The sequence below is a fragment of the Apodemus sylvaticus genome, chromosome 5, assembly GCF_947179515.1.
Source record: "Apodemus sylvaticus chromosome 5, mApoSyl1.1, whole genome shotgun sequence".
Classification (NCBI taxonomy): domain Eukaryota; kingdom Metazoa; phylum Chordata; class Mammalia; order Rodentia; family Muridae; genus Apodemus; species Apodemus sylvaticus.
In genome coordinates this window covers 101903302-101973409 of record NC_067476.1, presented here as the reverse complement: position 1 = coordinate 101973409, position 70108 = coordinate 101903302, and the positions used below count along the sequence as shown (strand labels likewise).

Sequence of the window (70108 nt, the reverse complement as noted above, 5' to 3'; positions counted from 1 at the left end):
AAAGAAAAGATAAGATTTTTTTTTTTAAGAAGTTTAGATCTTCTGCCAAGGGTAATTGCTCACGTCACGTCTGTAATCCCAGCACATGGGAAAGCTGAGGCAGGAGGATCATGAGTTTAAGGTCAGCCTGGGCTATATAGTGAGATCCAGTCTCAAAACAACAAGGCTATTTTTACTTCATTTAAAATCAGTATGTATTATGAAGACATTCTAGCAAAAATGCCGATGACTACATAGTAAACCAAAAATGCAGGATGTGGACAGTCACATGAGCAGTGGCAAAACAATTAAAAACAACAGACAGGTGTGGTAGTTTAGGACCAGAACCCCAGCACTGTGGAAGCTGAGGCAGGAGGCTTGCTACAAGTACGAGGCTAGTCTTAACTCCATAGTGAATCCCAAGTGAACCTGCTCTACTGTGTGAAGTCCTTTTGCAGCAAAGAAGTCATGGGTGTTGCAGTTAGGAAGTGGTAATGTTTAATGAGATGCTCGTCCTTTACTATATTTACTTATCTCGTGTGTATGTGCGTAGGTAAATACATGCAAGCATGTGTGAAGGTCACAGGGCAACTTTTGGGAGTCCCAGAGATCAAATTTAGGTCATCAAGCTTTGTGGCAAGCCCTTTTACGCACGGATCCAGCTCACCATCCCTGAAATGTCATTTTTGTTTGTTTCTGTCTGTTGGAACAGAGTCTGGTATGAACTTGCTACGTAGTCGAAGATGACCTTGAACTCTTCCTCTTCCTGCTTCTACACCTTTGGAATAGCAGACGTGTATCAACAATTCTGATTTGTGCAATTCTGGGATGAAACCTGGGGTTTTGTATATTCTAGGCAAGCATGCTAGCAATTGAGCTACACCTCCAATCTGAATCTTTTTTTTTTTTTTTTTTTGGAGGCAGAGTCTAACTATGAAGCTCTGGAGGGCCTGGAACTCCCTACATAGACCACACTGACCTCAAACTTGAAGAGATCTGCCTGCCTCTGCCGCCCAAGTGTGGGGACGCCATCCTGAAATGTAAATTTTGTTGTTGTTGTTTTGGTTTTTTGAGACAGGGTTTCTCTGTGTAGCCCTGGCTGTCCTGGAACTCACTCTATAGACCAGGCTGGCCTCGGACTCAGAAATCCACCTGCATTTGCCTCCCAAGTACTGGAATTAAAGGCGTGTGCCAACGCTGCCACCGCCGCTGCCACCGCCGCTGCCACCGCCGCTGCCACCACTGCTGCCACCACCACCTGGCCCTGAAATGTAAATTTTAAATAATAAAAAAATTTACTTTCAAATCTTAGTGCTTTTCTGATGAGTAAGTAGTAAACACCAAAGGAAGAAATACAAAACTATCCAAAACATAGTTAAATGTTCAGGTAAATTGTGCTCAGTTCACATGGCAGAAACATGTAGTGAGACTCTTAGTAGTGGTTTCCTTTAAAAACACAGATAGTCAGGACTATGTTTTGGTTTTAATCGCAGGGGTGGGGCTATGGGGCTGCTTCACAGCAGGTGACCATGATTTGCCTTCTGCTCTAACAGAGGAATGGTTTTGCCAGCTCTAGATAGTTTCCTCAAGTGTGTGACATTTGGAATTCTGGGGACTTTTCAAAGGATATATAAATGCTGGAAGCCCTGTGGAAGGGGCTGGGTATGCTTGGTGGTCGGATTTGGTTTGAACAGAAGAGATGAGAAGAAAAGATTAGATATCTTGATAGCAAAGATCAAACTTGTCCCAGGGAATTCAATGTCTCTCATCAGCAGGAAGGGGTCCAGGGCTCATGTTGCCCCTTTCCCCTCTATCCTTTTTTCTCTCTTCTTAGTGTTAGGGAGTTTGAAAAGGGGTAGAGAAGGGTAGAAGAAAGAAGAACCCACAAAGTACCCAGAAGTTCAAACATACACATACAGACACACATGCACAAAAAAAACATAAACACCCAACCATAGGTGCTAACATAATGTTGATACAGCCCATTAAATCTGTGAATTCATGGAGAACAATTCCACGTGCCTATATGTACTAGCATGGAAATTCCACTATACTGTGTAATTAAATGAAAAGGCACATGTCTGAATTCCCTGGGGTCAACACCTCCATGATGTTCTTCTTCAGGACTCTTCCTTTCCAACCAAAGATCCAGAAGCTGATGTTGTCCAGTCAGAGGTAGACACTCACTCTATGCTCTGAACCCCTTAGGTCACATCTGTTCATCCATCTGCTGAACCCCCAGTTTACATACCAGAAACAATAATTTACTGGCTATTTTTCCATGTGCCAGACAATTTGCTAAACACTCTAGCATTCATTCTAATTATAAATTTCTCCTGGGAGGCAGATGCAGATGGGTCTCTGGAACTTTGAGGCTAGCCTTGTCTACACAGGGAACTTTAGGCCAGCCAGGCCTACACAGTGAGACTTTGTCTCAAAATAAATAAAAAGAATTATAAACTTCTTCACTCTGTTGGAAGGTAAATATAATTTCACAGATGAACACACAGGAAAGTCAGACATACACTCACAGGGGCGGGGCTGTAGGTGCAGCTCCTGAGGCTAACACAGCGCCTGCCCGGCCGGCCAGCTGGCTCCAGGCTTCCCCACTGACTCTCTTGATATCTTCCTTCCATCAGAGTGAGAGCTCCTCCAAAATGTATTCATCTTTGAAGGCTCAGGGGAGTCAATCCAGTAATGGCATGAGGAGACCATCACAGACTTAGTGAGGGCAGTGAAGGAAGGGAAGGAGGGGGGAAGAAAGGGGGAGGGATGGAGGGAAGGAAGAGAGAGAAGGAGGGAGGGAAGGAGGAAAGGAGGAAAGAGGAAGAAGAGGAGGGGGAGGGAGGAAAGGAGGAGGAAGGGGAAGGAGGGAAGGAGGAGGGAAGAAGGGAGGGAAGAGGGGGGAGGAAAGGAGGAGGGAGGAGGGAGGGAAGGAGGAGGGAAGAAAGAGGGAGAGAGGGAGAAAGGGAGGGAGAGGAAAGAAAGGAGAGAGGAATAGAAGAACAGACTCAAGTACTGGCTCTTACCTTGAAAAGGCCAGGGTAATATTTACTGAACTCAAGCTCAGCACTAGTTGGCTAAGGGGCTCTTCAACACCTCCCTGTTGTCCCCTCTGCCCAGTCCCAGTCCCTGCTTCTCTTTGTCACCATTCTCTCTCAGACAGTGAACCACTCACGGTAGCACACACGTCTCACCTTTCCTTCTCGGGTACCTTCAGGAGTGCTGCTGATGTCGTGCCCACACAGGCACCAGCTCAGTGGGTGCTGGCCCAAGCTTTACCTCCCTTTGCAGAGTCACATGTGTCTTGCACATGATGTGCACCTGGTGGCTTCCTCTTTTGGATCTTCCCAAATTAACCTTTCCTTATTGTTCTCTTAAAGCCGGCACTTCCCATTTCCTTGTGATCTGTTTTTACTCACTTCCCATTCCAGACACTTGGATCAACAAAGGTTGCTTGCGAAGCCTGGTTATCTGAGACAGGAGAAGCGTTTGTTTTGGGAGATAAAGAACTGCATAAATTAATCATGCTTAAGGGTGAAGTTACCTTATAAAACTGCTGATTTCAGTAGCATGCCAGCCTGCCCAGACATAGGCTCTGAGTTCAGATTTGAGTCCCACTCCAGCAGGTACAAGTGGGGCCACCCTAACCATGCTGGCTCTAGTCATCAAGGTCCCGAACTGTGAAATAATAGGAATGGCATTCACCTGTGGGCTCAGTGAGGGCTGAAGCTTTTTAACCAGTGTCTGATGCAAGGTTGACTAATTATTTTCCTTTAATATTTACCACTTTCCATTGTTTACAAGGCAGAGTCACAGGCTATCTCTCTGTTGACTCAGCTCTGAAGAATTGAGTGGCTTTGAAATGTGATCAGGCTAAATACTTAGATTCAATAGGGGGTGGGGGGGTTACACTGTTTTTTTTTTTAATTTTTTTTTATTGCTATGACCAAAACACCACCTGAGGCAATTTATAAAAGAAAGCATTTAAGCCAGATTGTTGGTAGTGCAGACCCAGCACTTGAGAGTCAGAGGCAGGAAGATCTCAGAGTTCGAGGCCAGCTTAGTCTACAGAGTGAGTTCCAGGACAGTCAAGGCTACACATAGAAACTCAGTCTCAGAAAACAAAACAAAACCACAGAAAAAAAAAATCATTTAATTGGCCTCATGACTTCAGAGGGTTGGAGTCTGTGATAGTGGAGCAAGAGTATGGTGGCAGAAAGAGCCAAGTGTTCACACCCTGTGCTCACATCTGGATCCACATCAGGAAGTAGCTGGTGAGCACTGGGAAGGGCAGAATGTTCACACATGGAGGCCATTCTCAGTGTTACAGTGCCATCTGGTCTCTGTGGGTACTTGAACTCAGGCACACATATGCCCACCCAGACATGCATATATATCATTCAAAAAAAGTAAGGCCAGGGCTGGAGAGATGGCTCAGCGGTTAGGAGCACTGACTGCTCTTCCGGGGGTGCTGAGTTCAAATCCCAGCAACCACATGGTGACTCACAACCATCTGTAATGGGATCAGATGCCCTCTTCTGGTGTGTGTCTGAAGACAGCTACAGTGTACTTACATATAATAAACAAACAAACAAATCTTTTTAAAAAAAGGCCAGGTGTGGTGACCTTTAATTTCAGCACTTGGGAGGCAGAGGCAGGTGAAATCTGTGAGTTCAGGACCATCCTGGTCTACATAACCAATTCCAGGCCAAGTATAACTAGATAGTGAAAACCTATCTCAATGCTAGTACTACTATTACTACTACTACTTCTACTACTACTACTACTAATAATAATAATAATAATAACAACAACAACAACAAATCTTTTTTGGGGGGGTTATTCAACTTTAAAGGGAAAGGAAATCTGCAGAGAAAGGGACTGAGCTGGAAATAATCATTGTGCATGGGTGTGATAACAATAACAAATCTTAAAGAAAACCTGAGGCAGGACAGTTCTTGTATCGTACCCTATCTAAAACAGCAGGGCTAGTTAAAAAAAAAAAAGTCCCTATAACACATCTATTCAGGGAGAAACCTTATGGAGAATGCAGACAAGTCCAGGACCTCAGATTTACAAATGAAGCTGTAATCATTTACTCTCCTGGCCCAGATCCCAAAGAACTGCAAATGGATTAACTGATGTCCTTTTCTTTTTTTCTTTTTGTTTGTTTGTTTTCCAAGACAGGGTTTCTCTGTGTAGCCCTGGCTGTCCTGGAACTCACTCTGTAGACCAGGCTGGCCTCGAACTCAAAAATCCGCCTGTCTCTGTCTCCCAAGTGCTGAGATTAAAGGCGCGTGCCACCACCGCCCGGCTGCCCTTTTCTTCATACTTCTATATCTATATTCCCAATACCTCTTTGCCTTTGATGACCCAGCCTGCCAGGTTGTTCAGCTTACCTGGCTGCCCTCGCCACCAGGGATTCAGGGACAGTCGTTGTGATGGTTTAAATGGTAAATGTCCCCCATTGTCTCACACACTGGAATACTTGACCCCTAGTTGAGGGTGCTGTTGGGGAGGGTTAGAAGTTGTGTGGCCTTGCTAGAAGAAGTATGCCATTAAGGGGAACGATTTGAGAGTTTAAAGATTCGCATTGTTTCTCTGGGTGTAATGTGTATGGTTGAAGATGTGAGCTCTGCGTTGGCTATCCTCTTTACCACACCTGCTGCTTTTTTTTAGGAATTGGTTGTGCTAAATCCCGTAGACACTCAAGCTGAGATCAACCTCTCTGTGTAGATGATTAAGCCCCAGGGCAGACTTTCAGATTTTAGCCCACAGGGTTCTTGGCATCCGTCTGGGTTATTCAGATAGAGATATCTTCCAGCAACATGTAGGATTCAGGTAGGCCCTGTCACTAGTGTTAACTTTAAAAGAGACAAGCTTTTTTTTTTTTTTTCATTTCATGAAACACAGACCTTTTAAGGGTCAAATTTTCCTAACTAGGAATCTGTTCTAAAACAAGTACGCTCTACTGTGAGATGACACCCTACATGTGATTAATTCACTACATCCCCAAGTTCTTCTGTGGATCCATACATGACAGCTGGAATATCCTTAAGAGTTTCTTCACGATTACTAGTTTCACTATATTTAAATTCCAATTAAGTATTCACACTCTCCCAAGTCCTTCAGTTTCTTGGGCCTTCAAGCCCCTAAACTCAACAACAGAACTTTAGCCCATCTGTTGCTTGATGTAGTCCTTCAAAACTGAAGGGAAGGTGTCTTCATTAGGGTTGTACTGCTGTGAATGAACACCATGATCAAGTCAACTCTTTTTTTTTTTTTTTTTTTTTGGTTTTTTTGGATTTGGTTTTTTTCGAGACAGGGTTTCTCTGTATAGCCCTGGCTGTCCTGGAATTCACTCTGTAGACCAGGCTGGCCTCGAACTCAGACATCTGCCTGCCTCTGCCTCCCAGAGTGCTGGGATTACAGGCGTGCACCACCACTGCCCGGCTAAGTCAACTCTTATAAGGACAACATTTAATTGGGGCTGGCTTACAGGTTCAGAGGGTCAGTCCATTGTCATCAAGGTGGGAGCATGGCAGCATCCAGGCAGGCGTGGTGTAGGAGGAGCTGAGAGTTCTACATCTTCATCTGAAGGCTGCTAGGAGATGACTGGCTTCCAGGCAGCTAGGATGATGGTCTTAAAGCCCACACCCACAGTGACACACTTCTGACAAGGCCACACCTCCAAATAGTGTCATTCCCTGGGCCAAGAGTATTCAAACCACCACAGATGGGCTAGAGAGATGGCTCAGTGGTTAATATAGCTCTAGCTTCTTCCCCAGAGCACACCAGTTTGATTCCCAGAACTCATTTGACTATTCAGAGTCATCTGCGACTCCAGTCTCCAGAGATCTGACAGTGTCTTCTGGCATCTGCAGGCGCCAGGCACATATGTAGTCCACAGGCATATATGCAGGTAAAACACCTATACACATACAATTAAAATAAACAAGCAAGCAAGCGAAGGCCTTAGACTTTCTCTCTGCTCAGGCGGGTGAGACTTGCAGTCTTACTAATGTTACTTCTGAGTAAATAATATGGACTTAGACAACTATCAAAAACCCAAGATACACTGAAAGAGTTTGTTTAATGGCTCAAGATTCTTGACAAGGTCAGATTCTAGAAAAAAAGAATGCACTGGATTTGGTCCTTGCTATCACCTATCATACATGATACTGATTTTGATATGTGTGTTTGATATTATTTATTTATTTATTTTGGTTTTTTGGAGACAGGGTTTCTCTGTGTAGCCCTGGCTGTCCTGGAACTCACTTTGTAGACCAGGCTGGCCTCAAACTCAGAAATTCACCTGCCTCTGCCTCCTAAGTGCTGGGTGGTGCGCCACCACCGCCTGGCTTTTGATCTTATGATGTGGTTGTATTCTCTATTGGAATGCATATTACATCCATATAACCTGAGATGGATCTGACATCTACCATGGGCCATTAGACAAGTCTCTTAATGGGAGCCCTAACTGATGTTAGTATCCAACATCCCTCCTCAGCCTGAAGTAGCTCCATTGATCTTTGGTCTACCTCCTCCCAAAATCATTTAGGGTCACCTGTTATAAGGAAGGATAGAGACAGGAAACTGAGGGTAAGTTAGGCAGTTAGGACCAGGGGAAGACTCTGACGCCATCATAGTTGCTCTGTGGATCAAAGCTCCTCTCTGTTTGCAGGTGCTTCTCGAATCAAAGACCTTCCTCTTGACCACAGTTCAACATCCACAGCATTTCACTGCAGCCTTGTCACCTGGGCAGTATCCTCTCTTGAAACCTCTCAGGATTCTGTCTCTGTCTCTCTTTCTTGCTGTTGTGCGAGTATTTGAGACAGAGTCTCTCCATCTCTGTCTTTGTGTGTGTGTGTGTAGTCCCGGCTGCCCAGGAACTTGCTGTGTAGGCCATGCTGGCCTAGAACTCATTGACTCTTTGCCCCAAGTGCTGGGGTTAAAGGTGAACACTATACCCCGCTTTCCTTCTGACTGATGGCGTTGGTTCGAGCGCTCAGCTCTGGCTGGAGTCCCCAGGCTGCATTTTTTTTGTCCTTTGTAGGACACAATCCTTAAGTCACAGCAGCTTGCAAGTAAAACCACTGTAGTTCATTATTCCAAGTGGCTTCAACCTGATTTACCCCTTTTTCCTGTCCCTAAACAAGGTCATCTTTAGCTACTTACATAGAATTTAAGGCCAGGCTGATTACATAGAATTTAAGGCCAGGCTGATTTAGGATCAACTAATCTAAGTCCTTGTCTCAATAAGTCAGTCGGTCGATCAATCTATCAGTCAATAACTGAATGGTTAGCCTCTCCAGACTGGTTAGTCTCTTCAGATAAGCAACTATGTTTTGCTGTCAATGTCTGGCCTATATTTAATATAGGAATTCAAAGAGTGCTGAGGAAACGGATGTCCCAGAACACTTGGCAGGAGGGCTGGTGCTGGAAGGAGACTTAGTTTTAGCCACTAGCTCAAACACTTTCGGACCTGCATTCTTCCACCCAGGTCAAAAATGACCATCTGCAGGTGGTGACCAGAAGATGATGGGGATTCGGCAGAGTTGGCTTTAGCAGGTGAAGGGGCCTTGCTTTCTGAACATCCGGACAATATTTGAAGGAAAGCATCACCTTGGATTCCTTCCTCTTGGATTCCCTGAGATTAGCGGTGCAGAACCAGAACCGAGTTCTGTGGGGCAGAGACACAAGCTGATTTAGGATTCCTGGATTGGTCCAGCCTCCAGAGGGACAGGCGCGCAGCGCCCTCTAGTGTCCCGTGACTGCCCTGCCGTCCCACCGCGACACCCGCCCCAGGCTCCGGCTTCCAGCGGCTGTGTTCCCGGGCCAGGGGCGGTACTCGGAGGAGGCTGGAGGCTGGACCCAGTGGGAGTGTCCCGGAGAAACTCGCGGCCTTCGGCGGCTTCCCGGCCCGGGAAGTAAGCCGGGGTCGGCGACCACAAACAGGAAGTAGGGCTGTAACAAAGAGCAGAGGGCGGGGAGCCGCAGCGCTCTCGGGCGCCTGGCGGTGGCGGCAGGTGGAGGGCTGACCCCAGCGGGCGGGTGGCGCACCTGCCTCTTCCTCTGCTCAATCCGGTCCAGGCCACCCTGGGACGCGTGGGGTGGTGGGCGCGGCCCCTGGGGAAAGACCTCTGGGGTCTCCCAGGAGCATCCCCTCCCCGGGAAGGGACAGTCACAGTTCCCTGAGTGAATCACTTCCATCTCCTTCCCGGAATGCAGCAGGTCACACGGGGAGGGGGGGGGGGAAGGGGGCGGGGGGAGCGGAGGGTTGGGCCCACAGATGGTGCAGACCCACGTGGAGATAACATAGGGAGGGGAGGAGGGGGCCAAAGGAGGGCTCTGTAGGGCCCTGGCGGAGGTGAAGCACTGTACGCCTTGGTTGAGTCTAGTGGCTTCAACTAGCCTGAATAGAAGCGGGTCGGAATCACGGTACCCTCACTTGCCCCCAGATGAGAGCAACTGTGGTCCTGCCTGGGCTAGCCAAGAGAGACACGACTGTGGCCCCTCCCAACCCGGAGCACAAGGATCTCCATCCAGGTGGTCACCAGCCAACAAGCTCTGGAAAAGCAGCTGTCCTCAGGCCTGAAAGTCACCAGGAGGTCAGACTAATTCTTTAGGCAGGACTGTAATTCCAAGCTACTGAGGAACTGCTAAACTCTAACTCTATTATAAAATATACGAAGACTATCATTTGCCAGGCTCTTGAGAACGCTTTACAAACTCATCTAGAGCTATAATCTTTTTTTTTTCCCCCGAGACAGGGTTTCTCTGTATAGCCCTGGCTGTCCTGGAACTCACTGTAGACCAGGCCTGCCTCTGCCTCCCACCACCGCCCGGCTGCTATAATCTAATCTTGTTTGAATGCCAAATCTCCTGGACTCTTGAGTGATCAAGAGACCATTAAATACCCTACCTCTGTGGTGGGGGTGTGTGGCCCCTCAATTACCTTCGGGAAATTCTAGGGAAAAATTATTATATTTTGTTCACACTCCAAGGGAGAACCAGGTCCACTTCTGAGTTGCTGGGAAGAGGGCCTGGCATGGGCTGCAGGTTGGAGCCCCTACAGGCTCCACACTGAGTCCCTTGCTCTGGTTCCTACTTGCACCAGAAAGCCACGAGGATGTGCTGGGTTCTCTGTTAGCTCCTTGGCTAGGGTATCAGAGGTGGCAAATGGATTGAGCCAGCCACCGGGACCCCCCAGGGCTCTTCTCTGACCATCTGGCAATGTAGCCTAGCCCGGTTGTGTGGACGTGCAGGCCTGCGGGTGTCCTACCTGTCCCCCACATGGGAGCCTCGTCATCTCGACTTCTGTCCCAGCCCAGCCTCCCCCGCCCCCCCAGAGCCTAGGAGCCGCTTTCCTGTTTCATTTTGGGCAGGAAGAGTGAGGTCGTGTTGTTCTTCCCCCTGCTGTCGGCTCAGGCTGTGGGAACGGTTCCCTGAATGTTTTCCTGTTTGATACCCTGTGTGCAGTGGAGCAACAGAGACCGAAGCCGCGCGATGGAGCATGCGCACACTGCTGGGACTCCAGTGGGCGCCCAGATCCTGTCCACCGCGCTGGAGCCGGCGTTGGGGAGTAGTTTGCCTCCCGAAGTTGGATTCCACTAAGCGAGGGCATCTCTTGGAGCTGTTTTGCTTTACTGTGAACTGGCTGGGAGCCTCTACATAGCTTTTCACTTGCTTCGGGTTGTTGTTCCTGCAGTGGGGTATATTGGTGGCTGCAGAGAGGATCAGACCTAGGGACTGTCCTGTGCCTTAGAGGAAGCTGGGCATGGTGTAGACTGGAAACTCCCTTATTAGTGTCTCAGCCTGAGTAACAGACTCAGGGAAGACTCTGACTCCTCCTTGGAGCCTCACCCATCCCTTCAGCTCTGCCCAGCTTTGAGAAAGATAAACCTAGGGCAAATCCCCAACCCCAACGGTTTCTCATCACAGACCAATTCCCCTCTAGTACTCAGAAGTGCAGGTGCCAATGCAATCCCAAGGCCCCAGCAGGAAGAGGAAGTAACCAGGGGGACTTCACTCATTATCTAATAAAAGAGCCCTTTTGAATAAGTGATGAGAGAATTTTTATCAATGGGAGAAAATCAAGGTAGGGGAAAAAAGCCCCTTGGAACTTAAAGTGGGGTAGCAGCACCCAGTCTTAAAGTCAGCAGGCATGGGAGGCTGGCCTAGGCTGGGGGTCAGATGGCCAAGGCAAGGCTCCCCAAAGACTGGACTGAAACACCATCCTTCCACACAACATACCAAACCCAAGCATGCACAGGCCATTCCCACTGGGCCATTCAACAGTGAGAAGATACGGGGCTTCAAACTTGGTATAGGAAGGCAGGGAAAAGATTCCCCACTCTACTAATACAAAGACAGGACCCAAGAAGTAATAAATTCCTGTACACATCTGTTCCATATTATAAATACACATTATATACAAAATAATGTTATAAAATGTAGAAAGACCAGTGCTTCTGATTCTTAAATTATCAAAATACTAGATTCCAAAATAAACTACAAAACAAAACCTCGTATTATTGATTTTTGAAGATCGGCTTCAAGGTTGGTCTCAGGGTAGCAGTGGGCATGGTAGAGCCCAGACTCAAGGGCACAGAAACGGGTGCAGGGGGGGCCTGGGCCTCAGCACCCCCATCTCCCTTATTGGAATTTTTGCATAAAGGCCCTGATCTGATCCCCAGTTAGACCTGTTCCCCTGGCTGGCAAAAGAGGCACGCCCCAAGCCTATCTGTTCACGAGAGCCCAGAGGTGTAGGTGGCACCCCACCTGCTGTGGCTGGAGACAGGATTCACACCTGCCCCCTCAGGGGCTCCTCACCTGCAGGGTAGCTCCTGCTAAATGCCAAACTCCAAGGCTGTTCTGTCTACAGGAGGCCTGTCCCTTGCAAGCCTCCTCTCCACTTTCTCATTTGGGCCCAGCAGTAAGGATGGAGTCTGGGCAAAGGCACTTTGGAAATAGAGATGCCTACAGGAGCTACAGCAGCGCCAAGGCCCCCAAAGGCCACTGCCACTCTCTGGAGAACAGTCAGGGGCTCCATGATGACTGCTGTTGGCAGAGCAAGTCCCAGTCCGAGAGACACCTTAGATATCAGCGCAACTGATGTTCCTCTGGCTCCTCAGCTCTGTTCCCTCGGCGGGGCTGCCTGTCTGAAGCCTGGCAGACTCCTGAGGTGTGCAGAGGCGCGACTCTTGGCGGGTTCACAGTCTGTCTGGTTCATGCCATTCCCTGCTCCTCCTCCTCCTTCTCCTCCTCTTCCTCCTCAGAGCAGCACTGTGCATACTAAAGCTGTCCCATCCAGGATGCAATGTAAACAATGCAGAAGGAAGGCCCAGCTGCTGGGCCGAAGCTGGGTGTCCGAGTAGGCTCCTGCCTTATACCTGGAGAAGCACACACAAAACGCGAAAATGGTTACACTAGGGGTAGGCACTGATCCAGAAGTGCTCTGGGCTGCTCTAGGAGACATCGGTGGGGGGAGGGGTAGCACCCTCGGTCTTCTGCTCTAAGACATGCAGTGTCTGGGAGCTTGCACCAACACCAACATAGGGTTCAGTGAGGAGACGAGCAGGCAATCGCTCCTGAAAGCTCTCCCCAAGCTTGCCCTGACTCCGTGACTGTGTCCCTGTCACTGGTACAGCTACCATGTCAGACATACCACCTGGCTCCTGTATCACTCCCTCTGTGGCAATGGGGCCAGCAGGGCACCCAAGAGCCACTACACACCAAGGAAGAGATCTCTGACCCACCCCTTGAGGAATGAGGTTGCTAATGATCGGGACTTTTTTTTTTTCTATCCACACAGCAGGAAGGGACATGCTGACAGGGACAGGGAGGTCCAGCCCAGAACTCACCTCTGTGGCAATGACACATTCGTTCCTCTCTTCTGATATCAAACATACTGACTGGTACATAGAGTCCCTGGGGGAGCAGATCGCTGATATTCGACACTCTGGCTTTTCACTGGAGGAACATAAGACAGGCAGGTAAGAATAAGGGAGGAGGGAGGAGGGTGCCTGGAGGTGCAAGGAGGTGTTAGTCTAGATCCCAGAGAGTTAAAGGGTATGTGGGGCAGTGGTACGGGGTGAGGGGATGGGGGTGGGGGTGGGGGTGGGGAGGCATCAGCTGAGGAAGCCCAATGCTGACCTTAAGGGGCAAGTAGTTAGAATAGGTCCCTAAGGGAGATACAGGAGGCAACCAAACCAGAAAAGTCATAGGCCTAGAAAAAGCCAGGATTGTCACTAGAGACAAGCCCTGCTGTGGAATGATGGAAGTCACAAGAGATGTCCTGTGGACACTTGGTATTTGGAAGTTAAGACTGAATGAATGAATGAATGAATGAGAGGGACTTCCCTAGTAAAAGATTCCTAACAGAATTCTTAAAAATTATTACACTTGTATTTGTGTGTATGTGTGTGTGTGCACGTGCACATGTGTGTATACACATGAATGTGTGCACATGTGTATGTCACTGCACCATTGCGGAAGTCAAAGGACTTCTAATATGTAGGTCCTGGAGATCAGACTCAGTTACCCTCTGAGCCACCTCAACCATATTTTGAGACATGATCAGACGCTATCTTACCCAGGCTGGTATCAAACGTGCCATCCTCCTGTCTTAGCCTAAGTAGTTAGGGCTGTAAGTGTGTGACACTGTGCCTGGCAGTGTCCCTATAGAAATGTAACTTAAGTATCTTCCTGTCAGTACTACAAACTTACTTGATTAAAAGTAGCCAGAGCCTGATACAGTTTCCCACTCAGTCTAGGAGACCCAGTCAAACTGTAAGGTTCCGGGTGTGGCTTACCTGTGTAACCGAAGCGGCACTTTCTCTCCTAAGCTCTTGTCACTGTGAGGATATTTCCCCGGCATGCTCCCCCGCCCCAGGAGTCCTGGGGCCAGATTATAGTCCATTGTGTGGTTCTGCAGTTTGCCACAGTTGGACTTGTCCAGGCCACAGTCTACTTCCAGCTCCTTCTTCTGGTTTGTGTTCTTGAGCTGGGCAGCAGGGATTAGGTTGTCCTTCTGGAAGTCTGACAAATTGTTCATGGCTTCCCTGCTGTCGTCATCGGGCCTCCGGATCCGCAGCTGCCGCACAGCCACAGCCACCATAACCAGCAACACCAGCAGTACCACCAGCCCCACACCCAGGGAGACGGCTACCCAGGGGAAACTGGGCGGCAAGCCCACGGGAAACTCGCAGCGGCTGCCTGCAAAGCCGTAAGGACAGTTGCAGACGAAGCTGTTCGGAGAGAGGCCAGTGTAGCAGGTGGCCCCATTGAAGCAGGGTCCCGAGGCACAGGCGTCGTTGCTTATCCGCACCTCACAGCGCCTGCCAGAAAAGCCAGCAGGGCAGGTGCACATGGGCCCATTCTCCAGATCGTGGCACGTGCCCCCATGGGCACAGGGACTTCGGGCACAATCGCTGATGTGCAATTCACAGTGGACGCCCGTGAATCCAGGTCGGCAGCGGCAGGTTCGGCTTGGACCTCTGTTCAGGCACTGGCCTCCTGTAAGGACACAGGACCCAGGTCAGCAATAGCCTGTGAACTCCCTTGGCCATGAGCTCTTCCACCCACGTGTGTTCAGCCTGCATGGACAGAGCTCTCTACAAAGAGAACTGCGCATGCGCAGAGATGGCAAAGCCCTGGTGTTTGGGGGCGATCCTTGGTTCTCCACGCTGCTGTGGACTACTGGATAAGAGTTACTGGCATCTTCCAGAATTTAGGGTAAGACAGGTATGCTTGGCTTGATCTCTCGAGCAGGGGATCTGACACCTGCAGCTTTACCTGATCCCTTAGCCTTGGTTTCCTCACTTGCTAAACTGGAGAATTTGATCCTTTCACGGGTAGCTGTGAGGATCAGGTAGGGAAGACACAGATAGAGTAGTACAGACCGCATACAGGACATGCTCAGGCAGGTGCAGTTACCATTTAACTTAATCTTCGCACCAAAGACACTTAGTTTCATTTTCCCATCCAGGGATGACAAAAGCTTAGCTCAGGGGAGTGAGAACGGTCACATTGCCACTCCCAGGTCCTTGCTGGCTCCTGAATGGTTGCCCGCCTTCCTCATAGACCATCACTTAGTCAACCATCACCAGCTTGGCCAATGTGTTCTGTGTATCAAAAAGCACTGGGTATTCAGATTCTTTGTGCTACACTCATTCTAGGTGAGTGTGGGGGAAGATGAGGTCTCAAGGTACAGAGCTCTGATCATCACTGGCCTCCCCTCAAGAAGGGATGTTAAGCCACCTCCAATGTCCTTCTTTCTAATGCAAGGCTTCCTGAGGAGAGTCACAGGCTAGCCTAGTCAGGCCAAGGCCCATCCATGGAATAAGAATGGTAGTCGTGCAGATGGGCACTACCCCTCACACACAACCTATCACTGACCTTCTCCAAAGCCCTATGGTCCATAATGCATAAAGCTCTTCACCCTCCAAAGCAAAGAGGAGCCTATTTCAGTCAGTCTGCCCACAGTAGCAGACAGGTCTCTCTCCTCCTGATTCTCTCAGGCCCTCTGGCCCTGGGGCCAGTTAAGCAGGTTTAGTAAGGTGGCAGGAAGGGCTTACCATTGGCACACGGGTTGCTGGTACACCTGTCTACTTTCTTCTCACAGTTGGAGCCAGTGAAGTTGGGAGGACATTCGCAGGCATAACTGGCCCCCTGGTTGCGCTCCCGGCAGGAGCCCCCATTGAAGCAAGGGGAATCCGCACAGGTCAAGGTACTATGTTCACAGTGCTGGCCATAGTAGCCTGGGGGACACAGGCAGTGGTAGCTATTCTCCTGGTCCTGGAGAGAGAACATAAACAGGCTAAAGTTAGGCCCGGGGGTGGGGGTGGGGGTGGGGAGATGGGACAAGGGTATATGAGGTCAGTGCCTAGCCTCTGCTTGTCCAGAGTGCCCATCCATGCATGCATATGCCAAGACTGCCTGGATGCTACCTGGTTAGACTTGTGCCTTACTGAGCTGCTGTGGGTCTCACCTTACAGCTGCCACCATTTCGACAGGGGTTGCTGGCACACTTGCTGAGTCCCAGCTCACAGTGCTCACCAGTGTAGCCTGGGAGACAGGTGCAGGTATAGCCCCTCGGCCCACTGTTGGAACACGTTGATCCATTCTTGCACGGAGAGTGGTGAGTGCAGTAGTTGAGATCTGTGGAGACAGGAAGCAACCAGTTGAGTGGGACCAGGAACTCTCCCACCTCCACACAAGGTCACCCTGTATCTGACCCAAAGAAGCTTACACTCAAAAGTTTCCCAGGCCCAGGCATCCCTCCTTTTTGTCTGCCAGTGAAATCCTGAGTGCTAAGTCATCTGAAACTACATATAAACTGTATACATATAACAAAAGTTGGAAACAAAGCACAACTGGTCAGCACCTGCTGGGTATGCTCACAAACACTGCCAGCCAGAGCAGGATGAAGAAGAGGCCCCTAGCCAATGAGGAAGTCGGGAGAGGCTTCACAGAGGAGGTGCATGGCTGGAGGGACTAGAAGGAGGAGTGAAAATCCAACAGGTGGAAAGAGTGGGGGGGATGAGAGCCAACATAGGCAGGCCCAGGCATTCTCTAAGGAGGTGTTAAAAGTGTGTTTTGAGGGATAGCTATGTTTTCTTGTTGGAGGAGAACAAGGAGGGAGAGTCAGACAAAGCAAACAGAGGGACTGTAAGGGTTGTGTTTGCATACAATGAGTATATGACTGTGTCACCTGGGAGAAATGTGGATGGCAGAAGGGGAAAGGTGTGTGTGTGTGTGTGTGTGTGGTGTGTGTGTGTGTGTGTTGGGAGCAGAAAAAAAGAAGGGAAGTTGTGTGTCACAGAGAGGGGGGAGGAGAGGAGAGAGAAAAGAGGGGGGGACATGTAAGGACTGAATTCCACGCTGGCAACAAGTCAGGACCTAGGCATGTTTTCTCCAGCTTGGCAATCCTACTCCCCATCCTCTCCAGACCTGCGTGGTGTCACCATGGCAACAGGCACAGTGCTTGACCCCGAAAATGGGAGGATGCAGCTGGCTCCAGGGATGTAGACGAAAAGGCTCCCTCTCTAAGACTGGAGCTCAAAGACTCCCATGTGGGCAGCAGAGTGGCAACCCTCAAATATCAGGTAGAGACTATGTGAGCTCAGACAGCTAGCTGCCTGGCAAGGGTCACCGGGGAAAGGCAGGTGGCTGTGGCCACACTAAAAAGGCAGTTACATGTTCCCTCTACCCAGAGGCCCGGATTGGCCACAGCCCAGGGCAGCCAGCGGGCACACCCCACCAGACAGCTGTTTAGGGGAGAGCTGATCAACAGCTCTGGAAGGTGAGCAAACACGCGGGGGTTAATAGGTAACTACACGGCAGAAGGAGGAACAGCACTCAGCTTCCCTTTCTCTTCAGTTTTGCTAAAATTTATGAGTACGAGCTGCAGGCTGCCAAGCTGTCACCCTGGCCCCTTAGTCATCCCGGCTCTTCAAGACCTGGAGAAGAATGTCCCACCATCCCACTTTAGATCTAAAGTGCCCTGAGAGGCAGTGTGCGGGCTGGGGCAGAGCTCGCAGGTGGAGTGCTTGCCTACTGTTAGATACCCTGCGTTCCATCCCTAAAACCCCTCACCCCGTCAACACACACACACACACACACACACACACACAAGTCCTGAGACTTGTCCTTGAACAACAACAACAGGAAAATCACTTATCGACCACCAAGAAAGGTATCCAGTCACCATCTCTAGTTTCAGGCCTTGCCACCCCATCTCTCCTTCCCTCACTCACCTTGGTCACAAAACAGACCTCCCCAGCCCTCCTCACAGGCACACTGCCAGGGGATGCTGCAGGTGCCATGACGACAGCCATTGTGGGGGATACATTCATTGCACAGGCGACCCTGCCAGCCTGGACGGCAGCTGTTAAGACAAGAGGAAGCCCAGTGTAAAGCGGGAGACCTGCTCACAGGGAGAGCCCCCCCCCTTGCTCCCGTGTCCCGTCCCCACTCACATGCACTCATCTGGCTTGCTGCAGTAACCATTCTGTTCGTGACAGCCAGAAAGACATATAGCTAAGGAAAAGAAATAGGGCTGGGTGAGGTTGGGAGCCGTGGACTCTGAGGCCTCAGTCTCCTATCCTGGGCTCACTTCCTACTCTTGGCCTCCAAGAGGAGTCATGGTTATTATAAAGGGGACCGGGGACAGGGGCGTGGTAGAACATTGTTCCCTGGAATGAAGAATAAGGACCCTGTCAGCTTAGGCACACTGGGGAGGAGGCTCTGAGACCAAGGGTACAACATGCCCAGGTGGTCCTGAGTCCCAGCTAGTAGGCAGCACAGAGCCATTCTGAGGGAAGTTGGGACCACTATATAGTGCTTTTTTGGGAAAATCCCATCCCTTCTATATGGGGGGGGGGGCAGGGGCGGTCTGGCTGCTTACGCTGATCACAGTACTTCCCAGTCCAGCCCGGCAGGCAGGACAGGCTGCCGTCTGGCTGGCACTCGTAATGTCCAAAGTGGTCATCGCGCTTCTTGCACAGGCGAGAACAGCTATCTCCATAGTAGTTGTCACTGCAGATGACCCGGTAAGAGTAGCGCAGTCTTGTGAGGGTGTCGTTTTGCTCGGTTGTTCGCCAAGTCTTACCCACAGCAAGAGGGCCTCGGATGATGATTTGGCTGATAAGTGAATTTCCTGGTGAATTCTCTGCAGAAAGAGGCTTTGGTCAGAGAACCTGATTCAGAGAGTTGACTGCTGCCAACTGTCTCTTTAGTTGTGACTATGGTGGTCAGTTAACACTCTAATTGTCTAGATTAACCCCACCTGTCAGCAAGCACAGGCCAGAGGGTCCCAGAATCTTGCTACTTAGTTTCTCTGGGTGTGTGTATGTGCAAAGGACTTGATAGCATTCAAAAAAGGTACAATAGACGGATGTTAAGATATCCAAGGTTGTGGAGGCAGATATGGAGGGGAAAGAGGAAAAGGGGTCAAAATGGAAAAAAGAAAAAATTTAAAGGGGGACGTTTTCTGGTTCGAGAATTAGGAGCAGGGGGTTCTTTGGTGCCTTTTCAGGGGTTCTGTTCTAGAGGTTTTTCTTTTTCCTTTTCAAAGTGAGAATTGTTGTGCTGGTGAAATATCCTTTTCCTCTGTGTCAGAACAACATCCCAAAGCCATTATTCCCTTTCCAAAGGAGCGGAATTCGCAAAAGGTGTAAAATACAGGAAGAGGCCCGTCAGCGGCGCTGGCAACCTCGGCCTTTCTCACCGCCGTGCTCCCCGCGTTCCCACGCCAAAAATAACCCGCAGGAAACGCAATTGTGCTCTGAGTCCAGGCAGCGAGCGGAATCCGAGCGTCCAGCGCGGGGCGCAGCTCCGGCCAAGCTAAGCGTCCTGGCCCCCACCCCCAAGCCTGCGTCCCCCCCCCCCCCCCCCCCGCCTATAACTGGTTAACTCTTTCGGCGCTGCGTGATGTCGCCCCCCTGTGGCTGAGGAGTTAGATACTCACCTGGCCGCAGGTCGTCTCCCGGTGTGTGCCAAGCTTGGATGTTGAGTGAGAAGGTTCCCTGGGAAGCAAACGGGAGGTGGGGGACACAGAGATAGCGACATGAGCGGGGCGGGAAAGGAGGGGTGCCTCGCAGCAGCCTGTTTAATTAATCTAATTGCAGGATACAGTTACGGAGCTCGGCTCAACCTAACTGGTGCTTCGCGCAGAGCAGCGCGCGAGCTGAGAAGGCAGGGGAGGGATAAGGGATGCGAGAGTGTAAGTGAGAGCCGCGGGTGGGCGGGCGGTGCAGCGTTGGGGTTTTGGTTAGGAAGTTCGTATCTCAAGAACTGGGGAGAAGGAAAAGGAAGAAACTGGGAAGAGAGACTAATGAAAGCCTCTCCCGGATGATCCCATGGGAGAACAGGGGGGCAGGGGCAGGAGAGAAAGAGCGCTTCGGAAAGGGGCTCTGGTGTCCGGACGCTCCCTTCTTTTCCCTACGGTGACCTCCCAGTGCATTTAGGTTGTGCTTACCGGCCAGGTGAAGTTGAAGGGCAATTGAAGAGGGTTGCGACCACTGCCGCTACTCTTGTCCCTGACCACGAAGGAGTTGGTGCCCAATACCGGCGTGGAGACATTGCCAAAGATGCAGGGTCCCTCGGAGAAGGTTGCCTGGAAGTGCTTAAGGCAGATGCGGAAGAAAGTCCGGCAGCCGCGTTCGCAGGGCTGCCCACTGGCCAGCATGCCGCGCTCGTTGACGAACTCCTGCAGCCGCAGCTGGAAGATGCCGGAGCCCGCCGCGCGCTGCTGCACAGGGGCGGAGAAAGGAGGGAGGAGAGCGGTCAGGCTCAGCTGGCGCCGGGGCACAAGCCCGGAGCGCTGCGGGAGGGGGCGGAGAGGACACGGGACATTACCTGCGGCCACAGTACCGCCAGCAGCAGCAGCGCCCAGCGACAGGCGCTCCGGAACACAGGAGTCATCCCTTGGGGTGTCCTCTCCACTCGGGGGCTCTAAATCTGCTTGCTAGGGATGTCTCTCTCCCTCAAGTCCGTCTGCCAGCCGAGTTCCTGAAAAGCTGATTCCCCCCGGGACGCTGCTCCCTTGTCGCCTTCTCGAAAACTCCGCTGCTCGATGCCTCGGTAGGTAATCCAGGTGAGGGCGACTGGGCGGTGGCTGCTCTAAGTACGTGTCCTTGGGTCGCAAATCCTAGGGTCTCAAGCGGGCTAGAGCGGGAGAACACTGCACCCAGGCGGCTCTGGCTGCAGCTCTTGGCCTCGGGTTCCTGACGGGCGAGCAGCGCCGCTACTGAAACCTGCTCGCTCCGGAGCCTTTCTTATATATATTGGCTCCTCTTCGCAGCAGCCTGTCAGTCAGACACTCACGATCACTCTCCCCTCCCCTCCAGGCCTCTAGTGGCTACGCTCCCAGCACCCACCGGAGGGGGCCTCCGCCCCCGCCGCTCCCCCTGTCAGCCAGCCAGTAGGGCGCAGGTCCCCGCCCCTCTTCCAACTTCTGGGCTCCCAGCTCTGCGCGTGCCCGGCGAGCCGTCCTTAGAGATCGTCTGCTTAAAGGCTGGGACCCTCGCCACCAGAGGATAAGAGGGTAGCCCCGTGATGCGGCGGGAGGTGAGGTTTCCGAATGGTCCTGGGGGTGGAAACGCTAAGGGGTCCCCGTAGGCGGTGCACCTGATCCAGGCATTAGATACCTTCAGTCCTCTAGCAGGTGGGGAAAGCTTAAGCTAGGAAAGCGAAAACCAGGGTCAGGGGATTCGGATCTCCTTTTCCTTCCCAGACTCTAGGTAGCTCCTGCCTCGTTGGCCTCTAGCCTATGTGTGCCCACCCACCACGCGTCCCCAGCACCGCAGAGAAGCCATCGGACGCGTTAACCTTTCCGTGGCTATTCCAAGCAAGGCAAGGGGCCAAGCGTCTAAGACTCTGGTCTTCTCTGCACCTGGTAGGCGTGTCACTCTCAAGCAGCGGGGCGTGCCCAGCGCGTGCCTTCTCTCTTTGTCCCCCACCCCCACTCCCTCTAGCACGAGCCAGGACTAGTGGTCCAAAAGAGAGGTGGGGGGCGTGGTTCTCGAAGTACTGGGGGGGGGGGCGTCCTCAGCTGTATGGTAATGAGGTTCTAGGCTTTCCCTCAATGACTACCTCACCTGGGTCGTGCTTGGCTCCATAGCCCCATCCTGGCCCCCACCCGCGTCCCCTAGTGCGGCTGGAGTAGGGAGGAAACTTTCTTAATTCCAGAATTTCCTTGGGCCACTTGAGAGGCAAGGTGAGAGAGCTTGAGGCTGAGCAGGCCTAGATCTCTCTGCGTAGGGCAGGATGTAGGGTGGAACTAGAAGCGCAAAGAGTTGTTTGAGTTTCGGGCGGTTTCACCCTTGTCGCACGCGCGCCTCTCTCCCGGGTGGCCTCCGAGCGCAAACCCTGCAGCTGCTTTCCCAGAACCCGTACTGCTCCCCCGAGGCCACAGAACGGGGAGGGCTGGCTTCTCCCAGTTTGGGAGGGGGTACTAGACCTCTCCCTCCCTCCCCCCTCCCTTCTCCTCCTCCCTCCTTCCCTCCTCCCCTACACTGAGGGCGGTGGGGGCCCTGTAGCTTCAGCTGTCAGCCGAGCCCGCGTGGTGATGGCTGGCTGTCGTCGGACGATAAGATCAGTGCGGGGTGGGGGGTGGGGTTGAGGGGAGCAGGGACGCGGCTCCAGCCCCAGGGAGGCTGTGGTAGGGGGAAGTGGAGCCCAACAGCTGCCAGTGACGAACATGGTCTGATTTTTTGACTTGGGTGGTGGTGATGGAGGGTTGGGGGTGTGTGAGAAACATGAGGTTGTGAGCGTGGGGTGGGGGTGGGGTGAGGTGAGGCGACAGGCTCCGGGGTCCCCCACGCACGGCCACCCCTCCCAGCCACCATCTGGCGTGAGCGGGTTGGCGTGGGGAACCGAGGTGAGGCGGGGGCCGGCAGATGGGCCCAGGCTGCACTAGCGAGTTAATGTAGGTTATGGGCAAGCCGAGACCCAGCCCCGAGGGGGGGGGGAGCTCGGGGCGTACCTCCCGGCGGTCCTGGCAAGTGGACTTCCAAATCCTCTCTTTCTGCATCCTCTTTGCACCGTAGCCCTGCCTCGAGTGCACCGTTTCTTTCTCCTTGGAGCTGGGCAGCCCCACCTGCCTCTTAGTTTTTGTCTCAAAATCCTAGCCTGGGAGTTAGCAGAGGCTCTAATGCCAGCACTAGCTTGACTCTCAAGAGAAACATCTACTTCCACACGGGCTATGATTCTTGGAAGTGGTCTACCTTCATACACATTAGTGTGCCAAAATATTTGGCAAATAGTGAAGGACCAAACAAAAGTTGGAATCACCATTGTCCTCAGAAATGGACAATGTAAAGCACCCACTTAGATGATTTAGGTCTAGATAGACCTAGAAAGGAAAGTGTTCATTTTTTTTCTCTTCCCCAGAAGACTGATTTACACTATTCCTAGTCAGGACACCACTCTTGGCCTTGGGTCCCTGCTAGAGTTCCCATCTGCTGGGATCAATCTTTACCCACATTGCTAGGCACGAAGGGCTCAAGCTGTGGTGGCCAGTGTCTCTCCAGACCACACAGCTGGAGCCCTTCTCTGTCACTTCGTAATTAGTACAAGCACCGACTCTGACGGAAGAAAGACAGCACCCTTCTGGTTACTCAAAAGAATGGAAGGTCGAGGGGCTAGTATCAGGCCTCTAGTCGGGCCATCTGACTCTGACCCTGCTGTGGATGCTTCATAGAGCTCTAGGCCATACGACCCGGGCCCCATCAACTGCAGCCCTTTCTTGGGTCCACAGCTTCTCAACCCCACAGCACCGTCAACATTTCCCAGCTCTGAAGCCCAAGCAATGGAGAGGACAGGCAGAGCCTTTCTCCCTACAAGTCTTCTGCTCCTACTGTTCCCGCCTCTTGGCCACTATACTCGCTACTTCTCAGTTTCTCCCATTATGCAGAACCAGCCCTTGGAACTGAAAAAAAAAAACAAACAAACGCCAAAGCTGTCTTCCAGCCGTGTCCCCAGAACTAGCCGCAGGTTCCTGGGGTGCGGCTTCGGGCCTCCTTCCTAGCTAGAAGCCTACAAGCGCTCCCCAGGGCCACCAGCGCAGCTCGGAGACCTCCAGCGGGGTGTTATCTCTCCTGTCGCCCGCTACCCTTCCCAGGGGACAGCGATCTGGACCTGGCACACTGCACCCGGGTAGAGGCGAGCTGGAGTCTGGGCTACTGCGCCTGCAGGACAGGCTGGGGGCGGGGAAGAAGACCTGCCTGGGGCGGGGCACTTAAGCCTTGGGAGACACTGCTGCGGTCGCTGCGGAGAAGGGGCCACGTGCTGGGAGCCGCGGCCGGGGAGCTGCACAGAAGGCGGGGAGATTTGCAAACTGTTGCTGCCACATGGCTGCTTCATTCGATCCATTCACATTGAAATGAGGCCGGCGCGTGCCTCATCTGCCGCAGGGCGCTGCCACGCGTCAGGCTGGCCCGCCGCGTGCCAACTGGGGCAGTGGGGCTGGCAGAGCCTGGCAGCCGTGGGGGCGCAGCTCAGGCCTTGAGGCCAGGAGGGGGTAGGGGAAGGGAAATGAACTACTCTAGCCTCTCAGGCGCCGCAGATTCTCGGACCTTGGCCCCGCATTCAGGAGTGAACCTACAGAAAGGCCCAAGACGAACGGTTTCAGAGGGGGGCCGGGATCGATGCCGCCGCTCCCCGCAGATGCGCCCCGACAGCGCTGCTCTCCATCTGCCGCTGCTCGCACCTGCCGGTCAATAAATCGATTTTACAATTTAATGCAGCAGCTTCCCGCCCGCCTCGGACAGATGCCGCTGCAGAAGCACCTCCGCCCTCTCCCCTCCCCTCGAGGGGCGCCAGCGGTTGGGAACCGGTTTCCCGCTTAGCGAGCAGCGCCCCGCGGCGCGGCGCTCTTTTCCCTACTGCAGTTTAGAGAAACTGCGTACTTGGAGTTTTTGCCCAGGGTCAGAGTGGATTCCCCCAGAGAACAGGCCTGAGGCTGAGGGAGGAGAGAGGAAGATGATGACTTAGCATTGGCCTCGAGGACTGGCTGGGGGGCTTCAAGGAAGGAAGAGGATGCAGGAACTGATGATAAAATCCCAGGGCTAGGGAGAGAAGAGGGGCACGGTGTTGTAAGTCACAATGGGTTCTGAAGTGCAAAGAGGAGGGCTGAGCGAGGCCTGAGCACTGAGGTGTCCTGGGGTCTCAGCCCATTCTCCCCTTAGTCTGCTGAATGAGTGTGACTTTGGCCAAGAAACTTAAACCATGGCTCTATTCTTTCATGTCTGCGATGTGATAATAATAGAGAACTGGGAGGGTGAAGGACTGTATTGGGCTATACATTCTGCAAGACTCAAAGAATAATTTAGTTCCTTTCTTTCCCACTAGGAAACATGAAGACAACGAGAGAAGTCACCTGGGGGGCGGGGCACGAATGAAATTCACAGGTAGAGGAAAAGACAGACGACACACTCCTAAGGGAAGTGAAAAGACAAGGCGTCAGGGCTTTCTGTGTGTGTGTGTGTGTGTGTGTGTGTGTGTGTGTGTGTGTAGAAGGCCTGTGATAAGGTTCTTGACTGAACCTGGAGAACAGCTGCCCAGGCCTTCTAGAGAAAACCTTCCCACGAGACAGCCCTCCTGCTGAGGGTGGTCCTTCAGAGGTGTGGCCTGTAGACAGGAAGAGGTGTCATCCTTGAGGGTGACATCCTATCAGTGAGGGTGCTGGCCACCCGGAGAGAGGCCCCCTACTTTCCTCATGCCTCCAAGAGAGTTCACCTCCTGGCCTCACTGTCTGCTGTCTGATTGTTCATGCCTGATGACCCAGCATATGCCAAATAAAGGATACCCAAGTGGGCAGGATTACTGGGCATGGCAGGGTACTGCTTTGGTTTCTCCTAAGGCCAGGGAGGCTTCCCATCTCCTCTTCCAGGGCCCAGGCACTAGGGCCTGGAGTAGTTTCACAGTGTTTCCTCGGCCTTCCAGCACATGGAGCCTGGAACTGAGGGGAGTTTTCTTTCTCAATAAGAGCATCTAGGGCGTGCAGAGACAGTAGGCCTGAGAGGAGAACGGAAGGATTCCAGAAGCTTCTTTTTGACTGTGCATGCTAAGTGGGAAGCTTTCTTACAGACTCTTGGGTGCTGGTTAAAAAGAACGAAGGTGGAACAGGACTTGGCAGCTGCAGAACTGAGCTAAGCCTGGTAGCTAGGGCCGACTCGATGATGACCCCACAGCTGCCTCAGCTACATCTGCGAAACCCAGGAGATGCCTGGAAATGCAGGGCCAGGAGCACCACAGCGGGTATTTCCAGCCACAGAGGAGGCTGGGGCTTGAGGCGGCCTCCATGGCATCTTGCCCAGAGCCCTGGTTTCCCCTTCCCTGTTCCCTGTCCACGTGCTACCGATGAGCAGGGAGGCATGGGACAGGAGGGAAGGCTCAGGATGACCGCACTGAGGAACCCGGGGTTAACTGGAAGTCGTGTTATCCCAGCACATTGAAGTAGAAGAAGGAGCAGTTCAAGGCTATCCTTAATTAATATCCTTCTGGTCTTCTGGAGGACCCTAGTGTGGTTGCCAGCACCCAGGTGAGGAATGCTCACAATCATCTCTAACTCCAGAGCCAGGATAACTGACTCCCTTTTCTAACCTACTTAGGGGCTTGCACATGGCACACACATAGAAACACTTGAAGAATCAAAATAAAATGAGGAGGGAGAGGCAAGCAATTGAGTTCTAGGCCAGTTTGTCCTACGTACAGGCCAAGTTCCAGACCACCAAAGGTTATGTAGTAAGATACTGTCCAAGGGGAAAAAATCCTAGCCTTGTGGTGACGCACACCTTTAATCCCAGCACTTGGAAGGCAGTGGCAGGCAGCTCTTTGAGTTCAAGCTAACCTCGTCTACAAAGCAAGTTCCAGGCCAGCCAGAGCCACACACAGAGAAACTCTGTCTTGAAAAACAAAACTCTTGAACCAAAAACACACATCAAGCTGGAGGCCTCCTGAAGGTGATCCTCAGTGTCCAAACGTCCATTGCCTCCCTCCCACCATCATCTGGGCTGAAGAATGTAGCAGGTCTCCACCCTCTCCACCCTCTCCACCTAACCTCTTCATCCTGTGCTTTCCAGGGAAGCTGCTTCATCTATCTGCTCATCCCCTACCCTTGCCAGGCTGACCTCTGTCTGCCCTTGCCAGGCTGACCTCTGTCTGCCCTTGTCAGGCTGACCTCTGTCTGCCCTTGCCAGGCTGACCCCTGTCTGCCCTTGCCAGGCTGACCCCTGTCTGCCCTTGCCAGGCTGATCTCTACCCTTACCAGGATGGCCTTTATGGCCCTCTCTACAGGTTTACTTTCCCTGGGGCCTCTCCTAGGGCAAAGCAGTCCAGGTCTCCTCTCTCCTTACAACCCTCCTTATGCTTCCAGCCCCCCTTAGCTTGCAAACTCATCCCTACCCGACCCCTGCGAGGCCCTGGGTACTTCTGTGCCCTGTACCTTCTCCCATAAATACCCAACTCATCTCTTAGAAGCAACTCTGCCCTCTCATTTGCCGACATGATCTCTGATCTCTGATCCCAACTGCCACCCAGGACAAGCAAGAGGTAGGGGACAGGGCCACACCCTTGTCTTTGTCTACCAACAGGAACCTAGGAGTGGGGTTTACTCAGCCCTAGTGCCCCACGGTCTCCTGGAAGGAAGGGTTAGGCCTGAACCAGGAAGTACTTTTGCATATTTCTCACACAGAGAGAAAGAGACTGGGGCAAGAGCCTGGAGACAGGTGCCAACTCTGAACAGCTGCTTGAGCCAAGAGGTCACTGTTCCCTGGAGAGAGAGCTGACTGCCATGGTCAAGTAGGTGATGGGTCTAAAGACAGTGGCCAGCTATCCCTTTCTCCCAGCACAGTCAGAATAAGAGGAAATGGGCTTCAGTTGTGGCAGGAAGGATTTAGGTTAGACATATGAGAGGACTTCCTGTGTCAGAGTGTCTACACTGTGTATCCTAGTTGCTAATCCAGGTTGAACTCTCCCCTGGAGTTGATGAGAATTGCATACTGATGTTTGCTAATGAATAACTTAACCTGTCTGGAGTTAACAGAGAGCCTCCTGCCCAGTATCTAGGACAATGCACAACATGTCATTTTTCTTTCCTATAGCCCTGTGAGTATCACTGTATGAAAATCAAGGTTTGGGTACTGAGATACCTGAGCTGTGTGGAAAAGTCAGGATCTCCACTATGTACAACTAACTCTGTGTAGTCAGCAACAAATAGCAAGGCCTCAACACCTCTGTGGCCTCTGACCCTTCCCTAGGGCCTTGCTTCGGTCACAGGGGCACTGCCAGTGGTGCAGTTGTCTTGACATCTGAGAACCTCCATGTGCCTCTTGCCCACCTTCCTCTCTGCTCCTACGGCCCTGATACCTCTTGTCACCGCAGCTCCCAGGTAGCTGAGACAAGCCCATCAAGAGTGCAACCAAGAGCCTGGCTGTGTAGTTCAGTGGTAAAGCATGTACTTAGCATGCATGAAACCCTGGGATCAATCCATAGTAGAACACACACACACACACACAGCATGGTACTACAGGATTGTGGTTCATTTTCCTGAGGCCCCACTGAGTTCATTTGCATGTGTGTAAGTACAAGCGTGGAGGAAACACACACTCAAAGACTGGGTTGCAAGAACCGCCTCGGAAGGAGAGCCGCCCTGTGAGCCACAAGGGCGCGGGATTTGACTCTTCATTCGAGGGAGGGTGAAAAAAGATGGAGGTGCAGGAAAAGGGATGTCAGAGGTTGGAAAGTGGATTAGCAGGTAAAGTGCTTACTGCATAATCAGGGAGATGGGAGTTTGAATCCCCAGAACCCACATAAAAGCCAGGAGCAGCCAGACATGGTTGTATACACCTTTAATTTTAACACTTGAAAAACAGGAGCAAGCGGATCTTTTAGGCCGGCCTGGTTTACATAGGGAGTTTCAGGACAGCCAGGGCTACACAGAGAAACCCTGTCTCAAAACACAAACACAAAACCAAGCAAGTCAGGTGCTGCTAGTGCCTGTACATCTACAGGAAGATGGGGGCAAAGAAGGAAGGCTCTAGAACAATAAGAGAACATGTCTTAAAAAGATAAGGTAAAAGGTCTTCACCTAATAACCAGAGGTTGTCCTCTGACTCCTGTATATGCACTATGACGCACACACACAGTACACACAAATCTAATTCATTGATTTATTTTTAAAAGAAAAAAAAAAGCTGGGTGTGATAGCACATCCCTTTAATCCCAGCATTTGGGAGGCAGAGGTAGGCAGATCTCTTGAGTTTGAGGCCAGCCTGGTCTACAGAGTAAGTTTTAGGATACCCAGGACCACACAGAGTAACTATGTTGCAAAAGCAAACTAAAAACAAAATGAGAAAAACAACAAAAAGAACTAGAAAGAAAAAAAGAATGTGGTAGCTAGCTGATGGAACCAAGCCTCAGAGGAGGATTTGTGGTGGAGGCAGAGTTTAAACTAGACCTGGGGGGAGGTACACCAAACCCCAGAACTACATTACTTCATTGTATTTGTTTATTTGACTTGTGTGTGTGTGTGTGTGTGTGTGTGTGTGTGTGTGTACATGTGCAGGTACCTGTAGTGGCCTGAAGAGGGTGCCAGATCACCCCTGATTGGTAGTTGGAAGCTCCCTGACCTGGGTGCTGGGTACCTAATCCTGGTCTTCTGGAAAAACAGCAAACACTCTTTTTTTGTGTGTTTGTTTCTTGTTTTTTTGAGACAGGGTTTCTCTGTATAGCCCTGGCTGTCCTGGAACTCACTCTGTAGACCAGGCTGGCCTCGAACTCAGAAATCCACCTGCCTCTGCCTCCCAAGTGCTGCGATTACAGGCGTGCACCACCATCCCCTGGCAACAGCAAACACTCTTAATCACACAGCCATCTCTCCAGCCCGGGAGCTGTCCTTGCAAAGCAGGAAAGAGAACATTCCTAACGGCACCAGGAGGCCCATGATGAGAGAGGAAATTAGCAGGTATTCCTGGCAGAGTCAGGTAGAGGACAGAGAGTTAACTTGTGAGGTTAGATATGAGCTTAGTGGTCGGGGTATGGAAACTCATCAGGCAGATGAATTCAGCCTCAACTGAGCAGAAGTGCTTGTATGGCTACGCCCTGGTAGTGGTGTACAGAGAAGTAAGGTGTGGGGCAGTCAGTGTAGAGAGGCCAAAGACAGAAAGCTTTCCTGTATTTGAGGCTGGGGACCAACTTTACCAAAGTGCCCAGGTCTGGTCCTGGGTTGACAGCTTCCATGGGTGGATGGCTGGGTGGTCTAAAATGCCAGAGCCCTAGTGACCTGCTGGGATTAGTCCCCATGCCTTCTATGTAGGCACGGTTCCAACCTCTCACCCACAAAGACACACTCCCCCCTTTTCCAAATCGGCCTCTGCAAACCCCTGCCTCTGGCTTGTCGGGCTTCTGTAGAGTGGAGGCAGCCTGGTCACATATTGGAGTGCCCTGATTCCTTCTATTTCAGTCACAGGCTGTCCTGCTTGATGGCTGAGACTTGTCTAACAGAGGAGAAAGTGTTTACTCAAGCCTGGAATCCACAGAAGTATTTTGGGAGAATGACCACAGGCTATCTATCGGGACATGTCTATACCAAACGCTAATTGTCAGCTCAGCTCTCTGGAGCACTTAGACCCGTTCCGTGCTGTTTAAGGGCTTGAATACCTCCCACCCAGGTTTCAGCACTTTGCAAGACTATCCCAGTCTCTTTAGAAGCTTTGGTTATAGGAAGTACATTCGCTGATTGATCTGCAAGTTCTACTGTGATCAGTGTGGGCAGCTGGTTTGGGAGAACTGTTTGGTTTGGACCTCCATGATGTCTTCTGGAATGGAACAGCAGAGGAAGTGTCCACCAATCTTTCAGGTCCAAGATATCTATCTTGGGTTCCAAGGACCTGCCTGCCAGCTGCACCTGCTCCGTGCTCAGGGGAAGGGCAGCTTAAGAATATGGGAAGTCCTGATCTGTTCCCAGTGTGGAGGTGGGGCAGTCAGAGTCAGGCTGCAGGGTCAGCCCTTCTCAGCCTCACTGGGGTGCCAGGCTCAGGTCAGCCTGTCACACTGGCCAGCTTACCCAAGGCTGAGATCATAGCCCTGTATGATAGCCTCCACCCCCAGCTGAGCTCACTACCATAGCCTTCTGGGGGACATTGTTGTCTCCCCGGCCCCTCCCCAGGCTCAATGAGCTGTTTGTTGGCATGTCCGGTGAGGGTGAGTGAGGGCGGGCATGGGGCGACCATACACAATGGGGATTCCGTCCATTCTGAGGTGGCTGCGGGAACCAGGCTGGCTTTGTCCCGGGGACCCTTATTCCCACCATTTAGTAGCCGGAACTTCAGGCGGAAGGCCCTGTAGTGTAAGAACAACAATGTCGTCACCCTGTCTGTAGGGGAGGGTGCTGCAGGCCTGGCCTCGTAGGTACCCAGGGGAATCTGCAGCCTGGGCATTTCAGAACAGGGGGCACTTAGGATAGGTCCTGGGGTCAAGGTTGTGCCTCAGATCTGAGAGCGATTCAAGCAGACAGATGGAGACTCCTCACCTGGAGTCTGCCCACTGGCCTATCTGCAGTCTGTGAGATGCACGTGGATGAGCTCCCTGACACCCCAGTGCTTAGCTTTTAGGGGTAGCCAAAGAGAACCCCAAAGTACAAACAATTGAAAGCATTCTGCAAGCCATGCTGCTGTGGTGCAGAGGCGTTGAATTGGGGGGTAGCCTGGTCCACAGCTTGCCCTTCAGAAGTGGCTCAGGTTTCTCAGACAACAAGTGTTTATTTTCAGTGGGGGGGGGCACGACAGGACGTCACACCATTTCCCTCCTGCCTGGTGCTGCAGTGGTTCTCACAGTCTGGGCACTGGTGACATCACCCGCCTTTCCTCCTCAGCACGGCCTTCTTGCCTCCCTCACCCCACCCTGAGTCCTGGCCAGACCACAAGGTTCTTAGGCTTCTGTTTCCAGTGAGGGCACTTCTGGGTGGGCTCCGGTAGGGGTAAAGGGAGCAGTGAATGGAACAGGTTCCTCAGCTCATTTCCTAGGCTGAGGCCAGAGATAGCCCTTCTGTGTTCACCCCTGTGAGACTGTGCTGTCCCACGCAGGGCCTGTTTCCAGTTTGATGCTGGCCCTTTAAGGGTCTTGGGAAGCCAGAACAACAGGAAATCCAAACGGCCTCATTAGGCAGCTCCAAGCTCAGCACAGTAATTAGCGCCCTGAAAACAAAACAAGGAAAAGCAGGTGGTGGTCCCCCCCCCAGCTCTGCCGCCCCTGGCGTGGCCTGTTAGTACCCATAGCTGGGCAGCTGGGACGAGACCCCCCCTCTAGGCCCCTCACTCCAAGCTTCTGAGGCCTGGTCCCCACTGCCCAGGCCAAGGGTCAGGGTGTAGCTTGTGGAGAGGCAGGCTACACTCAGCGCCTGCCTTCGCCAGGACGCATCCCTGGGGACACACACTGGGGCTTCCCCTTGACCACAGCCAGGTGGCCATTTGTCCACAGCATCTTTCACCTGTTTGAAAAATACTGTGATGGAAACTGGGGACCGTGTCTGCCTCTTCCAAAGGGAAAAGAGAGACCCAAGATAGTCCCCTCATGGAGAACACAAAAACTTCTCTGAGGTCCAGCCCTTCCAGGTGGCCTTCAGGTGAACAGGACGACTTGAGCAGGGGCATGGCAACCGACGGGCTCTCACTGGCAAGTCTGTTAGATGCCAACTGCCCGAGCAGGAGTCAAAGACCTTAAGTGTTTTGTTTTGGCAGGGCTTGAGGTGACATCCCGTTCTGTCTGTCTTTTTCTCCAGTTTTTTGCTGTAAGGGGAAGCCATGCCGCCCTGCTCCCAAGATGTCTCCTTCAGCTGGAAAGTTACCTACAGCCAGTCACTGAACAAACTGCCACACTCCACCAGCCACTCTGGCAGAAGCCCTTGGGAAGGTCTAAGGGACTGTCAACGACACAGCTTCCTTCTGTCCGACAAGGCCTTTGAGAGCAGGGTGACTAACTTTCTGAGTTCATATCCCCCACAGTCTTTAGCAGGTGACTGGGCACATACTTATAAACAATACAAAGTGAGTTGGGGTTGGAGCGCTGGCTCAGCAGAGGACCTGAGTTCAGTTCCCAGCACCCACATGGAGGCTTACAACCTCCATAACTTCAGTGCCAGGGACCCCGATGCCCTCTTTCTGACCTCTGTGAGCACACAGTAGGGTATACATCCTTACACAAAGGCAAACTGTGCCTCACATAAAATAATGCTTATCAAAAGTGAGCCGAAAATCACATCTGACTCTGAGGTCTTCAACAAAGCCCAGAAGTTGGCGCAGCAGCCTGTCACATAGCACCACTTGCATCAGGGTCACTCAAGCCACAGGGAGGTCACAGCATTTATGTTTTGTGCAGGACAACGGCTGAAGGTACTAGGGCAGGGGAGATGTAGGTCCTTCTGAGAACAAAGCTGGCGTGACCCTGAACATGGCGGAGCAACCCTGGGCTGGCCTGGGCTGGAGGCCCCGTGGGGTGAAGCTGAACAGGTTGAGTGAGGTTGGTGGCCAGCCTGTGGCCACTGAATGGGACTGTAATTAGACTGTGGGTGGGTTTCTGGTCACACTCCTGTTGGTTGAGAACAAAAGCCCAAGGCTTCATTGCCCAGGGGGCAGGAGAAGCAGAGGGAGGGGCTGGGGTAACTCAGAACCTGCTATTGGGCAGCTGGCCTCCAGCTGGGGCCGGGAGCTCTGCAGACACCTCCAGAGACCACCAGCCCGCGTGGCCACTTCTGAGGGGCTCCTCCTGGATCCAGGCGTCCAGTTCTGATGGTGGTGATGGAGAAAAAACAATTAAAGGGCCACAGGGCCTAGAGCAAGGCCACACAGGGGAGTCACCCACCCACCCCTAAAGCCTATAGTGCTCACAGGTCACACCCACTCACTGGCCTCTGGAGCCAGTGCTGCCCCAAAAGACACAGGCAATAGAGTATTCTCACCCGGGCCAAGGAATAAGACTCTCATGAGTGTCCAGCGCTTTTTACCCCTGTGGAAAGTTACCCAGAGAAGTGCCTATGGGCGAGAAGAGGAATGTTGATAGGGCCCCAGTGGCTTCAGTCAGGTGGTCACTTGGAAGGGACTCTCTTGCTTACTCACAATCCCTTAGGGCCTGTAGCTATCTCTTGAGAAAACAGGCTAGGTCTATGAGAAGAGAGGTAGGCTCCAAGCACCTGAGCAGAGGGGCTAGAGTGCTGTGTGGGGACGTGACCCTGTCGTGAGTCATTTCCCGGATGTAGCTAACCGGCCCAGACTTCAAGGTTTTGGGGGGTGGAAATCTTTTTTCCAAGTTCCTCGATCTGTCATCCCCCTCCCCCACCGGCCGGATAGGTCTGGACCAGTGTCCTTAGGGTTCCCACTCAGCCTTCCAACTAAGCCCTTCTCCGAGCTCTCCCTGGACATTGTTCCCGCCTCAGGAAGTCTCTGATGCCCTGCACTGGATTTTGTTTTCCTTGTTATCGGGACAACTAATATTTTTTCCTGTGTGGAAGGGGGGGTAGGTGGGGGGGGGAGATTTTCCCAAGCAGATTACAGCTGTCAGGGAGGGGGAGGGGCTGGAAGCCAAGGCTGCCCTTCACTCTCCCTTTACCGCCCTCCCAGATCTGAGCTTCTGAATGAAGGCGGATGTCTGGCCCTCAAGCCAGCCTGGCTCACTGGACACAGGGGACAATTCTGACTTAGCTCTGGACTGGAAAAAGTGCACACCCGCCCTCTTCTCAGCTCCTTCTAGAAGTATTGCTTATGGAAACACCCTACCAACACACAGAACACATACACAGACACAGGCACACAGACATAGGCACACAGACACACACACACAGATACACAGACACACACACACACACACACGCACGCAAAGTTGCTAATGGTAAGCACCTCTGTTTTCTGTAGCTTTCACAAAGCCTCCACGGACAGCAGACCAGAAAGCTAGGCTTCATGTTCAAAGATAGGGAGAAGGTCCTGGGTTGGCCGTCTCCTTAGAGTGGCAGGGAGGTCATCGTCCCCTCTCCTCGCACACATGGGATGGGACTCCCATGTGCCTTGGAACTACTTCTATGTTAGAATTCCAAACCACCAGGCAGCCTTGTGGCAGAGCATAATGACAAGTGGGCACACCCGGAAATCTCAGCTCTGTCCACCATTGTGGCTCTGGGCAGTTTGCTGCACCCTGCTATGTTTTAGGCTGTGTGTCTCCAACATGGCCATATTGATTTCCTGCCTCACTTACCCAGATGCTCCTGTTGTGAGGACACAGATGAAAATGATCTGATTCACTCTCAGCAGAGTCTCCTGACTGGACATGAGCTGGGTATAGTGGTTCAGGTGAATAATTCCAGCGCTCAGAATGCTAAGGCAGGAGCTTGGGCTATATAGTAAGTTCAAGGTCAGCCTACTCTACACGGTGGGGTCTGGGGGAGGGCAACCCCACCTCATCACTACACACACACACAAATACATGGAAAGTTGCTAACAGCAAACACCTCTATTTCCTGTAGCTTTCATGGCTCCACAGAGAACAGACCAGAAAGCAGGAACATACACCATCAATGCTGTGTGTACATCCTTCCTTGATACACTCCCACTTTCTTATATTTTTGAGGTAGTATTTCATGTATTCCTGGCTGGATTCAAACTTGTTTTGTAGCCAAGAAATACTATGAATTTTTGGTCCAGTTTTTTGAGTGCTAGGGAGCTAACCCAGAGCTGTGTATACTAGGCTAGCTAACCCTCTGCCAACTGAACTACATCCCCAGAGCAATAAACTCCCAGTCACAGCACTGGGGTTCTCAGTGCTGGGGTAAGGCTGTCTAGGTCTTTGGGGTGGAGAACCTACAGTGCCCAACAGTAGGGTTTTGCTTATGATGATTAAGTCCCCTTCAATTTAATGACAACCAACAGCAAGGGGTACTCCCCTGAACAACCCAAGTTCAATCCCTGGAATTCACATGGAAGGAGAGGTCCTTTGCCCTCCACAGGCATGCCAAAGCACATGCATTTGTGTGCATGCACATGCACACACAAAATACAGAAATAATGTAAAGGAAAATGTTAAAACACAGAAGGACTTCGGGTGTGACTTTCTGTATCACAGTCTGCAATACAAGAAGATAATTGGTCCACTCATGCCTTGCAACCGTCAAGGTGATGTTTGCCCTCCATAAGTAGCATGGATACCATGCGGTGGACCTCGCAAAGCAGCCGTCGGGGCTGAGGCTCTGTTTCTTTTGAGACTTACTCTTGAGCTAAGATGAAAAGTGCATCCCAGTGGCATTGTTTTTAAATTTTAGATTTGTTTTATTTTTACGGGTATAGGTGTTTTTTGTCTGCATGCGTGTGCACCACGTGCACGCCTGTTGCCCAGGGAGAGCTGAGGAGAATATCTGATACCTTGGAGCTGGAGGCAGAGCTGGAAGTCAGCATGCGAATGCAGGGGATGGGATCCGCTTCCTCTGGAAGAGCAGCAAGTGTCCTTGACACCAGGCCATCTCTCCAACCTCTTCCATTCCTGTGACATTTAACATAAGTCTTTCTTTCCTTCTCTCTTTTCATTTGTGTTACTTTATCACTTATGCTAAAGTAGATCCACAGCCATCTCTTAAAAAAAAAAAACCAACCTAATTTTGCCGGGCAGTGGTGGCGCACGCCTGTAATCCCAGCTTTCTGGGCGGCAGAGGCAGGCAGATTTCTGAGTTCAAGGCCAGCCTGGTCTACAGAGTGACCTCCAGGACAGCCAAGGCTACACAGAGAAACCCTGTCTTGAAAAAAACCAAATCCAAAAAAAACTAATTTTATTTTTTTTTTGAGCCAGTGTTTCATGTAACACAAACTATCTTTGAACTTGTTTTGGAGCCAAGGATGACCTTGAATTCTTGATGTTCCTGCCCCTACTTCCCAGTTATAGGAGTGTATCACCATGCATAACTTAGCTCCTTTAAAACTTTTCATTTTTATTTCAGACAAGTTCTTACATAGCCCGGGCTGCCTTTGAGCTCTCAGTGCAGTTGAAGATGACCTTCAGGTTCCAATCCTCAGGATTCCTCCTCTTGAATGCTACAGGTATAACAATACACCATACCCATTGTTTGACCATTGTGCTTATAAATATTTATACAGGTTGAAGATATAGTTGTGGTAGAATGCTTGCCTAGCATGCTTGGGACCCTAGGCTCCACCCACTGAGCCATGAAAATAAATAAATAAGTAAATAAATAAAGCTAAAAGTAAATATAAGGTGTTGTTTTTCCCAGGTGTTAAACAAAATCAGTATTGGCTTAGGACCCCCAAGACCAAGTTCTTAACACAAAAGAGATTTATTTGCCTCAGAGGGATAGGGGACAGGGAATAAGAGACAAAGACCAGGAGATAGAGGATGAGGGAGAAGAGAAAGGGAACAAGGGAGAGGGAGCAGAGATATTTGTCCCAAAGGGACAAAGGACTATCTCTGGTTAGAGATTGGTATGGCACATGGGAAAAATGGCAGCTTAGGGGAGCCCCATATTAGGAAGAGGTGTTCCATTTTAATTGGGCATATTAATTAGGTGAGCCAAAGGGGGCTTTTAATTGTTGGGTTTCAATACTTTGATAGCTGGACCTTGGTAATCAGCCTCAGGATGAAGTAGCCAAAATAAGGGACTAGAAGTTGGGTAGCTTTAGGAATAGAATCTAATGGTCTTTAGCAAGGCAGAGGGAGTCAGGGAAAAGGGAAAGGCCTGCCTGAGCTCTGTCTGCGATGCTCTGGCTGGAATCCCTTCACCCCATCACTAAAGAGGCTGAAGTGACAAGTATCCTCAGGCCTAGGAGTTCAAGGTGAGTCTGGGCAACATAATGAGATCCTGTCGCAACAACAACAAAAGCACACAGTTAATGGGAAGCTTGGAAGAGAGCTCAGTGGATGAGAGCACTTTTGTAACAGTTTTTTTTTTTTTTTGAGATTGAAACATTACAGTCTATAGGTTTCTCATTAAGAAGGTAGCAACTCAAAATAGCTTCAGGAGTCCCTGAAACTAACAAGATTCACTAGGACCAGCCCAGCCACAGTAAACTGTAACAGCTAAAAGCTACTCCAAAGGAATCAAGCCAAGCTGCAGGGGAGACTCAGACAAATCAGCTTGCAAAAACAAAACAAAACCAACGAAACAAAAAACACTCTTGAGACCAGGCTAGCTCCCCAGAGAAGGGTTAGATCAACCAAGCCACTAAGAAAAGGACACTGTGACCTGTGTGACCTGTATGCTTAGGTCCCCAACTTTGTGAGCTGTGTCACCCATGGTGGGGTGAACTTTGATGATGCAGCTGTCTTTGAGTCATTTCTGTTCCTATAAATAACCCTTCCTGAATATTCCTGTAAGCAACTCCAGTAGAGCTCATTGGTGTGCTGGGTTGGACTTTGGTGTTACCTGTACTTTGGTCTGTCATGGGTTCCCTATCTGATGTGTGTATTGCATCTTCCCAGGAGAAGTTTGGCCACACAATAGCACTTGATGTGTAAGCATGAGGACCTGAGTTCAGATTCCCAGCAGAAAGAGAAAGAGAAAGAGAAAGAAAAAGAAAATGAAAATTCAGATTCCTGTCCCTGTCACATATATCACATACAACATATGTATACACCATATACACCAGGTGTGTGCATGTACACGCATATAAATAATCAAAAGAGGAAAAATTTAAACTCTTTGCTGGTAAAGCTTGTAATCCTAGTAGCTGGGGGCGGGGCTGGGGCTGAAGCAGCAGGATAGGAAGTTAAATGCCAGTCTTAGCAGAGAGAGTCTCTCTGTCTTCATGCATTTGCGCATGTACACACACACACACACACACACACATACATACACACACACATACACACACACACATACACACACACACACACACACACACACACACATGGAGGGGGGGAGGAGCAGAGAAATATAAGAGCTAGGAGTGCTTCAACCTCCAGTACTGAAGAAAGCGGAGATAGGAAAGAAGATTTGGGGCATTTGGGACTGGAGAGATGGCTCTGATGTGAAGGCACTCTGTGTCCTTACAGAGTGCCTGGGTTGGGTTCCCAGCACCCATATGGAACCTCACAACTGTCTGTAATTCCACATCCAGGGACCCAATTGTCTCACCTCCTTTGACACCAGGCACACACATGGCACACATACAAACACACAAGCAAGGACTCATACACATAAAATAAGTCTTTAAAAATAAACTAATAATTTGAAACAATAGGCTGCAAGGTTAATGCCATTTCTGTCCTATCAGACTGGCTACAAGGAGGAGGGGTGCGGTGCTTGGGGTACAGCACCTCACTGGTTCCTGGGCCGACCTTCTCCCTGCCTCCCTCAGGCCAACTTAAGCCCCAGCTGGTACCATGCAAAGCACAGCTCCTCGAGGCTGGGGTCCCTGAGGCTGCCCTGTGTTCTGTGTCATCACTGGGAGAAAAGTCCCTGGCGGGAGGCGGCCTTCTGCTGGGAGGCCATTTCCCTAAGTGGCCAAGGTAAGAAGTGGGGGATTTCCAGTCCCGTCTGCACAGCTGACTTTAGTTCTGGGGGCTCCTCTTTTTTTTCTCAAGTAGTCTAGGCTGGTGTGAGGGCAGACACTCCAGTTAGGCAGAGTTTTCGGCAAGAGGGCTGTGAGAGCAGCAGAGTCAGCTAGACCTACAGGTCTCCAGCCCCCAAGTCTTCCTCTGAAGGGAACCCCAGGGCTGCATGTGGGAACCACCGGGACCCAATCCTGGAAGACCCCAACAAGATGTCCAGGAGCTGGGTGGGTTTGAAAATCCAGAGCAGCACTTACTCATGGGCCTGTGGGGAGTGAGTCAAATCAATGAATGCCCCTACCTAACCCCAGCTTCTGCCCCAGGACTGCTGGGTGGCTCTGGTGGTTAGAAGGGCAAGTCTAAAGCTCTGGTCAGGAGTCTCCTAACTAGCCATCACTTCCAAGGCTGCCAAAGCATCAGGGGCAGCAGGAGCTCATTTGGAGTCGGGAGTCAGTAGCCTCACATTCCAGACTATTGTGCCCTGAATACTTAACTTGCAGAATTGGGGACCTTTACCCTAACAGGATTACTTTGCACTACCATATCGTACTCACTAACTACTAAGAGGGTGGGTCCAACCCTAGAGAGTTAGTGGAAAGAAAAGAGTGAAGCCCTAGACTAAATGGCACACACGTGGTCCATCACCCATGTCAGCATGCTCTGGTCCAGACATGGGCTTAGGGAAGAGCTAGGCCCTTTGGGGTCTCCCACGCTTGGGCACTCGTGGTCTTCTTCCCTTCATACCCAGCATGTAGTGTGCCTGCTTGGTGTGGACATGTCTATTCTCTCTCTCTCTCTCTCTCTCTCTCTCTCTCTCTCTCTCTCTCTCTTTGGTGTGCGTGGGGTGTGTGTGTCTGGGTCTGTGTGTGTCTGTGTGTGTGTCTATGTGTGTGTCTGTGTGCACTCGCCTGTGTAAAGGCTTGTGTAATTGAGGTATGCCAAGTCAAAGAAGAGCCAGGACTTGTGCAAGGGCCGTGTGCAGAAAAGGAACAATCAGATGACAAATGCAGCCAGTGTCTTAGTGTGAACCAAGCCCTGAGCCAGCATTGTAGGTGTAAACACCAATCTGCCCATGCGCCAACTGTTCCCCTTGAGGAAGGTATTATTATCTGCAGTTTACAAATCAATAAACAGAATTTGCACCCAGGTCAACCTAAGGCCCAGCCAGAGACTTCCCACAGGCTCTAGTGGAGTACTCTTTAATTACACTGTATCTGTTTCTTGTCTCTGAGGCCTGATCTGACAGCTCCCCCCATCCCTTTGCCCTCCCTGCTAGCTGAGGTGGCCTGTTTAAGGCCTATGGATCTTGGGGACACTGAACATAAGACCTTCATCTACTAAGCCAGGCCCTGGTTCAGAGAGGGTCTGGCTGGTCCTGGGCGGATCAGCTGGGGTTGAGCCGGGCCAGCTGTTTACAGTAAACAGAAAGCTCTGGAGGAAGGAAGGAGGGGAGGGGCTCCAGTCGTCATGGAGACTGGGCAGACCAGCCAGGCCTCAGCCCTGATCCACAAGGACTAGAGCTGTATCTTTGTGTCTCTAAAGCAAAGAGGTAGGGGGTGGGGGGAGTGGAGGGGGGAGCAGCCCAGGGAATAGCTGGGCAGGACAGCCTAGCAGGAAAGTCGGGGAGGCACTGAGAATAGATTCCTTCTGTCAAGCTTTTGACATGCCACTAAGAAAAACAACCGCTTATCGGGCTTTTACAAATGCCTAGCTCTAGGCCCTTTCGGATTTTTTTTTCTTATTTAGTCAAGTGTTGCTTACAATAACAATCTCTGGATTATAGATAAGAAAACAGGTTCAGAAAGTGGGGCTGGGGGTATGGCTCAGTGGTATAGCACCTGCCTCACTTCACAAATAGGGCCCTGGGTTCAATCCCTGTGGTGGTGGCTGTGGTTGGGGAGGCAGGACAGTGCAAGTAAATCAGCTCCTTTCAAATACAGGATCAGCCGGGGCGGTGGTGGTGGCGGTAGGGCGGCTGTGGCGCACGCCTGTAATCCCAGCACTCTGGGAGGCAGAGGCGGGCAGATTTCTGAGTTCGAGGCAGAGGTGGGCAGATTTCTGAGTTCGAGGCCAGCCTAGTCTACAGAGTGAGTTCCAGGACAGCCAGGACTATACAGAGAAACCCCGTCTTGAAAAAACCAAATCCAAAAAAAAAAAAAAAGAAAAAATCAAATACCGGATTAAGCACTTTAGTCATGTCCTAGGTCACGTTGCTTGTCACACTACTTGGGACACTTTGGCAAAAACAAATCTATTCTTTTCATTTCTTTTGGGGGGCTACTGGGGACCGAACCTAGGGTCTCACACTACTCGCCTGTAGCCCCATTCCTGCCCTTAGTTTTTAAAAATTCTGAGAAAGGATCTCACTGAGATGTTGTGGTTGATCCTGAACTCACTCCCTGCCCAGGTGAGCAGAGTCTTGAATTTGTGATTCAATTCTGCCTCAGCCTCCCTACCAGGTAAGCTCCAGAGTGAAGAGAGAGATTCTAGTTGGAAATTTCTACCCAGGCAGGGAAACAGATGATCTAGGTAGGAAAACTTCAAGTCCTTGAGTGAGTAGGGAAACTGAGTCCCCCTAGGTGACAAGCGGACTTTCCCACACTTTAGGCGTTAGTCAAAGAGATTACTGGGGACAGAACTCATGCGTTCTAGCCCTAACCACTAGACCACACGGATTATCCACAGTTTAAGCTGGGAAGGTCCAAAGAGAAACTCCCTTTCTAAGTCCCAGCCTGGCCTGTAGACTCTTCCTTATTGAACATGCTGGCTCTACGTGGGCCTTGCTAGGTCAGGGCACTGGGGGATGCTGGGGGTTTTCTGCCCACACATATGGTTTCCAGATTCCAGGGGATGAAAAGGAGGCCCTGAGGCACGGAAATGGGGGGTGTGATGACAAATTTAGACTGATTGCTTTTAGGAAAAAGCCAAGAAACCCTAAAAACTAAAAGCAAAAATTCCACTCAAAAACCGAAGGGAATTATTTGATTGTGAAACCGACCGCCAAGGGGCACAGCACGGTTGAATGTGGAACAGCATCAAGGGACTTTGACTGTTCAGAGGATGCAGAGGGAAGGGGGCTCTGTCCGCTGTTCCTGTATTGTTCCTTGCTGCAGTTTGGGACAGGAATTGTGGGTGAGCAGAACACTTGAGAGGACGCCTGCTGTCAGGAGAACCCAGAGCAAGCGAGAATCGCACACCAAATGTCTATGCCAAAAAGCCTTGTGGCTTATGTGGTGAGCCTCCTCATCGAAGGTTCTAGTGGATTATAGAGGAAGGCCCAGGAAAGAAGCACGGTAAGGTGGGATCTGAGACAACTTGAGCTCCAGCCTTCAAAAAGAGGACCAAGGACAGAAGGTAAAGGAGAGGACATTTGTCTGGAATTCGGTCTGCAGACCCAAGAGTCAAAGATCAAAGAGGGATGAGGGGACTTCCTGAAGCTCTCAGGGGAGTGCCTGCCAGCCAGGCTGTTGTGCAAGCTCTGGGCTGGACCACAAGGACAGGCTGGCAAAGGGCTGGACCTGGTCGGTGGCCAGAGTGATGTTTGCCCAGCCCCCAGCCTGAAGAGCTGGAGTTGTGCCCTGTTCTCCTCTTGGAATGCAAGACCCTGTCGCCCTGGGGAGCATTCCTATGCCACCTCAGGGTTGTACTCTGCATGCCTGAGAGAGTCCTCATTCTGGTCTGGGATTTCTCTTTCCTAGAGTCATTATTTTACAAGAAACCCGAAAGGCCTTTCCAAGCAAGCCTCTTTTGAGATAAGAGGTTTGTGAAGCAAGAGTTGCTATGGGGGGGCTGGAGAGATGGCTCAGCGGTTAAGAGCACTGACTGCTTTTCCAGAGGTCCCGAGTTCAATTCCCAGCAACCACATGGTGGCTCACAACCATCTGTAATGGGGATCTGATGCCCTCTTCTGGTGGGTCTGAAGACAGCGACAGCATACTCACATACATGAAATAAATAAATCTTAAAAAAAAAAAAAAAAGAGTTGTATGGGCTTCGAGGAAAAGGGGCACCTGGACTGCCCAGGTGCCAGGCTCTGCTCACTCAGTGAAGCTTTCCATGGGCTGTTGAAGATCTGATACATTCTCATCTTGCAGGAGAAAAAACTGTCTTCAGGGGTGTGGTTAGGCTGATAGACCCAGGGCAGGGGCTTATACTTACTCCTCCTGGACCACCTCCCTAGGCCTCAGCTCAAGCCTTTTTGGTTGGTGATGGAAGCCGAGGATGCGGGCTTGGTAGGTAGAGGCGCTCGGTGGGCAGAGGTGCTTGGTACCAAATCTGACAACCTGAGTTTGATCCCCAGGGACTACACGGTGGAAGGAGAGAACAGAAAACCCTTTGAGGACATTTCCATGATACCAGCTGAGGTTTCGGAGCTCCAGCCGCTTCTGAGAGCCAGGAGCAGGATGAGTTCTGAGCTGGGGATATGATGAGAGATGTAGGCTAGACCATATCTGAGGTTTAACTCCTGTGGAGAAGTGAGGGGGGAACCAGCCTGAACTGTGAGATTGGCCCGTGGTTGGGAGTTAGGAGCCAGAGTGAGATCCAGAGAGCATGTGGCACCTGCTCTGCACCTGGGAAACACATTTGGCCACAGCAGCCTGGGAAGCAGCAAGTCTCCACCTCCCGTCCTGGGAGTCAAACCAGTAGCCTTTCCCTTTCCCTTCCCTGGCTTGGTTTCAGTGGGCATCAGTCGCTGGCCACCAACCTGGGGTCGTTTAACCTTCAGTGATAGCTCGGAATGGGCACTGGCTGCCTGCCTCAAAGATTACCTCAAGGCAAGAACTGAGCAAAGGCAGAGCTATTCAGGGAGAGGAAGCCACCGGCCATGAGGCATTTGAAAAGTGGACTCTCTTCCCTCAAAGGCTGCCCACTCCCCCTCTGCCAGTTTGGAATCTGAGCAGGACAATGTCACCCCTTTCCTGGTGGCTCGTGGAGCCTCATCTCCATGCTCAGGTGTAGGAGGAAGCGGAGGGCAGGAGACACCCACGCTGCTCCGGAGCTGCTCACTGGCATCCTATCTCACTGCCTGCCTAGGCCAACTCCTGACGTCTGTTTATCCTCAACCTGCTGCAGGGACAGCCTTGCTCCTGCCAGCAGGGCCTTTTGTGGTGCTGCTCCCGTGTGGTACTGCCTAGGGGCCCCACCATGGGGGCAACAGATGGACCTATGGTCTCTACAGAACAATGGTGGGGGAGGGGCCTTGGCATCGCCTGCCCCAAACAGGAAGCTTTGACTGAGCTTCAAAGGACTGGCAGGGCCAAGGGGCTGAGTGGTGGAGTCAGTGCCAGGACTGGAGTCTGTGTATTGCTTGCTGCCCTCCAGCCTTGAGATGCCCAGCCCAGCCGAATGGGTAAGATACAGAGGCCAGGGCAGCCAGGGTTTGGGCACAGGGTGGCTGGCACTGGCAGGACACCAGCCTCTGGCCCGACGACAGGTTGGAGGGCAGGGGCTTGGAGGCTGGGCTCTGCCCTAGTTCAGGTGCCCCTTGCCATTTGAGACTTCAGGTTCTTTACACAGTCAGTTGTTCTCCCCTCCAACAAACAACCGTGAGGGGAGGGCTGGCACTGGGCCTGTTGCCCACTCCCCCCCTGCCTCCTGCTCCCAGCTGCTCTGCTCAGAGCCTTTTCCTCTCCACTTCCTGTTCACACAGGGGGGGGCGGGAAGTGGAGGGAGGAAGCTAGGGGGTGGTATGGAGGGGGGGGACCCATTGAATAAAAGGAATTAACCGTTTCCCTCCTCTGACCTCTGGGAATTTCCGCCTGTGAAAGTGTCTCGAAGAATCAGTGCTGGAGGAGTGGAGAGGAGGTGTGCCCCCTCTTGCCCCCTCCCCCCATCCAGTGGTGGTGGGGCCAGATAAGTCCCTCTGGGCCCCTAATCTTTTGTTTCCCTGGCGCCAGGGGATGGGGGAGCAGCGCCAAGGGCAGCCAGGAGCTTGGTGGCTTCGGAGCCCCCTCCCAACCAACAGGGTTGGTGCCAGGCTCTGGCCTGAGCCCTGAGCCCTAGAGAGGAGGGGCAGGAACCGGAGAATTGGTATCTACAAAGCAATGAGCTCACACCCAGGCTGAGCCCTGCTCCTTCAGTGTCTGGGCTGGTGCCCTTGGCCAGTGCACTTTGGGGACAGGAGGGAGGGCGGAGGTTGGGGGGCGCTAGGGCTGTGGCTAGGCACACCCTCCGTTGGCCACACCCCTTAGGAGCTCTAGTTGAGAGCGAATCAGTCCGGACGCCAGTCCACAGCGCCCCCTAGTGCCCGAGGGTAACTGGTGAGGTGGCCCCTAGGGTCCTGTCAAGGGCGGGCCTCAGGAAGCACCTGCTCCCCAGGACCAGCGGCCGCCCTCAATATCCCCCAGGTGGCTTCCTTGTTTACAACCCTCCTGCCCTAGTCTCAGCGTCACTGCCTGTGGCCACGCCTCCTATTTCCAGTGACCTCCTATTTCCAGGCTCCAGAGGCAGCTCATTCATCTTGGCCCCGGCCTACACAACTGCTCCCTCCCCCTCCTTCTTTGGCCCCTCCCCAGGCTTAGGGCCAGCGCCCGAGGGCCTTCTCTCTGCTCTCTAGTCCAAGTCTAGCTAGGTTTCCAGGGATCTAAGAGTGGTGGCTTCCCGTTGCCCTGACTCACCGGAACCCCATTCTATCAGTGCCAGGGAAGACTGGGGCCTTTTCCCAGGAAAGAGGAAGCAGCCTAGGACCAGATGGGCTGTTGAGTATAAGACAGAAGGGGCAGGGGCGTCCCAGGCTGCTTGAGCCAAACCCTCTGGGAGAAGGGAGCAATAGGGCAGTGCTTGTTTAACTAACATGTATTAGGCCCCATTATGTACAAAGACAGCAGTTCCAAGCTGTTTATCTAAACCACAAGCAATCGAGCAGTTTGGTGGGAGACCAAGGTTTTACACTCAATAAGACATGGTGCCTTCTGTTTTATGAAAGTGTGAAGGAGCTGGAAGCCACATAGAGAAGAGATTCACCCGAATCTTCCAAGAGCAGGATTAGGATGCCCACCAGACAGAGGGTGCCACCTCCTCTCCTTGCATCTGGAAGACAGGTTTTTCGTGAGTCACTGTGTGGTAGCTCTGCCCCCTGGGCTGGCAGAGACCATGGGAGATCTGACTGCTCCAGTGCTTAGAGAGCTTGGCAGGGCCTGATACAATAAGAACCAGACACAATTTCTGAGACACAATTACAATGGAGGAGAAAAAAGACATTTATAAACTAGATCAGCTGGCCTCTTGCTTAGGGACAGGAACACTCACTTATGTTGTCACATTCTGGGCCAGCTGACAGATTCATATGAAGACTTCATATCTAGGAAGTCGGACTATGAACACCTGTCCAGAGGGCAAAGGCTGTCCCTGGAGGCCTGACTCCAGGATGCCCCAGATGTAGCTTCTGGCCCCAACTAAAACTAAGAAAGTGTTGTCTTGGGTGAGGAAAGGCAAAGCCACAGGAGCAAGATAAGGAGAAAACAGCTCGAATGACACAGAGCTTCACAGTGCATATAGCGGAACCAGGCCCAGGCTGGCAGGGATCCAGTCTATCAGAAGGGCAAGCAAGCAGAATACAGACTGTGTAAGAGGCACTGGAGAGAACTAGGGACTTACAGCTATAAATGAGGATCAGGCCACACCTCAAGGTTCAGGAAGACTACCAAAGAGGCAGAAAGAGCAGAAGGAAAGGTGGTGGTTGGCATCCTACGCTCTGGGCTCTGGAACTCAGAGCAGCTGTCGTTACCTGAACAAGGTCTGCACGTGACTGGCCCAGTCTATTTACACTGCCATGGAAGGGCTTATACTCAGTTAGGGTTGATGGGGAGGAAGAGGCATTTTCTCATTTCCTTAGTGGTTCAGCACTGGTAAAGTGCCTGCCTGGTCTCCTGTATCAACCCTAACGAAACTCAGGGAGGTGGGCATAGAACTACCCCACACGCATGCACACGTATGCACATGTATGCTTGCCTGCACACAATACAGATGCGACAGTGGAAGTGAGGAAGACTAGGGAGGAGGAGGAGAACCAGTGGGAGGAAGGGAAAGGTGGTGAGCATGACCCAAGGAACCCCTGTACTATAGAACTGATGCTAATAAAGAACACTTGGAGAAAGAATTAATGGCTTAGAATCCTGCCCAGGAAATGCAGACTTCTAGAAAATTCTTGCAACAGCTAGCAAGGGAATGGCTGAGGAAGCATTAGTAAGACTAGCAAGTGTGAGAATTTGTGCCCCAAGATGCCAAAAGTGGATGAATTCCCTGAGCAGCAGCGCCACCTGCCAGCCAGAGGGGAGGATAGCTCCAGGATTTAGGAAGAGGACCTGGAATCTCTAAGCTTTATAGTCAGAGGAACCAGATTGTCCTGTCTCACCCCCAATGAAAGACCTTGTGCCAAGGCTTAAAGGCTTGCAGGACTCTGGAGGTCTCTGGAGGTCTTTTCTTTGTTTTGTTTTGATACAGGGCCATATTATGTAGCCTTGGCTGGCCTAGAACTTACTATGTAGACCAGGCTGGCCATGCCCTGTTCTATGCCACCATGCCTGGTGTAGGCAGCCTTCTTGTGGCATGCATACCATCCCTTCTTGGGATCATACCCTGTTAGCTTCAGCATCAACACAAAGCCATCAAGTCCAGAGACACCACTGCAGTGCAATTTAATAATGCTCTCCGCGTGTTGCTATTCCCCTTGTCCTAGGTGCGCCCTCAGCCCCAGGGTCACATTAGCATCTCCACATGCCTACCCTTAGTACCACCCTCTCCACAAGTGCCTAGGAGCTGGAGTCTGCCTGCTCACTCCTGGGTTGCCTAGTTGAGGCAGAAGAGGGCGTGCTGGAGGTCCAGAGGCTATGGAGTGGCAGAGGAAGGAAGGACATTGGGCTACTCAGTCCACGGGAACAAGCTGACAAGAACAGAGGAATTGTTAGATGTAGTGGGTTAAAGGATCATGGCTGATCTCACCAGCTCAGGCTGCCTGGGGGACAATCAGCTCTAAGACAGGTCTGAAGCACAGTTCGCAGGGCACAGAACATGTTCACGCCTGAAACCCCGGGGCTGAAGCTCGGCTCCAACACCCTTGCAATCACAGGCCTGGCAATCTCAAGGACTGAACACCGACCAGGGCCTGGCCTTCTGGAGGGTCTGGTAGCTGTATCCCTGTCCGTCCACCCACATGGGGTCACTTCCTATAGCCAGCTGAGGTGTTCCTCCTCATAGCGCTGGGGATCAATGAAAGGCCGGTCAATAGAGCGAATCATCAGCTCCCCACAGTACACACACTCAGCAGCCACCAGTTCATCTAGGTCAGCCTTGAGCTGCTCCCGGCTGGGCCCCACAGCCGCAGCCCCTGCTTCGGCCTCCTTGGCCTTCGCAGAGCCTTTGGTTGGAGGAGGCGCAGCCCCAAGCTTGCGCTGCAGTTCCTCAAGCCTGGCCTGCTTGTAGGCAGGAAGGCCAGGCCTCACGGCCTGCAGGAGACAGTCAGCGTGGAACATGTGGCCACAGAGAAACAGGTAAAAGGGTCGGTTGAGCAAAGGGAAGTCGCAGGTGGAGCATTTGTCCTGGGGCTCCACCGTGCCGTAGCGCCCGCGAAGCTCCTGCAAGTCTCGTCGGATCCGCTGGGCACTGGCTGTGGCCTCTTCCATCTCGCGCTGCAGCTCCTGGATATGGTGGTTGTAGGCCTTGAGTGAACTACAGATGGCTTCCTTGAAGTGGTCGATTGTGACAAAGTCAGGAAAGAAGGGCAGCACATCCTCGATCTTGAGCAAGGGGCAGCTGGCCAAGCAGGCCATGGCTGTCTGAACGTCTTCCTCCTCCTGCACCACGTGCCGGGCGATCTTGAGCCATAGTTTCTTGCGAAGTTCCTCATCTTCCTCTGGCAAATCTGCACACTGCTTGGCCAGGTCCACATCCACCTGTGGGGAAACCACGGATGTCAGGGTCAAGCCATGCTCCACCTAGCATCAGACTACTGGGGAGACAGATGGCCATAGAAAACTGGGCCTGAGGAGAGGGCCCAAGCAGGATTCTCTGCACTCCAGGTACCAAGAGGCACAACAGAAACCTGTATCCGTCTGCCCTGTCACAGCTATGGAAAGGCTATTTTGGTGGCAGGCAATTTTAGTGACTGTAAGAAGATCAGCTGGTAATGTCTACAGCACGGTGGCGCACAGCCCACAGCTGCAGCACCCAGGAGGGGGACACAGGAATGCTGGCAAGCTTAAAGCCAGCCGGGGCTATGGCAGATCTGGTTTCAAGACATAAGACAAGTCACACAGGGGAACTATTTGAGCTCTTGGAGGGAATGTTCTAAATCTTGGGTTAAGGCTCAGCCTGGGGCCAGCCTGGGCTACACAGTGATTTCCAGATCAGTTTGGGGTCCATAACAAGTGAGATCCTTTTTCAAAAACACAAACAGGGCTGGGAATATGGCTCTTTGGGTAAGAGCACTTGTTGCACATCATTAGTTCAGATCCCAGCTACCACATAAGGTGGTCGTGCATAGACCTGTAACCCCAGAGTGGAGACAGAGGACCAGTGGGACGCGAGGGGCGTCAGTGAAGCCAGAGACCCAGACCCTCCGGGTTGTGAGAGAGACCCTGGTTCCAAGGGGTAATGCAGAGGGAGACAGCCGAGGGCAACACATGCCCTCCTCTGGTGTCTACCAGAGGAACCCCCCCCCCCCCACACCAATGAATAAGCAAATATTCCTTTCCAGCAACCATGATTTGAGAGCTGTGACTTGGCACCTTCTCCCCCTGCTAACGACATTACCAGTCACCGTTCTGCGTGCTTATTTTGTTTTATTTACTTATTGGTACCTATGAAAGCCAGAAGAGGCCATCAGATCTTCTTGAACTAGAGCTATATTTGTGAATGCTGGGAATCAAACCCAGGTCCTCTGCAAGAGTAGCAATTGTTCTTGACCTCTGAACCATCTCTCTCTCTCTTCATTTTTTTTGACAGTGCCTCACTATGTGACCCAGGCTGGCCTAGAACTCACTGTGTAGCCACTATCATCAGCTCCTGAGTGCTTTACTTGTACAGTGCTAATTCATATCATAAGATAAAAATACTCTTAACATTAACTTTTCTTTCATTATGAGGGAAGGGAAGGTGTGTGCATCGGAGTGCAGTGTGCAGGTCAGGGGACAACTGTAGCAGCTGCAGGGATAGAACTTAGCTTGTCAGGCTTGGCCGAGTGCTCCCACCTACAGAGCCATCTGGCTCATCACCGCCATTTAAAGGACAATCTAAGGCAGAGAGGTAAAGAAACCTGCCCCCAGTCACACAGCAAGCTGGTGAAGACAGAATGCAAACCCCAATGTTTTAGTTTGTGTTCTTTTTCCCCTCCCCCTCTCCTGCTAACTTTGTTTTGTTTTGAAACACAGGGACTGTGTTGCCTAAACCACGATCTTTCTGCCTTAAGCACCCAAGTGCAGGGATTACAGGCAAGAGCACAAACCTCAAACTCAGCTCTGAGTCTGAGTTTTCCACCCCGGCATTACAGCGCTTCTCTTCACGAGAAGCCAGCAAGTGCTAGCCTTACTGCCCCCAACCTTTCAGGGTCTTCAAGTTCCTCCTCTCCAGGTCCCTCTCCTGGATAAAGACAACATTTACCTGCAGGGCCAAGTCCACAGCCTCCTCATACAGCTCCAACACCTTATAGACGTGGACGCAGGCGCGGTGGTGGCCGTGCTCAGCACAAAGTCGAAGTGCGTATTTGAGATCGTAATGTACACGGTGTGGGCTAGCGCCAGCTTGCTCCAAATAGGCCAGAAGTGAGGCTGGCTGGCCGCGGGCATACAGTGACAGCAGGTAGTTGTGGATGGCCTGCTCGGTCTCACCAAGCACATTCACGCAGAATTCCATATAGCGGATGGCTTGGCTCACCTGCTGGGCCTCGCCACCCTGGCTATAGTTCACCAGGGCAGGGATGAGCTGCCGAGCATCCAGCCGGCTGCCCATCTCAATCCAGGCATCCACTAACTGGCGAGGGATATGTCGGATGAGGATGGGTGAGAATTTGTAGAAGAGCTGGGGGTCACGGTGGCGGGCAAGCACAGCCAGGGCCTCCTCGTAGGCCTCGTGCTGGCAGTGGTATGCGACCACCCGTTCGTAGTCCTGCATGATCACTGCAAAATACACCATGTGCTCCGTGTCCCCATGACTGGCGAGCAGCTCATGGATGGAGGCCCGGCTGGCAAAGAGCCACTCTTTGTGCCGAGGGCTACTGAGGAAGGTACGGAAGCACTCCCGTGTGTCCCGGTAGAGATTCAGAGCATCCGGGTCGCCCTGCAGAGCACCGAGCCGGCTCAGGTAGAGCTCTGTCAGCCAAGTGGTCAGTAGTGTGGCCTGGGTACGTTCAGTCGGCTTCAAGCCGGCCAGTTTCCGCTGTAGAAACTCGGCCAGCGCCTCCTCTTGCCGGGCCTCCAAAAACTTGAGGGCAATCTCCTCAAAATAGCTCTGGGTCAGAGCATAGCAGCGGGCACTCTCCAGGTAGCGATGCTGGCGAAAGCAGAAATCAGCCTCTCGGGCCAGGACCGTGTCCAGGCAATCAGGCCGCTCTCGACAATACTCCTTGGCCAGGTCAAAGCGGTTCATATCCAGGTAGGTGCGCCACACATCCCGAGCCTCACGCTGCACATGGTAGCGGAAGACTGCGCGCTCAGTGTAGGCCCACAGGTGACCTGTGGACGAGTCCTTCACCATGTGCCTCAGTGGTCCAAACTTCTCCAGGAAGTGATCCCGTAGCACCACCTGCCCCGTCAGCGTGCACACAGCCTCCACCCGGTCTGCCAGCAGCAGCAGGAAATGGAACTGGGTCAGGACGATGGCTAAGGGTGGACTGGCCCCAGGACCAACCCCAGCTGGGTATTCCCACACTCGCTCCTCACTCAGCAGGGAGTCAGGACGGCCGCAGTCCAGGGAGCCATACAGCACACCATCTCCCATCATCCAGGCGAAGGCGCGAGGAGCAGAGCGTAACTTAGGCGTATAGAAAGCCAACTCACTATACCCCAGGTTGCTAGGAAACTCGCGGAATGGGGGTGGGTGGTCTGTATAGGCAGCAAAGAGCCCCGAGAAGCCCTGGGCTTCGGCATCCTCCACTGCTCGGCCTATGAACTGAAAGAGGCGCTGCCGTGTGGTGGCAATGACAAAGCATCGTCCATCAGGGCCACGCTCAGCCTCGAGGGAGCACACGGGGGCTGGACCCCCTTCCTCATTTAACACGTACAGTGGACGGAAGTAGAGATCCGGGGCAGGGCCGAAGAGGCCACCTTCGCTAGCTGAGAGCTCCGCCTCAAAGATCTGTCCCTGCGCTGTGCCGACCAGGATGGGGCCGGTGGTGCTCTCGTTGCCGTGGGCTTTGTTCCAGCCCACGCTCTCCACCAGCTGCCCCTTCCAACGAGCCAGCGGCCGGGCCTTCTGTCCATTGCGGTTCAAGTAAAGGACCTCGGTGCTACTCAGAGCGATCAGCAGATGAGAACCTGGAGCGGAGGGAAGACGGCAGGCACTGAGTGGATCTGGCGTCCCCCTCCCTGTTCGGCCCCCACCCATCTGTCACTGTACTCTCACAGGAAGCCTCCTCAGATCTCCGATGCCGCTTACCGGTATGGTCCAGGAACAGCTTGTGGACTTTGGCATCATCCTTGCGCCCCAGTTCCACGCGGTTGGGTTCACTGGCCTTGCCCAAGTCAATGCTGTAAGGGCAAGAGTTACGACGTCACTCTCTAGAGAAGTCCCTTCTTAAATTATCTATGTATTTATTTAATGTGTATGTGTGGCCCATGAATGCATGTAAGTGTATCATGTGTGTGCAGGAACCCAAGGAAGTCAGAGGAGGGTACCGGATCCCCTAGAATTGGGGTCACAGACAGTTGTTGGCTGTCATGTAGGTGCTTGGGCCTCTGCGTGAATGTATGTGCTCTTAGGCACTGAGCCATCTCTCCGTCACTTGCGAAGTTCCCTTTTAGATCACAGATTTGAAAGTCTAAGTTTACATTGACACAAAGATTTATTTATTTTTATTTATGTATATGTCTTTATGTGACACATGCCACACATGTGGCGTGCCTGCAGAGGGCAGAGGGAGGAGTTAGATTTCCTTAAGAAGGAATTACAGGCCCGACATGAGTTCAGGACAAGAACTTGGTTCCTCTGGAAGAGCATGAGACTCCCAACCACTAAGCCATCTCTCCAACCCAAACAATTCTTAATAAAATCTCAAGAACTGTAAACTTTATTCAGAACCCTCAGCATGAGTCAAAAGTATGCACTGCTCTGGCAGAAGACGAGTCCAATCCCCAGCAGCTGTGCTGGGTGTCTCACAACTGCCTAACTCCAACCCCAGGGGTCCAAAGCGCTGGCCCGCGCCAGTGCCTATACTCACTTGCACGTATCGACACACATATTTAAAAAGTAATAAAATAAATATTAAAAAGAATGTTTAGCTCTAGGAAACACCCCCATACATACACACACACACATACACACACACACACACACACACACACATACACACACACACACACACACACACACTTCACTCTGCGTCTCACCCCAGTGCTCAAGCCTGGGAAGACACACAGGCTCACCTCAGGTGCTGAGGTCAGAAGGAGCAAGCCCAGCGGGGTTGACAGTTCCTCATCAGCAAACCCCAGTCCAACCTGGCATCGTAGTCTGCACTGCATCTTTGAGAGGTGTCTTGTTTCCGTAATGGCTTCCTTTGAGAATTCTTTCCAAGGGAGGCCCAGGGAGATGGCTCAGCAGGTAAAGTGTGGGGGTTAAAGACGTACGCCACCACCACCCAGCTAGTTTTATGCAATAAAAATTGTGTGTGTGTGTGTGTGTGTGTGTGTGTGTGGTGTATAGACACATGTGCCATTGCAGATGAGTTGAGGTCAGAGGGCAGCTTGTAGGAACCAGTTTTAACCTTCTACCACGTGGGTCTAAAGGTCTGAGGAATGTTAACAGGTAGTCAGGCCAGGCGCAGGCCCCTTCTCCAGTAAATCACCGTGCCCTTCTGGATGTTTTAAATCTTAAGACACTGCCAGCTTAACTTTTCAAAAGTTTTGCAGGTGTGTGCCACCATAAATGGAAGTCATTTTGTTTTGTTTTGTTTTTCGAGACAGGGTTTCTCTATGTATCCCCAGCTGTCCTGGAATTCACTCTGTAGACCAGGCTGGCCTTGAACTCAGAAATCGCCTGCCTCTGCCTCCCAGAGTGCTGGGATTACAGGCGTGCGCCACCATCACCTGGCTTTTTTTTTTTTTTAATTATTTTACTTTTGAGGTAGGTCTCATGTAAAACCACCTGGCCTTGACCTTACTGTATAGCCTAGGGTAACCCTAAACTTCTGATCCTGTTGTCTCCACTCCCAAAGTATAAATACATTTCTGGGGCTGGTGAGATGACCCAGGAGGTAAAGGCTCTTGCTACCGGACCTGATGTCTGAGTTTGATCCCTGGGCCCAATGTGTTAGAAGGAGGAAAAGGGGCTGGAGAGATGCCTCACTGGTTAAGAGCACTTAATTTTTTTGTTTCATTTTATTTTGTTTTATTTTGGGACAGGGTTCCTCTGTACCTTGGCTGACCTGGAACTAGCTCTGTATATCAGTCTGGCCTTGAACTCACGATCAGGGCTGGAGAGAAGGCTCAGTGGTTAAGAGCACTGACTGCTCTTTCAAAGGTCCTGAGTGCAAATCCCAGCAACCACATGGTGGCTCACAACCATCTGTAATGAGATCTGTTGCCCCCTTCTGGGGTGTCTGAAGACAGCTACAGTGTACTTTCATATAATAAATAAATAAATCTTAAAAAAAAAACCTCATACAGATCTACTTGCCTCTGTCTGTTGGGAGTTTAAAAAGTGTGTGTGCTACTACACCCAAAATAGAATATAATTTAAATATTCATCTTATTTAATTCTGCGTGTGCATGTGTGTGTGTGCATGTGTGCACACATGCGTGCGTGCGTGTGTACGAGCAGGGCACTGGATTCCTAGTCCTGGAGTTTAGGCTGATGGACTCAGTGTAGGTGACAGGAATCAAGTTCCAGCCCAGGGACCTCCCACTGAATCCAGAGCTCACCAATTTGGCCAGACTGGCTAGCCTGCAAGTTCCTGGGATTCCCTTGCCTCTGATATACTCCAGAGCTGGGGTGACATATTTTGCCAAGTGCAGCTTTTCACATGGCTCTGGGGATCTGACGTAGGGTTCTCATGCTTACGAGGCAAGCACTTTGCTGGCTGAACCCATCCCTGAGTTCTTGCTGGGTACAGGGCTTGTGGGATCGTTTACGCCCCCCTTCTGTTAAACTGTCATCTTACTAGTTTCTAAGAGGTTTGTTTCTTTTTTGTTTTTCTGAAATAGGGTCTCACTATGCAGCACAGCGCTGGCTCCCAATCTTCCTTTGTCAGCCTCCTGAGTGCTAAGATTACAGGCATGTGCCACACACTTAAGTCTGTCTAAAACAGGCTCTCCCATGGCCCAGGCTGGCCTGAAATTTACAGTGAAGCCAAGGATGACCTTGAACTTCAGATCCTCCTGCCTTCACCTCCCAAGCATTGAGATGACAGGTGTGCACCACCATACCTGGCTTCTGCTATGCTGAGTATCTAATCAAGGACTAAGCACGCTCTGCAAGGACTCTCCCAACTGAGTTCCAGTTATCTACAGCATTTCATTCTGCAGTGCTGGGAATCAAACCCAAGGCCTCAGGAATGCCAGGTACTCACACACACACCCGTCACTGGGCCACAATCCCAACACCAGTTGTTACAGTAACTATTCATTCTGGGATTTGTCCTTGTGAGACAGAGGTCTATTTTATTCCAGATGGCTTATCCCAAATAATAAACAATTTTGCCCACACTTTTGCCAGCTAGTAGATATACTTTAGGATTCCAGACTGTTCCAATGATCTGTGTGGCTAACTAACTCTGGGGTGCTGAGACCGCCTTTCACTGTTGAAAGTCCAGAATGATTAGCTAACTCATTCAAGACTAAGATCCACAGCATAGCTGGAATCTGAATATAGGTCTCCCTGACCTTCAACCACCACACAGGTTCTCTTTGGGAAGGCATAGTGCATCTCCTGAAAAGCTACTGTTTCACTTGCTAAGTATGGAAGAAGACCCTAGTCAGTTAAAAGTCTCCAAATATATTACCGGAGCAGTGTATCCTTGCCCAGGCTCATGCAGAGCTGATTGCAGGAAACAACAAGGCTGGTGATTCGCTCGGAGGGGGTGAAGTCAATCCGTTGCTTTGTGAAGATAGGCACCTCCTTCTCCAGGTGGGCATTTACATACCCTAAGGATTTGGAATGAAGAAAAAAAAATGCATCCAGAGAAGGGGGCAGGGCAGCCCAGAAACCCCAGAGAAACCACAATGTTAGCTGATACTTCTACTTCCCAAGTTTACTCCTACACACACAGGACCTTGGTTCATAAAGAATTCAACATGAAATAGCTTTCTGGTTGTCTTTATAGGAAGGGCCCTGGGCTCTTCTCATACCTGCAACAGTACTAAGTTTGGTTTTCTGTACCTGAGATGAGGTTGGATCATGGCAGCATGTTCCTAGTGGTAATTGGGGGGTGGGGGCAGATGGTGCAGGGAGGATGGTTTCGGCATTCTCCTGCATGGTCTTTGGCCAAGAGAACTAAAGTCTCTTCCTCCTCCCTGTACGCACAGTACAGCTCAGTGAGTCTCCATCGTATGTAGGGAGTTCTGGGAACTCAGTCCCATCAGTATTGTTCATAGGCTGCAGCTGCTTTCTCTCTAGTCCGCTGCAATATTATCACAGAGTGGGTGACCCTGAGCTGTTCTCCTATACTCTCAACTGCAGCCAGCTTTATCCCGGGACAATCCTTTCCACTGTTCCTTTTCAGTGACAAAATTCCCTTTGGACTCGAACCTCCCTCAGCCGTAACAGTCACATTCCACCAAGCTCTGTGCTCTTTTTGCCTTCTGTGCTACCTCGAGAAGAAGTCTGGTGGGAATACACACACCCCCAAAAGCTAAAAAACGCCTAGAACCAGACACGAAGAGAATCTTGGGACCTATTTTCAGTTCTCACAAGAGTCAAACCGCAGCCCTGTAGACAAGTATTGTAACAAGAACTTCCTTATCTGAGGCCGAGTTCCCTCTTTCGAAGGACTTTAGTGTTAGTTAGGCCTAGATCACGCGGCTGCTCCTGTGGCTCTTTCAAACTTCTAAGGACCAATGACAAACTGGGCGAGAAAGGCCTGGGGCTTTGATCCTAAACACACGCCGCAAGCGCTTGAGCTTCCCTCCCCGGTAAAAGCTACTATAACAGAAAGGGGCAGAGGCGGCCTCTTCTAACTTACCAGAATGGGGGATGCCCACGCTAGGGCAACCAGTCTGCAAGACGGCCGAGCGGGACAGTGAGTCCTCATACTCATCCAGAATGGACGCCATGGCAGTCAAACACTGGGTTTTTGGTCTGGGGCCTGGGGGTCACAACTGGGACCCCGGTCGTCCTGGATTTCAAGCTGTGCTTTCCCAGCGTCTGACAGATCCTGAGAACCTTTTAAAAATTCTGAGGCCCTTTTCGTTTTCTCTGCATAGGACGAGACGATCGAGGAGCCCCAACTAGAATATGGCGCAGTTTTGCACCCCAGCTCCAGTCCCAAGAGATTAGAGGCTCCCCTTAGCAGATCCCAGGTGATCACAACCTCGCCCAGGCAGCTCAGCTGACTCCCGCCCCCGTGACGCGTACTTATGACGTACTTCCGGGTTTTCAGACGCGAGTATTAACTGGAGTCCTGGGCATTGGAGCTTCCACGAGGAGGCGTTGTCGGAGACTGGGGCGGCGGGGGGCGGTGCCAGCTGGAGCACTTGCTGCCACCCTGCTGCAGTTCCTCCTGTTGGCGCTAGGGGGCAGCCCGGGATTTCCCAGCGGCGTCCAGTTACAGGCTTACGCTGATCCTAGGCTTCCGAAGCTCAGGCTTCACGCCCTCAGATTGACTCTTAAAGGCCGGCTGTGTTCCTTTTCCTCAGTCGAGCCGCTGCCTCAGTCCACCTTCACAGGCACAAGCAGAACAGTCTTAGCGCCCCTTCTTCCATCCCAGGGGCCCCTAGCTTCCAGAGAAAGTAGCTGAATGGGTCAGAAGTGTGGCTCAGTAGTGCATAAGCACCTTGCCCAGCGAATATAAAATCTGCGGGTTTTTTTTCCTATACCGCAAAAAGAAAACCGTACAAAACTTAATCTCCAGCAGTAGGAAGGCTGAGGCAGGAGGATTACTAAGGACTGGGCTACAGGTGAGACCCCCAGAAAACAAAACAGGAAGAAAGAAATTGGTAACGCAGCAGAGCTAACGTCAAGCCAATGTGCCAGGTTAAGAAAGCTGCCTCACAGTAGCGCCTTAGTGTAGGGGAGAGGCAAGGGTAGCCAGGAAAACCGAAGCACAGGCTGACTCCAGGCCCTCTATCAGGTGACTGATGTTGACTGCCCTTGTCTAGCCTTAGGCTCAAGCCCTAGTATCAGAAAAAGAAAAGAAAGGGGATTATATAATAGTCATCAGGAAAATCACAAGCAAAAACCTATAAACCGTGTAATGTTTGGGGGTGAAGAGAAGGGCAGTAGGAGAAAGTGGGGCTGGCCTTGGGCAGATTGTGGGAGCTGTTACATGGTCCACTGGATCATATACCTGGGGGTAAGATCTGATGTCAGTACTAAAAAGCAGGTGTATCCATCGGGAGATAGAGGACTGAATAGAAGATGGGAGAACATCTCAGAGGAAGGCATCATAGACTTAGTGCCAGGTCAGATGTGGCAGATGGAGGCAAGTGTGTGTGTGAGGGGCAGCTGGAGACCTGACAGGTCTCCACTGAAACTCGTGTAAGGGACAGAGCAGGAGCTGAGTGAGAGGGTGGAGGTCACATGACTGGGCTCAGGGCATTGGTAAGGAACTTACTGGGGAAGCCCCAGCATTACCAGTAACATGCTCCAGGGTGGTCACCAATAACTCACTAGTAAATGTTTATTAGACATTTGCATAAACGAACTCTTTCATGTCTCAGTTTCTACAATTATAAAATGAGGAAAATCTCTTAATAGTGTGTGTATAGTCGGATGTTATACAAATCACTAGGGGCTGAGTTTGTGTTTAGATGTCACTAGTATTTAATAGCGGATTGTTGACTAAATTCAGATCCAGACCAGAAGAATTAAACCCAATGCCTCACAAAAAATAGTATATGAGGGCTCCATCATGGGCCACACCCTCAGCCTTGGATTTTCTGTTGAATTGAAACGGTTTAGATTTTAATGAAATTGAAGGCTGTGGATCTACCTTACTTAGCATACAAGAGGGCTTGCCTGGTTTCATAGGATGAGACCCTCAGCACAGCACAGAACTAGGTGTGGTGCTGATAGTTCCAGCAGTCAGGAAGGGGGAACAGGACGGTTAAAAGCTAAAGGTCAAAATTATAAGAGAATGAGAGAGATCGAGAGAGGAGGGGAAGACATGTTTTGGTAAGCATACATAAAAGATTGATACAATACAGAGAAGGTTAGCATAGCCCCATCCTTGCAAATTCTTGAAGCATTCCATTTTAAGAAAGAAAAAAAAAGGAAGGAAGAAAGAAGAGTAAAATTTTTTTAAAGAGGAAAAAAAGTTCACCTTTGACTACAAAAACAAAGTAGAGGCCACTCTAGGCTGCATGAAACCTTATTTCAAAACCATGGAGGGCTGGGGAGATAGTTCCGTGGGTGATGTGCTTGCTGAGGACAGAGTCACAGCAGCCACGTTAAGGCAGGTGTCTGGCAGGGTATGGTGACACACACCTTTGACCCCAGCACTCAGGAGGCAGAGTGGTTAAAACAACAACAAAGCAGGCATCTGAAACCCCAGCACTGCTGTGAGACAAGACGGTGACTCGGGCACTGACTGACCGGCCAGTCTAACAATGAGTGAGCACCGGCACCAGCGAGAAATCTGTTTAAAAATGGAGTTCCCAGGCGGTGGTGGGGCACGCCTTTAATCCCACGCAGGCAGATCCCGGGGAGTTTCACATCAGCCTGATCTATAGAATGAGTTCCAGGACAGCCAGGGAAACCCTGTCCTGAAAAACCAAAACCAAAACCAAAAAGAAAAAAAAATGTAGAGCCAGTCAACTTTCCAGGAGTTCAAGTTCAGCCTGGTCTACATGGTAAGTTGCAGAGGTCCTGAGTTCAAATTCCAACAACCACATGGTGGCTCACAACCATCTGTAATGGGATCTGGTGCCCTCTTCTGGTGTGTCTGAAGACAGCTACAGTGTACTCACATAAATAAATAAACAAATATATAAAACAAACAAATAAAGAGTTCCCTGAGCCTGAAGTGTAGAGGTCCGTATTCAGGGCTCAGCACTGACAATAACAAGACTGGGCCCAAGCGTCAGACTGTTAGCAAGACGGGGACAAGAGATAACAAAATGACCTGATTACCTTCGTATAGACTGAATTCTTTTTTACTTTTAAAATATATGTTTTGAGCCAGGCAGTGGTGGCGCATGCCTGTAATCCCAGCACTGTGGGAGGCAGAGGCAGGTGGATTTCTGAGTTCGAGGCCAACCTGGTCTACAGAGTGAGTTCCAGGACAGCCAGGGCTACACAGAGAAACCCTGTCTCGGAAAAAAACAAATAAAAACAAAACAAAACAAAACAAAACCCCAAAAATATACGTTTTGTATATTTTGCTTTTTGGGACAGGATCTTCTATTTCCCAGACAGACTTAGAACTCACCATGTATCCCAAGATGGCCTTGAACTTACCAGGTATCTGTGAAAATGACCTTGAATTCTCGATGCTTCTCCTGAGAACTATGATGTAACTCATACCACCGTGTCCAGTTTGTTAGTGCTGTTGTCTGAGACCGGGTCTTACTCTGTACCCCAAACAAGCCTCAAGCTCATGACAGTTCTTGTCTCTTGCCTCCTAAATGCTAGGACAGCAGGCCTGAGCCATGGGTCCAAACCTTAGACATTATTATTTTCTTTTTTCTATTTTTTATATCCAAAATGTGTTTATTCCCACTCACCTTGATCAGGGGATTTCGGTGCTGCTTCCTCCTGAGGGAGCGTCCTTCTGCCAGCCTTGCTTTTCCACCTGTAGGCTGACAGAGGACAGTGGAGCAGCCAACACACAAGACTACCGTTTGTGCATGGCTAAAGACTGTGGTGATTTTATAGCGTCCTGGGCATTTCACATCCAGAAAGTAGGAACTGGGGCTGTGCATCAGGCGCTTTTTCTTGTGTTTCTTCTTCTCTACCTCTGGAGAGAGATGAAGGAGATCCTTTGAGAGAGGCATGTTCTCGTAGGAAGGGTGTCACCGCCAGAAAGGCTAATGTGTAGTAGCCCAGGCTGTCCTTGAACTCATGATCCTCCTGCTGAAGGAGGCAGAGGCAGGAGGATCATGAGTGGGATTTGAACTCAGGACCTTCATAAGAGCAGTCAGTGCTCTTAACCACTGAGCCATCTCACCAGTCCCTGGCTATTATTTTCTTAAGTTTACTTTTCCTTCACCCAATTCTTCATCGCTTGTTTGTTTGTTTGTTGTTTTAATTTAAACTAGAGGGCTGGTGAGATGGCTAAGCAGGCAAGAGCACTGCCTTCTCTTCAGAGAAACTGGGTTTGGTTCCTGGCACCAACATGGTGGTTCACACCTATCTGTGACGCTGGTTCCAGGGGCATCTAATGCTGGTGCGCATACTTTCATCTGGGCAAATACTCATTCACATCAAAATTAAATAAATCTAAAAAAGTAATTGCATTTATTGATGCCGTGCACATGGGGGTGAATGAGGGCATGAGTCACAGTGTGCGTGTGGAGGACCGAGGACGACTTGTGGCAGACAGTTCTCTCCATCCACCGGGTGGATTCCAGGGATCCAACTCAGGCCATCCAGCTTGGCCTCAAGGGCCTTTACCGCCTTTATTCCGTTTACCTGATGATCCATCTTCAGGCCCCAGAATTTCTTTTCATCTGGATCACAGAAGACGAAACCCTGAAAGTTACTTTATCTGACAAATCTGTTTGATACTCTCAGGCAGGGTCTTGACAGTCTTGACCTCATCTGAGAAAACCAGCTTTGGCCAAGAAGGAGCTGCTCTGAGTCCATTCTCACAGAGTACTCACTGTGTGGGCCCGTGCTGAACACTCCCGAAAACCGAGCTAGCTCATCCTACAGTGTTAGCAAATAGGCACAGTTTTATTTCCTCGTTGGAGGGAGAGGCTTGAGACAGGGTCTGGTATGAATTGGGTTAGCCTCGAACTGATTATGTACGTGGTGACCTTGAACACCTGGCTCTCTAGTTTCTTCCTCTAGAGCCCTGGGATTATAGGCCTGAACATGTCTAGTGAAGGAGATACTCTTTCGATATCCTTTTGGAGATACTTTGAGCATACAGTGGCCCAGAATACGCAGCGCCTTTCCGAAGGGGAGGAGATGGAGTAAAGTGGAGGAATATGGGACCAAAGCAAGACTGAAACCCAGCAAGGCAATCTCCAAATCCTGTGACTCCTAGTGAAGGGCCTTGCGGCCTACCAGATTCTCCCTCCCAGGCCGACCCCACTTCCTGTGCACAGCTCTCCCTAACAGGATCCTTATCTCTGGCATGTCCAGCATCTTGTAGTCTCCGGAACAGTCCAGGGCTTTTTTTTCACAGCTTCAGGCAATAGCCTTCAGGGCTAATACACAGGACTTCCCTACTACACATCCGGCCTCAGCAGCTGTGGAAGAATATCCCACAACCCCTTCTCCTTCCTTACTGTAGAGCCAGACCCACGTGAACAATACTGCCACATCCCAATGCTGGTTTCCGGTGGACCTCAGTCCTGTTGGGATCACAATCCAGCAGCCTTAGTTTGTTGTTACCTTGCTTAAAATTCTTTTCACAGGCTGGAAGCTCTGGCTCTGAGATCACCTCCGCCTGTATGCAGATTCTTCAGGCCACTTCTGAGCCCCAATCTTCTTAGTCACACCACTGGAAGTCCAGTCAAACTGACCAAGTTTGTGTGGGAAGAGGGAACCTCAGCTGAGAAACTGCTTCCATCAGATTTGTCTGTAGAGCTGTGCATAGTTGTGCAAACCCTTAATGCCCGCCTCTGGGGGCTCCACAACAGCCAGAGCTATACAGTGGGGCAGAGGCAAGCTGGACGAGCCATGGAGGTAGAGTAACAGTGGCCCTTCACGGCTTCCGTTCCTTCCTTCATGCTCCCGCCCTTGAGTTTTTGTCATGGGATCCCATAGTGTTAAACTGTGAGATGGAAAGCCCAGCGAAATTCTTTCTTCTTCAAGGTGCTTTTAACCATGATGTTTGTCCAATAGAAAGCAAATGAGAACATAGGCCCTCTTTTTATAATGTTACTGATTTTTCAGGCTGGAGATATGTCTCAGTAAAGTGTGTAAAAGTGGACCCCATGGCATACACCTGTAACTCCAGCGCTGCTGTAAGGGAGGGAGACAGGCAGATGCCTGGAGCTCCAGGCCAGACCGCGTAGACAAATCAGTGAGTGCCAGGCTCAGTGACAGTATTTGTTTTGATAAATAAATAAAGTTGAGAGTAATAAAAGAAGACACCCAAGACTGACCACTAGCCCACACACAGGTGCACACACACCTGCATGCATGTGTGCACACACCCACATGAACATATATAGACAATACACACACTCACTGCTCAGTTACTTTCTCACCGCCCCCCATCACATGAGAACACATGTTTTACTGTTTACTCCAGAGATTTGAATGGACTCCAACGGTAATAGGCCATGGTTCAAGAGATGTCAGGCCAGTGGAGCCAGTCTTTAAGGGAGACGCAATTGCAGATTTGGCTGTGCCGTGGCTTGGCTGTTTGGCCAAATGCCTGTGGCATCAAAGAAGCTGTGACTTCTAGTCTCATCACCATTTGGCCACCCCTCACCAGTCCCTTGTTACATCGTAGAATGTTGACGCCTGTCAGGTGGGATGCAGCTGTTTTGGGAAGGAATTGCACCAGATTTTCCCTGCTCTCAAGTTGCTTACATGTTAATAAGTGGGCTCACAGGAAACGTGGACTGACCTCTGAATTAGTGAAATCTACAGAGGACCTTTCATAATTCTGCAATTCAGCATCAAAAGCAACAACAACAAAAAATACTTGTTGTGGTAAATTTTCTGTTTTCTTTTTCTTTTTTTAAGATTTATTTATTTTATGTATGTGAGTACACCATAGTTGTTTTCAGACACCCCAGAAGAGGGCAGCAGATCCCATTACAGATGGTTGTGAGCCACCATGCGGTTGCTGGGAATTGAACTCAGGTCCTCTGGAAGGACAGTCAGTGCTCTTAACTGCTGAGCCAGCTCTCCAGCCCCTCCTCTCTTTTCTGCTATAGATTAATTTCAGATCATTTTTTCAGGAGCCAGAGAGATGGCACAGTGGTTAAGAGTGCACCCTGCTCTTGTAGAGAACCCAGGTTTGGTTCTCAACACCTGTGTGGGTTGGCTCGCAACTCTGTCACCCCAGCTTCTGGGGGATCCACGGGAGTACCTGTGGCCTCTGAGGAGATGTGCACTCATGCGCACATACCCCCCCTCCCCAGACACACATAATAAACATAATGAAAACAAGGAACTGGAGAAACAGATCAGCAGTTAAGAGCATTTGCTGCGCCAGACGGTGGTGGTGCACGCCTGTGATCCCAGCACTCTGGGAAGCAGGGGCAGGCGGATTTCTGAGTTTGAGGCCAGCCTGGTCTACAGAGTGAGTTCCAGGACACCCAGAGCTATACAGAGAAACCCTGTCTCGAAGAAAACCAAATCCAAAAAACAAAACAAAACAAAATGTGGAGCTGGTTCATATGACAGCACCTGAGTATGTGATGGACTGCTAGTCAGAGGCAACCTGTCTCCAGGAAGTGGAATTAACATCAGCATATAAACAGCATCAGACCAAGCCACTACCTCAGAAGACCAGAATTGAGTTCCCAGCACCAACTTTGCCTTGAAACTGCCTATGAATCCAGCTCCAGGGGGATCCCACACCCTCCTCTGACCTCTCCCCCCTTCCACCCCAAAGAGAGGGTCTCTCTGTGTAGCCCTGGCAATTCTGGACCTCACTCTGTACACCAGGCTGGCCTCAGACTCACAGAGATCTACCTGCCTCTGCTTCCCAAGTGCTGGGATTAAAGGCACCACCTTTACCTGTTTTGGGGGATGGGTGAGGGGTTGTTTGTTTTGTTTTGCTTTTTAATTTAAATGAGAGTCTGGAGAGATGGCTCGGTGGTTAGGAGCACTTGTTGCTCTTGCTAAGGATGAGGGTTTAAGCCCCAGAACCTACATGGTGGCTTAGAACTGTGACTCCAGTTCTAGGGGCCCAGTGTTCTCCTCTGTCTCTGCACACCTGACACACTTGTAGTGCATATACGTACATACAGAGAAAACATACAGGTAAAACAAAATAATGGACAGGTGAGAAGGCTCAGTGGATAAAGATCTTTATCCACCTGTGCACCGTGGCACACATATAACCCCTGCCCATACACATTCACACATACATGTATCCCTCATGTGCAAAATGTAATTTTTTTTAGGCGAGGTCTCTCTAATATGTGCCTTTTGCCTCTTGTGGAACTCACTATGTAAACTAAGATGTCCTCAGAGATACATTTGTCTCAGCCTTCTGAGCACTGGGATTAAGGGTGTGTGCCACTGTGCAATATGTGTGTAATTATTTCTAAAGCAAAATGTTCCGAGGCCGCTGTAGTGACACACATCTGGGACCACAGCACTCAGTAAGGGTGTGGTCAGAGCTCCTTGTGTATCAGAGGAACAAGAATCTCCTCTAGTTTAATGTACTCTACATTTGTTGTGTTAAATTTTACCATTTTGGGGCTGTAAAGATGGCACAGTGGTTAAAAGCACTGACTGCTCTTCCAGAGGTCCTAAGTTCAATTCCCAGCAACCACATGGTGGCTCACAACCATCTGTAATGGGATCTGATGCCCTCCTCTGGTGTTCCTGAAGACAGCTACAGTATAGTCATATACATAAAATAAATAAATAAATAATTTTTAAAAAATTGTAACATTTTTGAGACCAGGTCTCATATAGCCCAGGCTGGTCTCAAGCTTGCTATGTAGCTAACAATAACCTTGAACTTCTAATCCCAGCTTTTTTCCCCCTTTTTAGATATTCTCCATATACAGCCTTGACTGGACTAGATCTCACAGAGATCCACCGGTTTCTGTTTCCCAAAGGGGTGACTGAGATTAAAGGTGTACACCACTCTGCCTGACACATTTTAATTTTTTAAATTAATTTTTATTTTTGCATGTGCATATATAGGCACATGGTACCACGACATCTCTGTGGAGATAAAAGACAGCTTGTGGAAATCAAGTCCCCCCACACACACACCGTGCTTGTGCCACTCGGGAGCAGGTCCCTTGACACCCCCTCCCCCCAGATATCTCAGTTAACCCCTGGGTGCTGGGAATTGAACCCTGGTACTCTCCAAGAGCAGCCAGTGCTCTGAACCACTGATCCACCTCACTGCCTCCTCCCCTTTCTTTCTGCCATTTTGTCTTGAGACAGGAAGTCATGCAGCCTCAAACTCATTATACAACCAAGACTGGCCTTGAACTACATATGGGACTGAAGTGGGACTTGAACTCCTGATCTCCTGCCTCCACCTCTCTGGGGTTATGGGAGTATACAGCAATACCCAGTTGAGGTGGCTCCGTGGATAAGAGCACTTGGCTGCTCTTCCAGAGGACCCAGGTTTAATTCCCAACCCCACAAGGCATCTCACAACTGTCCGTTAACTCCAGTTCCAGGGCACTCTACCCCTTCTCACCAACGGACATAAAGGAATAAAATTAAATAAAAAGAAATTCTTTTCAGTCATATATAATGGTGCAGTTCGTCATACCATCCTGGGGTTTTGTGACGTCAAGCCAACCAGCGTACACTCTCTGCTGTAAGCTTCTGAGTGGGAGAGTGACAGGAAGCTCGGGTACACTAGAGATGAACCAAAGCAAGGCTGAGAGGCTGTGTTAACACCAGAAAGGGGGCTGGAGAGATGACTCAGGAGTAAGAACACTGCCCTTCTGAAGGTCCTGAGTTCAAATCCCAGCACCCATAATGAGATCTGATGCCCCCTTCTGGGGTGTCTGAAGACAGCTACAGTGTACACACACACATATACATAATCATCATCAACATAATGAAGATGATGATGATGATGATGATATAAAGACACCGGAAAGGTGAAATCTTGGAAGGAAAGGGCTGAGGGCCAGGCAGGTGCCCATGTCTATAAACCCAACTCGGGATTGTCACAAATTTGCCATCGGCCTGGGTTACACAGTGAGTTCCATGCCATCCTGGGCTCCAGTGTGTTTCTTCCTACTCATTGAGAAAATATTTAGCAATCGTCGGAAATAATAGGGACCTGAGTTATCTGAGAGGAGCCCTTTTGGACGAGGCTGGTTCTAGGCACACACCGTCTAGAGAGCTCACTCCATGGTCCTGAGGACCTCCGTGAGGCAAAGGGGTTTCCTCGCCGAGTTCTGATCCCGTGGCCTCACGGCACCGGTTCCTTCCGGGTCACCACCTTTCCCTTCCGCTTTGCCTCTCGCTGGCTTCACGTTGGCGGTGTCCCTGCTCCTACGCTTTGGTGCCATGAACTCGACGCCCCAGGTAGGCCACCTTTTTGGTAGGCTTAGCCACCTCGCCTGAGGCCCGCAGGGACCTCCATCCGGTTTTTTGGTTGTGTTGTGTTGTGTTTTGTTTTGTTTTGTCATAGGAGGGAGGGAGTCTGTAGAACATTCCAGGGCGGCCTGGACTTGCCTGGTCCGCTGTGGCTGCAGGCCTCGCACAGGGCAAAGATGGTGCCCGGCTGAGGAATGGGAGCGACCTTAGCATAGCCATGGTTTGTGTTCAGACACTTGTTCTGTAGTCGTGCAGAAAGTTCGGGAGATGTCTGTGCTTCTCTTTGCAAAGCCATGATTGTGTGGGGCCGCCGGGCTACCGCAGAGCGGCCTTGCTACTGGGGCATTACAACCTGGTCTAATTGTTGTTAGTTTGGTTTGGTTGTCTTGTTCTTTTTTGAGACAAAGATTCTCTGTAGCCTTGGCGCCCTGGAGCTCTCCCTGTAGACCAGGCTGGCCTCCGATTCAGAGATCTGGCTGCCTCTGCCTCCCTAGTGCTGGGTCTTAGAGCCCTTCTCTGTAGCTCAGGTTGGCCTGGAACTCTTAGCAAGCCTTCCATGGCCTCAGGGGAGTGAGCGTCCAGCCCTGACTGGATGAGCATTTAAGTGACAACTCTTAGCTAGCCTCTCAAGAGTCTTGGGCAGGGCTTAACGACACTTAGAGGTTGGGGCAGATATTATCAGTTGGGGTTGGCTGGCTAGAGGTGGCCGTGGAAGCTAAGGATAGAGGACCCTCCTGCAGGAAGTGCAAGGACAGGATAGGATCCCAGAGTGGGGAGGGTTGGGAGCTAGAGGGTTCCACAGTGACACCATAAATGCCTGATAACATGGTACACTGAGTGTGATACCAAATGCTCTCGTGATCCAGTTAACTGGAAAGTGTAATTTGTACCTAGTGATTGCATCACTGCCGTCATCCTCATTAAAATGCTGGTAAATAAGTGTTAAATATATAATTCTTTTTCCCTTTTTAATTTAATTTTTTTATTAGTTGTATGTCTTAATTTATTTAGTGTATGAGTGCTTGTGCTTCCGGCAGCAGGCCTGTGGGGAGCAGAGGACAGCTTGTGAGAGTCAGTTCTCTCCTACCATCTTGTGGGTCCCAGAAATTGAACTCGGGCCTTCTGGCTTGGTGGCTGACATCTTTTGGTTTTTTTGAGACAGGGTTTCCCTGTGTAGCCCTGGCTGTCCTTCAACTCACTCTGTAGACCAGGCTGGCCTTGAACTCAGAAATCTGCCTGCCTCTGCCTCCCAAGGGCTGGGATTACAGGTGTGCGCCACCACCGGCATCTTTACTTGCTGAACCCATTCCAACCACCCATAAGATTTTTTCCCCTTTCACCTTCTTTGTTTCAAAGCTTTTTTGATCTCTGGGCTCATTCTTGACAGCAGGCCAGAGTCTGCAGAAGAAAGCCTGGATAAAGTGGATTGTATTTCCCAAACTTTTGTGTAGAACTAAGACACTTCTTGGAAACTGTAGGATTTTTGTTTTGTTTTGTTTTTTGAGACAGGGTTTCTCTGTGTTGCGTTGGCTATCCTGGAACTAGCTTTGTAGATCGGGCTGGGCACAGAGATCCACTTGCCTCTGCCTCCAGAGTGCTAGGATTAAAGGTGTGCACCACCATCACCTGGTTTGTTTGGCTTAAAAAAAGAGTAAGTGGTATTATTATGTATATAGATATTTTGCTTGAACGTATGTGTGTACACCACGTGTGTGCCTGGTCCCTCAGAGGTCAGAAGAAAGTGCCAGATCCCCTGGAAATGGAGTTGTAGTAGGACTTGGGGTATTGGGATGCTGCCCTGTGGATGTTGGGAACGGAACCTAGATCCACATAGAATTAATACAGCTAACGAATAATGCATTTAATAATGTAAATATATTTAAATAAGATAAGGAGTAAACAGAAATGCCTGATACCATGATGCACGTTAATGTGGGCCTGTGGCTTCTTGGTTCTGAGGAGAGACTGTCACTAGTTCTTTGAAATCCTCTAATTCTATAATTCATCTTTTGGATTTCAGTGTATCCAATAACAAAACAGGAACACACACATGCACACACAGATGCACACACACATATACACACACACATACACACACACACATACACACACACACACACACACATCCCACACTTCAGTTCTTATGTTTGTTATCAGTCAGGGCAAATAACAGCATTTTTACAAGTCTAGAGCCTCATACAACTAGACTGACCATTCTGGAAGCAAAACGTTGTTTCCATAATTTAATATCAGGACTATAGTGGATTTGTTTGTTTAGGATACTGCTTGTTTTAGAAGAGTTTAGATTAACAGAAAAATCGAGAAGACTGTCTGAGGCTTTTTTATGTACCCCACACCCAAGTTACTTTAACTACTTTAATTATGAAATCTTATACTAGTA

The 70108-nt window shown here is 50.9% G+C and overlaps 2 protein-coding genes across 2 annotated transcripts; both read right to left on the bottom strand.

Moving 5' to 3' along the window:
- Nucleotides 1–11376: 11376 nt before the first annotated feature.
- On the bottom strand, nt 11377–20814 carry Dll4 (delta like canonical Notch ligand 4). Its single transcript, XM_052183270.1, has 11 exons — nt 20347–20814; nt 19967–20239; nt 19457–19514; nt 18395–18658; nt 17967–18027; nt 17745–17875; nt 15977–16146; nt 15564–15783; nt 13800–14502; nt 12849–12957; nt 11377–12377 (listed from the first exon to the last, which is right to left on the bottom strand). The coding sequence occupies exons 1-11, from the start codon at nt 20410–20412 to the stop codon at nt 12372–12374; spliced, it is 2061 nt and encodes a 686-aa protein (XP_052039230.1). The 5' UTR covers nt 20413–20814; the 3' UTR covers nt 11377–12371.
- A 25388-nt stretch (nt 20815–46202) lies between these two features.
- Nucleotides 46203–57732, bottom strand: Vps18 (VPS18 core subunit of CORVET and HOPS complexes). Its single transcript, XM_052183268.1, has 5 exons — nt 57353–57732; nt 56174–56315; nt 52615–52706; nt 50623–52493; nt 46203–48917 (listed from the first exon to the last, which is right to left on the bottom strand). Exons 1-5 carry the CDS (start codon nt 57441–57443, stop codon nt 48192–48194), a joined length of 2922 nt encoding a protein of 973 aa, XP_052039228.1. The 5' UTR covers nt 57444–57732; the 3' UTR covers nt 46203–48191.
- Between the last annotated feature and the right edge of the window lie 12376 nt (nt 57733–70108).

Excerpts from the sequence above, each read along its gene's own strand:
- Dll4 (XM_052183270.1), bottom strand. The coding sequence starts at position 20,412 with ATGACTCCTGTGTTCCGGAGCGCCTGTCGCTGGGCGCTGCTGCTGCTG. Across the intron at positions 20,240-20,346 it reads TGGCGGTACTGTGGCCGCAG|CAGCGCGCGGCGGGCTCCGG; the intron begins GTAATGTCCCGT and ends GCCCCTGTGCAG. Across the intron at positions 18,028-18,394 it reads TGGGAAGTACTGTGATCAGC|CTATATGTCTTTCTGGCTGT; the intron begins GTAAGCAGCCAG and ends TCTTTTCCTTAG.
- Vps18 (XM_052183268.1), bottom strand. The coding sequence starts at position 57,443 with ATGGCGTCCATTCTGGATGAGTATGAGGACTCACTGTCCCGCTCGGCC. Across the intron at positions 56,316-57,352 it reads CGTGGGCATCCCCCATTCTG|GGTATGTAAATGCCCACCTG; the intron begins GTAAGTTAGAAG and ends CCAAATCCTTAG. Across the intron at positions 52,707-56,173 it reads GGCAAGGATACACTGCTCCG|CATTGACTTGGGCAAGGCCA; the intron begins GTAATATATTTG and ends TTGCCCTTACAG.